The sequence below is a fragment of the Numida meleagris genome, chromosome 2 (genome assembly GCF_002078875.1).
Source record: "Numida meleagris isolate 19003 breed g44 Domestic line chromosome 2, NumMel1.0, whole genome shotgun sequence".
Taxonomy (NCBI): Eukaryota; Metazoa; Chordata; class Aves; order Galliformes; family Numididae; genus Numida; species Numida meleagris.
In genome coordinates this window covers 18,563,665-18,635,753 of record NC_034410.1, presented here as the reverse complement: position 1 = coordinate 18,635,753, position 72,089 = coordinate 18,563,665, and the positions used below count along the sequence as shown (strand labels likewise).

At 37.1% G+C, this 72,089-nt stretch overlaps 3 long non-coding RNA genes across 6 annotated transcripts in view; all 3 read left to right on the top strand.

Annotated features, from left to right (window-relative positions):
* The window catches only part of LOC110394944, a 20,864-nt gene extending 10,496 nt beyond the window's left edge, over positions 1-10,368 (top strand). For 2 of the 3 annotated variants that reach the window (XR_002436051.1, XR_002436053.1), the window contains 3 exons: positions 6,669-6,727; positions 7,705-7,807; positions 8,451-10,368. This is a non-coding gene — a long non-coding RNA (uncharacterized LOC110394944). The remainder of the gene's footprint in view (positions 1-6,668; positions 6,728-7,704; positions 7,808-8,450) is intronic. The other variant, XR_002436052.1, reaches the window with a different exon arrangement.
* On the top strand, positions 29,814-51,167 carry LOC110394222. 2 transcript variants are annotated; one of them, XR_002435461.1, is made up of 2 exons: positions 29,814-32,207; positions 50,120-51,167. It is a non-coding gene; the product is annotated as an uncharacterized LOC110394222 (long non-coding RNA). The 2 variants fall into 2 exon arrangements; XR_002435460.1 differs by lacking the exon at positions 29,814-32,207 and adding an exon at positions 44,540-48,341.
* On the top strand, positions 32,214-41,476 carry LOC110394221. The gene is made up of 2 exons (XR_002435459.1): positions 32,214-39,654; positions 40,539-41,476. It is a non-coding gene; the product is annotated as an uncharacterized LOC110394221 (long non-coding RNA).

The window sequence follows — 72,089 nt, the reverse complement described above, 5'->3', positions numbered from 1 at the left end:
TATCTCTGGAAAATAGTGTGGATTAACCACAGAATAATAGAATTGGTTGAGTTGGAAGGAGCCTCAAAGATCATTCAGGCTGAATCTCCTGCCATGGGCAGGGCTGCCAACCACCAGATCTGGCTGACCAGGGCTCCATGCAGTCTGGCCTTGGGCATCTCCAGGGACAGGGAACCCACGGCTCTGGGCAGACTGTGCCAGTGCCTCACCACCCTCACATTTTCCCCTGATATCTAATTTAAATCTCCCATCTTTTAGTTTAAAAACATTCCTCCTTGTCCTATCACTATCAGACTGTGTAAAAAGTCAGCCTCCCTCTCTTTTACAGTCTAAGTACTGGAAGGCTGAAATGAGGTCTCTCCAGAGCGTTCTCCTCTCCAGACTGAACAAGCCTAGCTCCCTCAGCCTGTCTTCATAGGAGAGGTGCTCCAGCACTCTGATTACTCTTGTGGCCCTCTTCTGGACCCATTCCAGAAGGTTCACATCTTTCCTTAACTGAGGCTTCTAAACCCACTGTGCTTTTATAAAAATAAGTATTACAGAACAGATGATGGAGCAAAAAATTATTTGTTTATAACCTATTATAAAGGAAGTTACATGTCTGAATAATGGTTTCATTGCTTATATGTAAAATTAGCTTTAAAATATACAATCGCATTCTCAAAATAATCCTAATAGTGAGCTGTGAAGTGTCTTGTGCCAAAGGCCTCTAGACATTTGTGATAGCAGTGTGCAAAGCAGCTGTTAGACCACTACATCTGAGGAGCAAGTTTTCTGCCATGACTTTCATATATTTCACACACTTAAGTATGAAGTTCAGAATTGCAAAATGTTTTTCACACAGGCAGGCTTGTCTGATTGGGAAAGGATGAGGAGTTGATTAAGCACAATTTGTATTTTCTTTTTTGTGTAGCTTCATAACTACAGAGGCACAAATATGCTCCCTTGCCTCGTGAGAAACAGTGTTTGTAGTTCTTAAGTGCATGCAGTCATTATGCACGAACTTGTCTTGATCTTTAACAAGAACCAAAAGGGAAAAGAATGTATTAAACAGAAAATATGGTCAGCTTGGCAGAGGGCAGGTGCTGAATCGCTGCTTCCTTCCTTCCAAGTGAAAGCGATTGATGTGGCGTGGTGCGTGCTCAGCACAGCTGCTGCAGCTTGGCCTACATGGGTTCCCTCTGAAAGCAGCAGGAGTTGGTTCACTTTAGCGACAGGCTGCTCAGTTCTCTGAAGTGAGTGTTCATGAAAGCATTAGGAAGTCAGAAAGGGAATAAATTAGCTGGTACAGAACTTATTTAGCATTAAAGATGCAAGAGAAAATATTGCCAAAGAAACCAGAGAGAAATGTGTAAGTTGAGTAGATGTAGAAACATCTATGCATTTTATTTTAATCTCAATCCCTTTCTCTATTTTGTACTTTCCTTGATCTCATACAATTGGCTGTATGGGGCTAGACCAAAAATACACCCAAACAAGTATTCTGTTTATCACAGGAAATAGTAAAAGATGCCTAGCAAAGAGACAGAGCTGAACAAGTACACAGTGCATTTCCCTCCTATACTTCCTCAACAGCCTTCAGGTCTCTGAATGTTATCTTGCTTTCCAGGTTGTTTCTATGTAGATCATTAAAATTTCCATGAGGTAACATATCAAAACCAGATGTTGACAAGTAACATGCTTAACTTTCTGGACTTCATTCTTACCTCTGTAGACAGTGTCTACAACCCTTCTTTTCAACAGCCCAGAATGTCCTCATTGCTCTTCAGAGGCAGAGCAGGGATGAGCATTGGGCCCCAAACTGGGCTGATAAAACAGTAGAAGAAAGGCAAAGTACAGATGGTTTTTGGAAAAATAGGTGAAAGAAGAGCTTACTGGAAAAAGAAGCTGTGGGCCTGCAGGAAGGTCACAGGGAAGAAGAGGTAAAAGTCCCGTGTTATGTGGAATATTCTGTACAATTGTCCGCGTCCCAAGAAAAAATAGATTGGGTTAGTGATTCAACTACAATTTAAGTAAAGATGAAGACTTATGAATACTTCAGCTCAGCAGTTGGTCAAATAGTAGGATTATTTTATTAAGATAAGCAGAAGTTTAAACTCAAATAAATATGATATTAATTTATCATTCTGTATTAGCATGTTAAAAGCAATAATCTCTCATATTTCCCATTCTGCTCCTACTGGATTCTCTCCTTCTCGTTTTCCTTTTTTTTTTTTTTTAATCTTAGGTCAAAGAAAAGACTGAGGGTATGTTGGCTTGCTTGTCTTCTCGGTTGACTTTTTTTGCCTTTTGACCAAATCAGATAAGCTTTCTGCTGTCAAACATCTTCTAATTATACAGCTTACTCTGGGCTGTAACCTTCTTTAAGTTGCATTAAACATCCTGGTTTTTAAGTCTCAGTCTAAAACAGACTTCCCAAAGCTATACTAGCTCTTGCAGACATTTTCTACTTGCTTTCCAATTTGTCAAGTTCCATTTTAAAGCATCAGCAGAAACGGGATGTGTTATTGCCAAGGGCGGGCTCATTAGTGCTCAGAGAGTAATCAAAATTTTTCCTTTCTCTAGTCTTCCCAATTTACAGTACAAATAGGCAATGAATAACATAATAGGACAAGCCTACAGGGTGGCTGCAGACACTACTATAGAAAAATACTAATGAAAACACAAGGAAAACTTGATGTATTCTCTAAGGCTTTTTGAAAAAATAAATGAAAAAGTCTTTAGCTTTAGAACTTGATGCAACTACTTGTAGGCCACTATTCCCTAAATGAAAGGGCTACCCTGTGCTTAAAAAAAGGCAAATCAGATTTATGATTTGGAGCCTTTAAAAGGGCTTATGTTGTTTCTCTGTGTGGCAGATAACCAAAATTCTCTCAGGATGTCAGGCATCCAAATCAGCTGTGTCTGTGCCAGGGCATCATTCAGTTTAAAAATGTATGGAATAATTATTTTTCTATTTTTTATTGTATATAATTTATGAAATGTTGAATTATGGAGAAAACATTTTTCATAGGAAGATCAGTGAGCAGTGAGTTTTGCTTTATGGAATTAAACTGCTTATTATCCTATCTTTACCTCAGGTTGCCCACCAAATTGTCAGAAAAATTCTTACCCCTTTATTTAGGCAGTTGTGGAATAGTGGAATAAAGTATATTATACAAAATCAGAACTTAAATAATTTTTTGTGGTATGGTTGTCCAAAACATTTCTATAAAATATGCGTAGTAAGTTACAGCACTACAGCTAATGTTTGGGTAGTGAACTGCTCTTGGTGAGACGCTACCCTGGAACAATATTCTCTGTAGACTTTAAAAATCTCAATATACTTTACTCAAGAATGTCAGCCATGTAATTTGCTGTTCAGAAGAAACATATTTAGTATAATCTTTACATAGGTTGTCCAAACACTTGTTTAGACAGACAAACACTTGTTAATAAATGTATCCACCAAATGTGCTGGGAATCATCGTTTCACATCTGATAGTACCCAATTTTTCTACTGAAAGGTTTTGAAAACACTGGGTTTTTGTATTTCCTCTTAACAGTTACTTCATTCTTGAATTTAAGAGGAAAATTTATTTCTTCTACTATTTCTTCTCTACATACTTGTGTTTTATTTTCCATTGTACTTTCTTACATCTGTTGTTAGCTGTACTGCCTTTGGTGGGAAAAAAATTGAATAAGGCATTATTTTTTTTTCTGTCCATCAGTTTTGATAATTCACCTTCAGCCAGATGTTAAACAGCAAGGCCTGGTGGGAGCAAAGAGGGAGGGAATGAGCTGGGATATGCTGTCCCTCAGATTTAATATAACTAGACATTTGGATGAGTTTCACAGTTGCCTGAGTACTTTCCCTAGACCTTTTGGGTCTTGGAAATGAAAGACAAATTAGTCAAGTTTTGTCCTACAATGATTATTCATCACTTTTCTTTATCTCTAAGCCAAAGTTAACCAATTGGCTGCTATTAATAGTAAAGGCAAATTCTGGTCAGGTGTTTCACCATGGATAAGGAAGAGATGGTCTGTGAGTGCAATGCTAATCTCTATGGATCTCATTTGATTAGTCCATCAGAGTGTGCTTCAGTAAAATGATGTCCTGTCAATGTAGCAGACTTCCTGGGCTTACTGCTGAATAAGGTGGGTGCCCTGAAAATAGGACATTGAAGGTGTAGTCAGTGAATGCATTCTTTGCTTCTTCAGTCTATTCTTCTAAGACTGCCCCTCAGGAATCCCAGACCCTGGAGGTAAGAGAGAGAATCTGGGGAAAAGAGGACTTCCCCTTGGCCGAGGAAGGTCTGTTCAGAGATTGTGTAGGCAAACTAAACACACACAAATTCATAGGCCTCTATGCAATACAGCCATGAATGCTTAGGGAGCTGGCAGATGTGATTGCAAAGCCGCTTTCTATGATGTTTGAAAGGTCATGGAGAAGGAGAGAGGTGCCTGAGGACTAGAGGAAAGCCAATGTCACTCCAGTCTTCAAAAAGGGCAAGAAGGAGGACCCATGAAATTACAGGCCAGACAGCCTCACCTCTGTCCATGAGACCTGGAACTATTCAGCCTAGAGAAGAGAAGACAGAAGGGATCTTACCAGTGCTTATAAATATCTGATGGGTGGAAGTCAAGTGAATGGGACCGGGCTCTTTTCAGCTGTGCCCTGTAATAGAACAAGGGGCAATGGACACAGAGTAAAACCTAGGAAGTTCCATATGAACATGAGGAAAAACTTCTTTGCTTGAGGGTGACAAAGCACTGTGACAGGCTGCCCAGAGGGGCTGTGGAGTCTCCTTCTATGGAGATATTCAAAACCTGCCTGGATGCTTTTCTGTGTAACCTACTGTAGGGAACCTGCTTTAACAAGAGGTTGGACTAGATGATCTCCAGAGATCCCTTCCAACCCCTACGATTCTGTGAAGCATAACAGACTGCCACCAGATGGAGTATTGATTCTGGATTTCACATATTCTCACATGCTCTTCAGTTATGGGAAGAAGTGTCTCTGAGATGCTAGAGTGAAAACAAGAAGGTAATTTAAAATGCTTATTTCTAGAAATGCTCAGCTAGGAGGACAACACGGGAGACTGGAAACTGAAGTTAGTGAAATGCAATATTGTCTGACATTGGAATTATTTGTTTATCTGGTCTATTCAAATTGTGGTTAATTTTGAGCAGAAACAGATGGCTAAAAATTTCTTTACCCCCTTATAGACTATAATGCAGAACAAACCACTTTCTTGATGTTGAGCTTTAACTCCAGAAGGGAGAAGACAAAGGCCATCACTCTGAACATTCTCACTCCCTCTTTCCCAGCTTCTATTGCTGAGTATGAGGCGATATGGAATGGGATAGCCACTTGGCCTGTCTGGGTCAGTTTTCTTGGCTGTGCCCCTTGCTGATAAGGCAGTATGAGAAGTTGAAATGTCCTTGGCTCTGTGCAGCAGTTCTTTGCAGCAACCAAAACACTGGTGTGATACCACTACTATTTTCATTAAAAATCTAAGACATGATCATATGAGTTTCTGCAAAGAAACTAACTATCCCAATGAAACCATGACATTTTGTAATAGCAATTACGTAGATTAGGCTGTAGGACTGCTCATATGATCAGTATGGGCAACTCCAGAGCCTCTATAGCAAATTTTAACAGGAGGAACGGCCCCTCAACTAGCTATCCTCAGCAAAACTCTACCAGATTCCTTGCTCTCCTAGGTCTGCTGTTGTTCCAGGCACTGCAGAGGATGCCATGGCTTTTAGTCCATTACACATTTGCAAAGAGAATGTGCAGGCTTTGCAAAGTATCTTTCTCATGTCTAATGTTGCCTCTCTGTATTGATGGAGATATGTGTCAGTCTGCTAAGTTGCAGCCTGGAGCATTGCTCTGCCTGCCCACCCCTGTTAATGTTAAAGAATAAATGTTACACTCAGCATCCACTACGACAGAACTGTCAGAAGATTTACTCCTACTTGGAAGCGGAGCAGACATGGAGAAGAGATCACAGCAACCTGCAAAGTTGTTGGGCTCTGCAGTTTGTAGCTCCTGATGTCTGTGGATCTGTGTTTTCCAAGTTTTCTCTTCTGCCTTGCTGCTCCCTGCTTCTGGGGGCAAATTCGCACATCAGAAGCCACACGATAGAAACCAATACAAGCTTTAGATTTTCTTTTCTCATGCATTTCTGTCTGCGAAGTAAGTGCATAGATCTAAACAGAGACATTGCTGTGTTTGACAGATTCCTTTTCAGTAGTTTAGTTAGTAACTCAACCAATTTAATGTGTGTCCTAACAAAAATTTCACAAGTTTTCCTTAATGATCTACTATGTATAGACTGCTAAAAATTCGACAGCTACCTTTCTCACCAGAAATCACATGCTATAGTTCTTCAGTGCAATGACTGGATGCATCGCTTTGTGCTTTATGTTAGTCTTGATGGAAATAGGGCTCTTTTGGAGTCCTATTGCTTGTCACTATTCCCCTCCACTACTTTTGATTTAATATTAACAGGTTTTCCTAGGAATTGCTAATTTTCACAACACTACTTCTGCCAGAAATAACAGAAATTCTTCCTAGGTGAAGTTCAGTCCTATAGGTTTGTTTTGATGAGATTTGTATAATGCTTTTCCAAGAGCAAATGCAAAGTACCGTTTTAAAACTGTCATTTTTTTTCCCTCAGAGTGCATTGAATGAAATGGATTAAATAATGGCAAAAGGAACCAAAGAGAAAAATTTCTGGTATGTCATGCCAGTGGTCCCACTTGGATCAGCTCTTAATTATGCAAACAAAATTTCAACTCTTCTGTGTTATTTTATATGAACTTGTATCCCTGATTTCCATTCCATCTACAGGGTTTTGCTTTTTGGTTGTTTGTTGCTTTTATTGCTTTTTTGTTTTGTTTTTGATATATATCTGCTTTTTCTATCACTCTTTTTGTTGTTGCTAAACAACTGTCCTCAAGACTGTAGTAGTTTGGAATCTTTGATTTATGTATTACAGAATATTTCATCATTTTTTACATAGAAGACAGAAATTTTATACATTAATCATCCAGCTTTGCTGGTGTGTTCATAACAACTCACAAATGTTCCAGGTTGATGGTTCAAATGCCTGAGACGTATCAGAAGAGGTTTTAATGTCTGCCAATTTTTAAAATTCAGTTGTGACGTCTGCGTAGCCTTTCAACAGGAAATAGACAATTCAATGTTATCATGTAAAGATGGAAGTATCTGTTGTGGTTGTATTATTTTCTTATTTGTCTTGGCAGCAGAGATTTAAATTTTTTTACAATTAGAAAAGCTGATAGTTTAACACTATATTACTCAGTTTTCTACTCCATCTAACTTCAATTTTTAGCGCTGAGAGTGCAATAATTAAAAAGACATTATTCGTAATTATGAAGTTGATAAACCTCATACAATAAGATTAGCTTCATGAAATTTATCTTTCCTTTTATACATACTTCCTTTTTCTACCTCACCACGTCTTGATGTTTTCCACACTCCAGTGTTTTCTAGAATCAAAAGAGAAAGAAGTTGGATGGTTCCACTTCTATGGCACAGACCTTTTATCACTTTCTTTTCTCTTTGGACTACAGTTTGCTGCAGAAATTATCAGCTTCCTTTATCTGGAATTGTGTTTCACATAACATCTACCTTTATTTTCCATCTAGATGATCATAATCTGAGCCATGATTTTTTTCTAATATCTACAGGAAATCACGGAATCTGACACAAAGTCATTTCCACTTTTGGCTGAGTGGTGTTAGAATTTGATTGTGTCCTCAGTTGAACGAGAAGAAGACTTTCAAGGAATTGGTAAAAATTTGGATGGCTCTCAGAGCTCCTAGGACTCCTGTTAGTTTCAGTCACAATAATCACTGAAAAAAAGAAAAGTTCTTTTGACAGCTGTATTCCAGCTGTTATATAAATCTAATAGTCTGTTTTTGTCTTATTGTTGTTCTGGGTGAAAGCTTTCCAGTGACTGGCCTTTGGTAGTTGTGAAAATATAGGAAACAAAATTTACACCTTATTATGTCCTGCAAAGTGCTAGCTTAGATGCAAAGGTTAATAGCACCAGAAAAAAAAATGCACAACAGAGCAGTCTGCTACTACAGAAGCAGCTTTGCATTCTTCATTTCCCCATTGTGGAGTACATAATTTCTTTTTCTTATTGTAAGATTGATTCTGATGTTTTAAGGAAGGATGATATTGACAAAAATACATAAAAATATATATTACAATTCCTAAAAATTACATAATATCAAAATACATATAATAACCTCATATATATGAATGCTACATTATTATACACTATATTATATGTATATATATTGATGTAAGTGGCTATCAGTCTCTAAACATTAAAGAATGTTTAGCATCCTTTGATAGGGAAAAGTAATAGTAGACACCTATCTACTCTAAAGCTCTCTCTCAAACTTTGTCTCCTTGAATATTACAGTTTTCCAGCCTGAAAGCTGTTGATTACTGCTAAATGCTGTCCGTCAGACACATCAGCTGCAAGAGATAAGTAGTCATTACATGTAAGGTCAAAATCACTTTCTGGTGACATACATTTTGCACATTAAATATCTCATTATATCATGCTTGTAAGACCACAGGGGGAAGAATGCACGTGCTGTGCTGCTCCCCATTCTGATATATGGTGCACATGATATGTCACAAATCTCCTGTAATTTTTCTTGCAATACAGAACTATAACTGCAAGTTTCTTATGCAAAACAATCAAACTGATCACGTAGGCTGTGAAGATCAGGACGCTGCTTCTGCTTGTATATACAGCTAAAAAAACAGGAGAAATAAAAGCAGTGAAATAGTTTGTTTCAGTGGGAACAATACTATTTTGCACTAGATGTTGTTGAAACCTGTAAATCTAGACAGTATCACCACTTCTGCAGTAGAAGAAGATTTTCAAGCGAAAAATTAGAAACAACGCACTAAGTGAAGTGGAAATTTTTATTATAACTCTGCATGCTTTTGAATGCTGATATCTTCTTATTCAAAGGATTAGCGTTTCCAAATCTTTTTGTGTCAGGTGGACAGAAGGCTACTTGATTGGTTGTTCAGAGGTTAATTTTGGAACTGTAAATAAAGGCTTGTTAAAAGTAGAACCCATCTATCTCACAACCTGTGAAAAAACAATCTAGGAAAATGTTCATTCTCATTTCAGTGCCTCTATCTACTTTGTACCTTGTTTTATTTTTTTCTTTATTAACCTGTCTCAAACAAAGATTTTATTTAGATAAGCATGATACAACTGTCAAAATGTGGTCACAAACATTTTGCTTTTTATTTAGTCAGTTCTTCCATGCACAGACAACCAAAACAAAAATCTGTACTCTACGATCTATTCTGGTCTGCTGATAAATTTGCTGGAAAGATTCTGTACCTTGCTTTGCTTTTTTTCTGTGTGTTCCTTTTTCATACCCTGCATCTCTGGCAATCCTGACAGTTGTTGCGAACTTCAGATTTCTCCAGCCCTCAAGTACAGCTATTGAACTTCAGTGAAAAATTCTATGTGTGTGTGTATTTGGTATTTAGTCTGATACACTGATAATGTTGTTTCCTATAAACCTGTTTAAAACGTAATTTGTAAGAAACCAACCCCAAAATAAATAATATTAACAACACAAACCATCCCTAGAACCAAACTACCACTTCTTCAGACAAACGTCTTCAAAAACAGTTGATCATACTTTGTTAAGAAGCAGATGGTTGTGGTCACAGAACTGGAAGTTATACACTAGAAAAACACTAGCTCAAAGATAAACATACTTCTGCACTTAGCAAGTAGCCATGCTACATTAAATATGAAATGTGAGTGTTGCCATCTCCTACAACAGTTTTACTTTCATTTTTATTTATTTGTCATGTGAACAGAAAGCCATCCGTGAAAGTGCTGCCATCAATAGAGGTGAGAAAGCATAGATTGGACTGAACAGACTTTACTCATTGGACTGATGTGGAAAAACAGCACAGAGAAACTTGTGCTACTGGTGATTAGAACATTTTTCTTCTCAGTTGAAAGCTCCTCGAGCATGAAAGAGAGTAATTGAAAAAAAAAAGCAAGAGATCCCCTGAAGACTCATAGCAACAACCTCCTCCTGCATTTTTTGTCATCTTACTGTCAAGACTGGAAGCAGTTTCACAGTGTTTAGAGGACAAGTGTTTTTAATTTTCTTTTTTACTTCTGCTCTGGAATTGTCCATTTTCCCAGTATGTATTGTATTTTAACTTTTTTGGACTTCTTTGTTTCTTATCTTGCTATTTATACTTTTTTAGAAACAGCCCGGGGTGAGAGCTGTTTTTTTTGTATTGTTATCTGCTCCTTGGATGCTGATTAATTATCAGTACTTTCATTATTTGGGAGGTAGTTACAATGCTTCTGATTTTTATTATTATTATTATTTTTTTTTTTTTTTACAAACCAGCTCTCTACCCTTTTTCTCCCCCCTTTTTTTTTTTAGGTAGGTGAAAATTACACAAATTGCATTTCTATGGCATGTTTTATTGTTTCAGGCATATCTGCATTAGGGAAATGTTACAGTGGAAGTGTACTCATTTTAAGTTTATTGGCTTTCAAGACTCGTGAAGATACTTCTCTTAAATTCTCAATTCATTAGATCTTGAACCTCTGTTACTCTAAGAGAAATTCACTCAAATTTTCAACTTTATCTGCTTGTTGTCATGAAGGATGTAAACAAGCTGAGATTGACTCTAAGCTGGACTCAGTATAACTTACTGGAAATTAGTGAAGTTCTACCTGACAGCTGCAGAGTGGGAAATCAGTGTGCTGTCTAGGAAAAATAGCTGTTCAGTTGTTTCAAAAATTGTATATTTCAGTAACTGCTGCAAAATGAAAGTTTGATTGAATAACAAGATAACTCAGCAAAAGGCATTGAAATTGTTTAGGTGTAAAGCTTGATATGGTAGAAGGATAATTGGACTCACTAGCACTTGAACAAAGAGCCACAACAGATTTCTTTCAGAAGGATCATAATTAAGTACTGCACATATCTCAATGTACTTATTTTTTTATAAGCTAAATTGATCAAAGTCTAGAAGCCTACCACTGAAATCATCTCTGTTAATAAGCCTATGCTTACAGGGGAACTAGAGAAATCTGTCAAAGCATTAATGAAGTAAGTTTTGATGTGATCTTAATATGATGTGACAATCATGTACTTAGCAGAAGTACTCCTGGGAGACTGAGCTCTTCCTGCAGAATAAACTTTACTTAGTGCTTGTCATAATATTAATATAAGGAGTTCTGAGACCTTTAGAGTAAGTAAGGTAGAGAAGGCATCAAATGTATCCTGAACATCTTCCTTCATTTCTTCCTACTACCTTCTCAGTTTGTTTGGTATTTCAGTTTGAGATGACTACCTCATTTCTGAGAAAATATGAACTAATCCCATTGCCAAATTATTCCTGACAAATGTTTTTACATTTGGGAAAAATCTCATCTCTACCAATATGACATCGCAAACTCAATGACATGACTTAACGTTCCCTTGCCATTTTTTCTTATCCACGTTTTTTTTCACCTTACTTGCATTTTCTATGCCTTTGATTTTATTTCAGTCTAATTTATGGTGTTGTTGATTTAAATTATTATTTTGCCATTTTCTTTTTGTTCTATTGTCTTTTTCCTGGCTGTTCTTTGCCTCGTGCATTTATAACATTCTGTCTTTTATGGACTTACTTAGGTCTCCTGACTGTTCTTGGTTAAGTGGAACTAGACTCATAGCTAAGCCCAACTCTAATTTCCATCTGGAACTGCCACTTTGTCATTTCACAATGCAGAGCACATACTTCCATCTGTCAAGTGAGGGTGATGACTCTCATCATGAATTTTGTGGTTCAATCATTACCATTTTAAAGACATGCAAACTTTTATTCTGGAGTGTTAATTAATATTACTGAGTTTGCTGTTTCAGTTTTACTCTATAATTTTGTTCAGAGTTGCTAACTTATTTTCCTGCTTTGGTCTGAGTACTTATTTTGGCAGATAGTCTCCTCTGTCTAATTCTGAGCACTTTTTTGACATGGGAATTACTAGAGTTACTGACTGCATTCAGCTGCTCTTTGGCACATCTTTAGCTATGTTTTCTCTTGTCTTGTTTGTAAGATTAGTGCAATAGAAGGGGAAAAAAATATCTTGTGCACCTCCTGGCCCAAAAATAGTAGCTGGTCAAAACAACACTTCCACTGTAGCATTGTTTGGTGTCATCCAGAGAAACAGGACCAGTGGGATTGCAAAATGTCTGTTGAGCTGAGGGGAGTCAGTGCAAAATAGAAATCTCCTCAGTGCAAAATAGAAAACAGTAAATTTTATTTTCTATAGGTTGCTACAGATCTGGGTGGGCAGAAGCATGAAGGAGCTGAGTGATTACCCTTTACTAGGAACAATATTCTGGTATTTCTCATTAATAAGTAACCACGCTGTTGCATCCGAAAGTATTTGGCTTGATGTTACTTTGTGCGTATTTACCTGTAAGTAGATAAAATCAGTGTGAGTATGTGTTAGTGTCTACGTGGCTATAAATCTGTTTCTATCAGATTCTACTATCTGAGTCACAGCTTCAAGGGACAAGAAGCCAGTGATTCAATTTCTGACTTGTTTGGCATTTCTTTTTTGATCAGGTTTCTCATCAGTACAAAAGGAATGATTTTCACAGTTAAAAAACAAACAAACAAAAACACAGCAATACACTATAGTAATATATAGAATTTCTGTTATTTGTAACTTTGCACTCACTGGTAGACTTTGTCATACAGAGTTGTTTGCAGCACTGTGTCTTACACTTTTTACTACCCTACACTTTCTTCTTTCTAATTCAGATCATACTTTGCTTTAACTCTCATTAACTTCTCCCATTATCATTTAATCATATATCTGCATATAACATATGTATGGACACATAAGGAAGTTCTACTTTACCAGAATCTTCCTGACTGTCAAAGATTTGAGTAAACGATTTACCCATTCAAATATCTCTTTGATGCTAGTTCAGACAAATTCCTAACATAAAATTGTTTTTCTAAAAATATACTTTTTCACTTGGTCTAGCTTTTTTATTCCTGTCTAAAAATCATGGTAAGATAGATACACTGCCACACTCTCCTGCATGTGTTATAAAGGTACACGTATACAAAAGCCCTTTAATGTATTCCTTGGGAGAAAAGTGAATTCATCTTACGAATGAGATTGATACAAAGCTGTAATTTCATTCAGTTGTACTTTCAAAGGTACTAAGAATCTCAAACTCCTCCTAAGACCAGAAAGTTCTCAGCCCAGTGCGGTCTACTTTCCTAGAGAAAAATCACCCAGCAAGATGCATTCTATCTGACATGGGTTTTGATGATCTTAACACAGAAGTAGCTTGAAGTCTTCCTAAAAATCCTACTGTATATGTATATTTAAGGGACTGCACTGCTATAAACTATTTTGTTTTCTGAATTCATTCAGAAACTGTGTAGCGGAGCTGTTTGAGACCATTTTTTAACAACCGCTGAACTGCAAAGAAGAAAATATATAGAACATCATCTTAGGGAATTTAAATTGATCAATATTTTTCCATTGCATTTTTTCTGAAGTTTTATATCTATCTTCCTAATTGTATTGGCTGTCCCTCTTCATCTGACTACGACCAGGTTCTGTTTTCAGTATTACATTGTTTGATATTTATCGAATGTACTGGATCTTCTTATCTCTGAAAGGAGCTATTTTTCAGTGAGAAAAAGGAAACTGTAAGACAGAAAGTGGCAAGAAAATAATAAAAAAAATAAATGAAGTGTTGAACAGAAAATGTTAAGCTCTTTATCAGCTGTGAATTGTTACTTTTCTAACACTCTACAGAGTTATGCCAATTATGCAACCACAAATTTAGCAGATCAGCCAGCCAAAATTAAATAGCTTTTTAATGAAAACATAAATTGTTTTGTAGCATCGTGTTCCAAAGACTGATTTTATTTGAAAAGAAAGAGGATTTTTTTTGTTGTTTGAAAAACTTGTGTTTCAAAGAAAAGCAATATTTTTGTGGTACACGTGAAAGGCTACTTTCTTTTTTACTCAATTTTTTTCATTCACTTTTCTTTCTCTCCTTCTGACTCTTTTTAAAATAATTGTACAGGTTATGGTCTGCTTTCTCTAAAACCCTGCAAGTCATCTAATTTTCATGGATACAAAAAAAAGGTGGGTTTGTCTTAACTAATGGAATACTTTTAATATCACTTTAATTAGAGAAAATTAAAAAAAGGATGATTTTACATTAAGATACAGACACACAAGTTAACTTGGCATGCATCAGCTTGACTATGATAACTGCTAATTTCTGCACTCTTCAGATGTGATAAATCATGAGTTAAAGCTACTTCAGTCACAGTTAAGCAAGACTAAGGTAAGAGGCTTCTTAATACTATGGGTTTGGAGGGGACAGATTGCCTTAGCCTTGTTAAACTGTGTTAACTTGATCATATGTCTGAGTCTTTAGTAGTTTGAGATGCATTTTAAACTAAACTTAATTACTCTCTAAGCATTTTACAGGTTAAAATAGAATATAGATTCCTTAACATCATTAGCATTAATTCAACCTAACAGAAATTTAAATCAAATTAAAGTATTTTAAGAAAATCTAATTTGGCCATCCAGAACAAGAATAAGATCAGCGTGTTGAATACTCCCAGTTCTAGGGGCAAATAATTTGAAGGAGAAATGCTGCACATGCTTTAAGCTTCAGAAGAGGAGCATAGACCCCCTTGAGCTTAATGGAGCCTAAAATTGATTTAGCAAACCAATTCTTTAACTGGAGCCTCAATAATGCAATTGAAAACCACAATTTGATTATCAACACAGGAAAAAAAATGTCACTAAGACATTAGGTTTTGGTCTTAATTACTTTCTTTGTTTACAGGTAAATGTATTCTATATGTGTTCTGAGTGTCCCCGTAAAGTGGCTTAGTATGGTATTTGAACGCTTCTTTAATACATAACGATATATTGGAAAAACAAATTAATTGCATACTTTCTATTTTTAGCAGCTACTTCTTAGTCTTGCAGAAAATTAGCATCAGCTTACTGCACAGAATGAAAAGAATTTTTTTCTTCCAAAAGGTCTGGAGTGGTATGTATTTTTTTTGCCAGCTGATGTAATGGTAAACTTTGAGTCAACACACATTCAACAATGAGGCAAGTATTTCCTACATATGATGCAAATTTTTAAAAATATTACAATTACTGACTTTTATGAATAAATACCCAGAGCTTATCATACTTTTGAAGCATAGTTGTAAACTTGTTATCTACAAAAGAATTCAAATCTAGTTGTAATAGGATGAACATTTACATTGAACATTTATATTGCTGCCTTTAAGTGGATTTGTTTTCCTGTTTCAGAATCTTCTATGTTCTTAACACTGCGTTAAAACTAGAAGTTGGTAAATGTAGGAAAGAATGAGTTTAGAATGGTTGTGTCCAGGCTGGCTGTTCAGATGAGCCCATTTGCCTCTTTGCATCTTCTAAAGCCACAGACATGCCTAAGAAAGTATGTCTGCACCCTGTTAATTGACCTCATTCTCATTTTCATTGATTTTGAATCATTTGTTCATTACTTTTAATCAAATGAACACGAACAAGATAATTTATTTGGTAATTAATATAGAGTGCTCTCTAATATTGATGAGCTTCTTATTTGGACAATTCTACCACTGATACCTCAAAAAAATCCTACAGTGATAGCAGAAAATAACAATTTTTCCCCCACAGATATACTTTTATATAAGTGGAACTTAGATGTATTCACAGATTTCTTTGACAGGATATAGGATTATATCTGTAACAGTGGTCTAATTGATGTGGTAAGATGTGAATAAACATAATGTTTATAAATTCCGTTATGCAAAAATTTAGTCTCAACTATCTTAAAAGTCCATTTTGTGCATAAAATCTATAAAAAAATAAATATTCTCACCTGCACCTGGCCAAGAAACCTTGTGATACAATCTCATATGTTCTTTTTGGTGGCCTTGATTTTTTTTTTAATTATATTTTTGTATCTATCATCCAATTGCTGCTACATACATAGTGACTGTAATCTTCATTTATGTGCATTCATGCATGTATAGAAGAGTGTGTGTGTGTTAATATTGGTTGAAAAAGTAATATATTGCAAGCAGGAGAAAGGCCAGGCGTACAAAGGAAGCCAGTGCATCAGGAAACACCTGAATACAAGGGAGGTTCAACTCCAAACCAAAACCAGTGGCATTATAATCATAGAATCATAGAATGGCTTGGGTTGAAAAGGACCTCAAAGATCATCGAGTCTCAACCCCCCTGCCAAGTGCAGGGTCGCCAACCACTAGACCAGGCTGCCCAGAGCCGCGTCCAGTCTGGCCTTGAATGCCTCCAGGGACGGGGCATCCACAACCTCCCTGGGCAACCTGTTCCAGTGCGTCACCACCCTCTGTGTGAAAAACTTCCTCCTAATATCTAACCTAAATCTCCCCTGTCTCAGCTTAAAACCATTCCCCCTTGTCCTATCACTATCCACCCTCACAAACAATCGTTCCCCCTCCTGTTTATACGCTCCCTTCAAGTATTGGAAGACCACAATGAGGTCTCTCCGGAGCCTTCTCTTCTCCAAACTGAACAAGCCCAGTTCCCTCAACCTTTCCTCATAGGAGAGGTGCTCCAGCCCTCTGATCATCTTGGTCGCCCTCCTCTGCACTACACTATTATAAATGAGTGGGCTTCTTGCATCTCTACGAGTTCCCATTTCTTTGTCCCTCGAGCTCCACTCATCCCCTTCCGAGCAGAGAAGTATTTTGAGGTCTGTCCAAGTCTTTGGCCTCAGATGTTGCTTTGTGAACTTTCAGGCATCTGTCTCCAGTCACCTGGAAACAGCAAGAACTGTGCACCTGGGCCTGGAGGTCTAGACTCTGAAATGTCTGTGCAGTTGGTGCTGTCATAAAAAGCCAGGCTGTTTGCTCTATGTTATATAGGATGAAGATTAATTCTGGAAGTCTTAAGGTCCTGACTAAACATAGATAGAATTTTTTAACCGGAGTTTTTCTTCTCACAAAACACATTCAACAAAATAAAACCAAATTATTCTTGTGAATGCTGATTTTGATTAAACTTCTTTCAGAACATCTCAACCTTCTATGAACAGAAATAACTAATCTCTCGTCGTCCATAGTGTGGAAAATTAGGTCCTAGGTTGTTCTCTACATAGCAGGCTTAACAATTTCACACAGGTGAAGGCCATAGCCACTACCCTGTTTATCCTAGCTCCTTCTCCAACAATATTTCCATAAAGCTCAGGACCAATTTTCTGTTTTCCCTTCCTGCAAACATAAAATGGTTTTACCTTTATAGGAATAATGATGTATTCTTTTAAGATACAACTTTATGGAAAATGTACAATGAATTCCATTCAATTCTGTTCCCAGCATCTTTTCCCTGTAAGAACTGGGAAGTGTTTAATCAGGCTTAAGAAATACTGAACAGAAGAGATGTTCCTCCTTTGCCTGCTGTTGCATCCAAATGAAATGAGGCTGGGGAGGTAATGAGCAAGCGCGCTGGTTGCATCCTTGTGACCCGTGAGCCCCGTCTTGCCTCAGTATTCTTCCTCAGCGTGCAGGAAGTGGAAATTTCCAAACAGGAATCTGGTTCTCAAAGCTATAGCTCAGAGAAAAGTAAGACAATTTACTTTAAGCAATTTAATTAGCATGCCAGTAATATAACTGTAGTTAGATATTAAAAATTTCCAGAGCACAAGTCCATATACATACACATAAATAGATAGCAATAGGCTATTAGTGATTTTTTTTTTTGCTTGTACTCATGGAACTGCTGATAGCATCCCACATCTATATGTCCTTGGTCTCCACTCTCATCCTGTGTTACTTTTTTTATGCTGCAATAATCCTGTTTTTCTCCAGCTAACTTCAGGATGTGTCTTCCTGATAACTAACGTTGTGTCAATGTGGCCTAGTCATGCACACATCTTTGTTCCAGGGCCATTTAGTGGTTCACTCCACAAAAATAATGATCCGTTAGCAGATATGTAAACTCACGCATGACTGCAGAAGAACCCAGCTGTTTCAGAGGCACCTTTAAGTCAGAGTCAGACAAGCAGAAAAGGCCACATTTCTCCTGTATCACTGTGTATCCATGCGTTGTTTTACTGCTGTCAAAAGGAAGCATACATCTGGTGCTTGCATTTGATCTGGTATTCTGTGGTAGTGTTTGTTTATACTGTTCTTGAGGCTTACTTGTAATGTGCTTATTTGTAACGTGGACACTATGGAATTATGGGAAACAGAAGTATTGGCACTTAGATACTGCACTTTAGCTCCCAGTTTAAAACTGAGTTCTTTACCTAGTTTGTGTGCATGCTGACTTTAGTTAGGAATTCCGCAATGTGCTGTGGTTGCTGTTATTTGAGAGTTTTGCATCTTTTGTACAATGGCATTATTTTGCCTCTGGTGCTCTTCAATTATTGTAATACTAAAGTTAACAGTTGATACCAGGTGTAAGGTTCTCCCCCCAACTGCTTCTCTCAAAAAGAGGATCTTGCAATTGTAACAAGAGATTCTAAGATTATTCTTTGCCTACAACTGGTCAAAACAAAAGATTACCTCTCTTTTCCTGTGCTGTGTCTCCTCTTCTGTCATGCCCAGCTTCTGCATGGAAACTGACGCATCTATGTAGTTGTGCACAGTATAGGAAGAAACTCCTCAACTTTCCTCCTGGGGTAGGAGACAGACTCCACAACCACAGATGCAGTGCTATACTTAGTGTTCTATGCTAAAAATTTCTCTGTATTGTAGCTTGTTCTGTCCTCATTGTGACTGAAGATGGGAGAAGTTCCTGTTCAGACTCAGCCTCCGGTTCTGTATAGCACATTTTAATTATGCCATTAGCAATTTGAAACCTTTCGTTGTCTCACTCTTCTTTCCAGCCATGGCTCATTATTGTCCACTATACAGATGCAGTCCCTGAGTACTGACCATATTTAGTTTCCTAGCGCTCATACAAAATGGGGAAGAGACATTAATCAAATCTCCAGAGTATTCAGCAGGTAAGTTTCCATTCAAAGAAAAAAATCTATCCTTTTACATCTATGTAAGTGGCTTATAATTTATGTCAAGCTAGAAGTAATAGGAGTGGCAGGCAGCAATTTTCTTCCAGTGGTCCATGCAAAGGGAAGGCACATTATTTGTTTAGAGTTCTAGTGACAGGTGCTGTTGCCTCTCTTACCATCCCTACAAAATGCGACAAAAAAGAAAGGAACTGCAGGGAGCTGTTAAGCCTGAGGTTATTTTGAAATATTTCACTTGGTAGCAGTGGTTACAAATTGTAAAATCAACTATATTAGATTAATCATTTATTTTTTCCTTCCTTTCTTCTTCTGTCCTGCCCTCCTAACCCTTTATAATATAACATGCTCTGGATAATGAAATTTATCCTTTAATTGCAACAGGAAACGAAGGAGGTTCACTTTGCTAAGAAAACAATTTTTCAATCCTCCTTTTTTTTTTGTTCTTACTTCACTCTAATGTTACTGATGAAGATTTCTGGTGAGGCAGCATTTTAAATTATTTTATGTAATTAAAAAAGACATTTTTGCAAGGATCAAGATATTGTATTTTTCCACATCAGCTCTCCTAATTGTTCTTTCAGGTAAGTTTATTGTTTTTCAAAAACAGTGCTCTAGCCATTTTGATTTAATCTATAGCCCTTCAACTTGTTGGTAGTTTTCAGTAATAGTAGTATCTTCACACTGTTGTTAATTAGAGCAGGAATCCAGGGAGAGCTTTGCAAACTGTTGCTTTATTTTAAAACATCTCTTGTCAAAGTAATGTAATTATAGAAATGCAATTGATTTCTTTATAGTTGGAGATCTGTGTTAGGAAAACAAAACAGATTATTATAAAACAATATCAGTCTGCTTCCAATGCCAGGAATAGATTTTGAAAAATCTAATGAAAGTTAAAAAGCATTTTGCTAGGAAAAGAAAACCAACACAACCAAACACAACCAGAACTCCAGAAATCTTTAGTTCTTAATCTGCAACAAATCCTCCTTTGTCCTATTAAAAATAACAGCTTGAAATTCCTGCTCAGACAGACAAGTGATCTGAAGGAACAGATTCTTTTTCCTTGCTAATTTTGACCAAATATTTATTTGCATTGACTGATGTGTCATTTCCAATGAACAGTTTTGGTCACAAGCAATGAATGTTTTCTTATGGAAAAAAAATGCCTGAAATGTTCTCATCGTACATTTATCTTTAAACATTGTTCTTGATTTTCATTTAGATTAAGGGACAGATCCTCTTCCCTTTTCTACTCTCAGCCTTGGCGACAAGAGAAATCTCTGACTATAATATGGTTGCTTGTACCACCTCTGAAAGCAGCAAGGTTTCTGTGTTGGCTGGCATTTACATGGCTTTGATGAAAGACTTGAGCTGGCTGAAAGGAGTGACACAGTACAGCTGAAGAGCAAACCATAGACTTCCATGTGTATCTGCTCCCATGATTGAGCAGGTGATTAGGAAGGTAGTCATTTCCCTGATTGCATTTTCATCGTGCTTCACCATACTACAGGTATAGCAAAATAGAAGGTTCAGATTTGGGGCTACAGTAGTGCTGGTTCACTAAATATTCATCTTTCTGGACTGGGGTGAGAGGATCAGCTCCCTACCTTACGCACAGCAAAGCTTTCTGAAGAAGATGTGGTTATAGGTTTGCTCTAGCATGATATCAATAATACAGGAGTACTTCACATATTCCTGCAGTTCTGCATTCCTTTTGCATTCCTTAGGCTCTGTCAAGAGATCAGCATTTTGTTGGCTGACCTTTCTGCTTTTCTCTTGTTGAGCCTCATTAACCTTTGAGGAATGAAGTGGATGGGACAACAGGTAATCAAAACACAGAAAACCTGAGAAGGTCACTGCAATGCAATGTGCAGCTGGATTTCACATAATGATAGGGTTTGCATTTCCCATCCTGGCTGTCACACTCGTCTCTTCAATATTTCTGAACGGAGGAAGCACAAGACGTTGGTGATGTCTGTGCTAGTCCCATAGGAGCATTACTCATCTCCTGAGCCCAGAAGGGTCTTTGCCTTGATCTAACTTTATCTCTTGACATCCAAGTGTTTCCCAAATCCTCGTACCAGTACAGAGTTATTTTGAGCACATAAGCCAGAAAGGAGCTATAGTTTGCTCTGTTGACCCTCCATTCTGGATAACGCTGGGAATCAGAGCTATGCAGCACTGTGTAGCATGCACTGCATGCCTGCCCCTCCATGTAGACTTCATTGCTGTTAATCTCTCCTGTGCAATGAGCTAGTCCCATCTTTATTCTTGGGCACTAGAAATTACAATTTTATACTTTGCAGCACATGCTAAAAGATGGTCCTTACTGGGATTAGGACCCTTTGTACAGCTGTACAAATCTCCTTCTCTCAGGTGGTATGAGTACTGCCATTGGTAGGATGTTCTCATTTGTACCATTCTAGGGGTTCAGTTTAATTTTAATTGGACAGATTACCTCCTTAACTCTGTGATTTTGATGTAGGGAATCTGTCAAAGCATGGAAAAATCAGGAATTACTTTGATGAAATGTAAAAAAAAAAAAAAAAAATTATGGAGGGAAGGACAAGAGTGAGTGGAGAATAACAGAGATTTGAGCTTTGTTTTTCATTTGTGAACTGCTCCTTTATGTGCATTGCCCATCTCCTGAGGCCATAACAATGTGCTCTGGATAACACCAGGCCATATAGCTGAATTGTCATGCCAAAGTCAGACAGATTGGATGAATCAGAAATAACTGGACATGAGATATGGAAGTTGCTGTGATATGACTTTCTGTATGTGATTGATGTTAACACTTGTGGCTAGAGTTTTAAGGTTGAACGCTCTAAATCAAGACAAAACAAAAGAAAACAAGAAAAATCCACAAGTGTATTTGTCACTGATTTTGTTCCAACAGGCTTACTTTCCTAGAGAAGACAAGAATTTAAAAAATGTAGTGTTTATGAAATATGAGCCGAACAGTTAGAAATGGAACTTGTCTAATGAAAACTTATACCAGTTTTTTACAAATTGTTTAATTAAACTGGAGCAATCCGTTCACTCTTGTGGATACTCTAGTTTCTCCTACAAAGATCTTGCTTTGTAATCTTACAAGTAAAAAACATGTCCAAAAAAGTTTCTGTGATAGTTTAACTACTTCAGTATCAAATAAGACCAGTAATTATACCAGCATAACTTTCTTAGGACAGAGGGCAGATGCTTAGCAAACAGTTGTGCTGGTGGAGGAGCCTCCTGTCCTCTTTATTCCCTGCCATGTGCTGGGTGCCATCCCACAGCTCACCTGATAAAAGGGGCTGTGTGGGCAAAGGCAGGTTTAATAGACTGAAGTTGCATGTGGAAGGCTGCCCTTTCAATCATGGAGAGATAAAGGCAGCAGCACCCAGTCAGTGACAAGCAGCTGGGAGAGACCATCTTTATTGCACATCTAAATCTGGAGAGAATACCTTTCCTTGCCAACAAACAAATGACCACAAAAAGCCCTGGAATCTTGGCCTTACCCAGAGTATATGGCTATGTCAGAAATTTGCAGCAGCTGAACTAATGGATAGTCAATAAGTTATTGTGTTTAACTCCCACAAATGAACCTTCTTACATGGATTATCTATTAATGGTGGTTCCTAGGCATGTATTGTGAACATCTACATGACACCTAATTTTAAGTACGTGTACGCTGGATGTAGACCAGTATTGCTTAAGAAGCGTAACAGCTAATTTATCATACCCTAACAGGAGTGAAGAAGTAAACACTAATTAAGACTGTATTTTGCAGAACTGCTTTAATATGAAAAGAGGAAAACTTCCACTTCGTTACTGTTAATCTTTTTACTTCGGGGAAAAAAAAGAAAAAAAGTTGTATTTGTTTAAAACACAACTAGAAACCTGAATGATTTCTTATTTCTATGTGTAGGTCCTTAACTATGACAGGGTAATCACAATCTTGAATGAGACCCACGATCTTACTGAAGTTTTAAAATACAGTAAAAGTTAAGCAAAGCATACTTCCATGGCTTTCAAATGTCTACTTTTTTTAAATAAAGAGATAGAAAAGCAAAGAAAGAAAAAGAAGTATTTTTTTTAATATATTAAAAGGGAAATTATATTGTTGATATTAGTTCTTCTGTAAGACTTGTATAAAGTTTGTAGTTTTAAAAGCGTAACACTTTGTGGATGCAGGAAGTTGTGCTATGAGTGCTGCTCCAAAAGTAATGTCTTCTACCTTATAATATTGGCCCACAATGGATGTCAGAGGTATGGCAGTAGAGACTGAACCTTCCCAACAATATTCCATTACATGTTGCTGTGCGAGAGGGCAGCAGAGGAGCAGTCTGACAGAATGGCTTCTGACATGGAAATGCATATGGAGCAAAGGTATGGAATTGAATTCCTTCATGCAGAAAAAAAATGGCACCCATTGACATTCATTGATGCTTGCTGAACATTTTATGGAGACCAAATAGTGGATGTGAGCACAGTGAGGCGAAGGGTGCTGCATTTCAGTAGTAGTAGCAGTGACAGTGGGTCATCTTCACTGGTGAATATTTTTACGAGCATGACGTGCAGGCTCTTGTTTATGGCTGACGTAAATGAATAGCTATGCATTTATGGTGGTGGCTATGCTGCAAATTAGTGTTTAGTAGGCTGAGAATTTCCACTATCAAATAGCATTATTGTGTCCCTTTTATCTGTTGTAGTTTCCTTGGAAATAAAATGGAGGCATTACTTTCTGAGCCACCTATGTGTTTATCCAGTGAAAATATGTATGCTATTTTGGAGAGATAAACAATGATAAGAATATTCACCTATCTCACTTGAGCATTTTCTCCGATACCAGTGGCACTGCTGCCAAGGATAAGATAAGCAGGATTTGGTGCTCAGAAGATATGCTCTGCCAGCATTATATTAGATATTGTTGTATCTTACATTTCCTGCTCATGAAGAATTGTGTAGCAAGGCAAAAGTGGACTATAGTGATGTCAGTCCAGAGTCTGAGAACTCTCTGGCATTACTCATGTGCTTTGAGTTAAGCACATGCTTTCCTAAGTCCAGGCTGGTACCTGGATCTAGTGAGGGTCTTGGGATGAGACAACATTTTCCTGATAGAAAATCTGAATTTCTTTTTAGAAAAATTCCTACAACTTGAATCCAGAAATGAAAAAAAAACTAAGATATAGGAAGAGCTGTTTGTTTCAAAACAGATGTATCTGAGCATTATAGAGCCAGAACATGTTTTTCATAGCATGTGTGATTTAGTACTGCTGAGACTGAAGCAAGCTGTCACGCAGGAGACAAAGCAAGCATGAACTGCCGAGTCCTATTTTTGCAACAGCTCTCATAGCTGATGGCAGCATCTGTACCAGCAGCACTGAAGCACTGGGTGAATAATGAGGTGACCCAAAGCAAAATCAACCATTTCTGATGCAGTAAATACAGTGACAAAATTGTCTGTTAACTAAGCAAGGAAAATGTTTTTTTCATTGCTTTATTTTCTGGTTTCACTTTATGTGTCTGTAACATGTCTGAGAGCCTTAAAACCTAGAAAGCAGCAAAACAGCTTCCTCCAGATTGCAGGAGGAAAAGGGATGTGAGGGAGGAATGAGAAAACTTTGTTTTAAATACATTTGTACTTAGCTAAATGAAGAAGATATAAAGGGTAAGAAAAATATTTGTGTCACTAGCTATATAGTTTCTCTCTGCAATTTAGTGATGGTATTCTGTGACTTCAGCTGAAACAGTTTTGTGATACCTTAAATAAAACCATTAGATAATTTGGAGCATTGAATCTCTCAAGATCCAAATCGTGCTGCTCTGGCACTGTGGGCATGTGGCTGACCCAGCTGGTAGGGCCCAGGCTGCTGCCCTTCCTGTGTCTGCCATGCTGCAAAGGAAGTGGGATACAGCCTCTTTAGCTCTCCTGGTAAGGCTATTATTCTGAAACCTAGGCATTTCTGGAAATAATGAAACAATGTCAGGAAAAAAAATAAAAGTAAAGGCCACGTTTCTTTGGCTCAGCCAGATCATGTTCATGGGAGTCCATTGCACACTGTGAATTACAGTACTTTTTCCCATGTGTCACAAAGGAACATGCACTTCATGTGCCAGGCATGTTTTAAATAGCTTTCTTAAGTTCATCTTTTTTGTCATCTTCCTATTGCGGGAAAGAAAGTGTTCTCCAGGACTGTGGAACAGTCCACGCTGGCAAAGGAGTGCAAAAGGCAAAGATTATGCTGTCTTCTGTAAGACAAAGAGAAATGTGAGTTTCCTTTACTTACTGATGGAGATGAACAGGTAGTCTGATCTTCAAAGCTGAAGAAGATAAGATAAAAATGAGAAAAGTATATAGTGCTGCTGTTTGGTGCTATTTGAGGACACTCCAGACTTTATAAAAAGACTTGTTCAGACTCAGTGGTACAAGGGCGATCACAGGCGAGGTGAACATGTGGAACATTAGGAGTAGATCAGACAACTGAAAAGAAGCAAAAACGCAGGTGGTGTTCTTCTGAAAGAAAAAAAGAAATCTGCAAACTATCTATAGTAATATCTACCAGCAACTTTACTTCAGTATTTCCATCTTCAACAGTACTTGTTTTTCAAAGTATATTTTTACTGCAGGAAGTGCCTTTTCTCCTTTTCTCTGATTGTCCTTTCTAGGCCATACAGTTCAATGCCGTCTTTCCAGGATGAACTAACAGGATGTGCACCAGTTGCTGGCATAATACTGGACATTTTGCCAGCCCTTCATCTGCCTCTTGAATTCTCTTGTATCTCCTCTGCTCCCATAGACATGTGGGATATCTGGATAGCATTCGAATGTTGGGTGTTTTTTTTATACTACTCTTTTCCCTGAAGTATGCAACTTCAGTGCAATGTGATGAAATCATCTAATTTCAGGACATATTACCCAAATCTGTCTTGGGGAAAAAAATACTCTGTGGTGGCTATTTATTTATTTATTTGTGTATGCAGATCCTGTGGGTTTTCTTTTTCCCGCTGAAAAATAATTGAAACAACAACATAAAAAAAATTATTTCAAACTTAGAAAATCAGATTAACATGCTCTTGTTGTCCTCATTTGAATTATTTTATGTAAGGAGAGCATTACAATGATGGCACCTTCAGATCTGAAAGCCATCGCTGGGGTAATGGATAGATGTTGTGTAATCCATGTTTCCCCTGCTCAGGTAGGAATTCTTCTTCTTTAATTTCACAGTAAAATACACAGAGATAATAAAGGTATCATACTAAATTTGTTTTTGTTTTATAAGCTTAGAGCAAGATGCATATTCAACCAGGTGAACTGTTGCCAGTCATTGCAAGGGTCTCTTCATCCCACTTAGCTTTAGGCACCTAACTAAAGGAAGCCATTTTTCTTTGATTCCTATAAAATTGCTGGGGAGAATATAAGTGGATTTCAACTGCCTTCTGAAGGAGTCCACCTATCCTGTGATTTCACACTGACTAGCTTCATACTAAAGCACCTAAATTAGATTGCTTAGTTTAGACAAAGTGGATGTCCCTGAAGTGATTTCAATCAAATCTGGGGGGTGTAAGGGAGTAAATGTTGCTGAATGAGATTATAAGAGATGATGAAAGGATGCCATATTATGTACTATGGAGATATCCAAAGTTACAGAACACTGCCTACTTAGCATGGCAACTGGCTTATACTGAGCTATTTTATTCAGAATATAAGCTCCTCACCTTAAAAGAGCTTATAGGAAACTGTTTCAGATGTACTGATATTACATCCCTCAACCAGAGAGGATTCAAACACATTAAACATATGTACAGTCTTCTGCTTCTTGGAGACATTAAGACTTTTGAGATCTGGTTAAGGACAATTATTCCTGAATGATCAAGAGAAATGTAGATCTTGTGTAAACTTATGAAAATTTATGGTATGGCAAAAGAAAGTGGTAGGGTTTCAGAAAGCATTTGCTGTGCTTTTTACTTTTTTTGATATCCTTAATGCTTAAACTCTCAGGGCACATGAATTTGAGATTTTTCTTTTATTTACAACTATCATTTTCCAGTTCATGTGTTTCGGTTGTTTTCTCTTTCAGTGGAGTACTATTTTCTTCTTGGATAATGACTTATAGTACATAACTAAGGAGCAAAGTAAGAGCATGGTTAGGAAAAAGGCAGGGATGAGGAGGTACTTTCCCAGTACACTCTCCCATCTCTATGCAACCTACAGCTGAAGGATTATTCCAGTTGGCATTATTTTGTGTTTTGTAGTCTTCAGTGGATTTTTTTTTTTTTAATGCATGGATTTAGTCACTTCTGAAGTCAAGTAAACTTTTCACATTCTCCTCATCCTGGTACAATAAGTTGTAGAGTTTCCCTCTTTTGGCAACAGAAGAGGAATACCCAATTATGATGTGCTGTGTGATCTTTGCCATGATATCAGGCTATTTTTTGCTATATTCTATAGTTCTTTCCTAAAAAATCCTAATGTTCTAGTTGCCTTACTGAAAATGTCATATTTAACCTACTAAAACACTCTAATGTATTTTCCATGAGGGATAATAGTTCAGAATACATTAGTGGGTGTGCATACAGTCAGCGTAGATTCTCCTATATATATTACCTTGCATTCACTGGCATTTTACCTGCCAGTTATTTACTGGCATGTTTTTTCTCAGTCCTTTACTTCTAGCCTTTGTATTTATTGTCCTGAACTTATAATAATGATGTTATCATTTTATTATTTTTTACTTCATGAAAATTTGCCATAATTTGCCATTTATAAGTATGTGGAGGAGTATCAAATTCTGGAATTCACATGGGTATTTTTTCACTTTTTTGAGCACTCACAGTTTATACTTATTCTGCTTCCTATTTTGCATCTGCCAACAGGGGGACTTTCTTATCCCATGGCTCTTGTATTCTAGCAGTGTGATATGGACTTTGTGAAAAACGTCATAAGTAAATGATAAGTTTACTGAATGACTTTAATCTAAAGGATCATTTTGTTTTCTTCTAGGAAATCCAATGGACCATGAGACTATGACCTCCCTCTACAAAATCTGTATTGGTTCTTCCTCAAGATATCTCATTTGTTTTCGTGCTTACTAGTCCAATTTCCTGCTGGTTCAGGATGAGCAGACAGAAAAGCAGGGAGTGCTATGGTAGGCGTGTGCTACAGACTGCTGGAACAGAGCATTGAAGCATTGAAGGCCTTCTACAGACAACTAGAAGAAACCTCACATTTGCAGACTCTGGTCCTCATGGAAGACTTAACTATCCTTCAGTCAGTTTCAGTAAAGATGGGAAGGTCAGGGACAGCCTTAAGCTGCAGAGATGGTGGAGTTCAGGATCCTGAGAATTGAGTACAAGTCAAAAAGCAGGATCACAACTCTGAACCTCCATCCCAGTGTGCAGAAAGTTGAATAAGGATGACAGGAAGCCTGCATGGTTGAACAAAATGCATCTGGCCAAAATCATAAAAGGAAGCAATTAACATGTAGGAGAAGGGACGGGTCTTCTGGCAGGTTGCCTGACCGTACAGGAATGGGGTTAGAGAAACCAAGGCATATCTGGAGTTGAGTATGAAGAAGTATGTGAAGGAAAACAAGAGGGCCGTCCGCAAATATATCAGCTGCAAAAGGAAGACTAATGAAAAACAGGTCCCACTGCTAAATGGGGCAGAGGTCCTTGTCGCAAACAGTGCAGAAACAGCTGAAATATTTGGAGCATCTGGCATACAACAGGAAACAGAAAGAAATGGGACTTAGAGAGTAGAAGGCTTGAAGGAATCCTGTCAATGTGTAAAAGTACCTGATAAGGGGTACAAGAAAAGATGGAGCTGGGTTCTTATATGTGATATCCAGTGAAAAAATCAGAGGAAATGGGAGCAGAATGAAACACAGGAATTTCCATTCAAACAAGAAAAATATTTTTAATTACTGTGAACAAGGAGCAGGTTGGCCAGAGATATGTGAAGTCTCCTTCCTGGAGATATTCAAAACACAACTAAGCATTGAACTGAGGAATCTGCTTCTGTTGAGGGTTGGGATTCCTCTAGAGGATCACTGTATTGTCTTCCAACCTTTGTGATTCTGTGTTTCAGTGTTTAGGTAAATGTTTCCATTTCTCCTACTTTTCCTGATACTAACACTGTTCTAAGGCATGCTGTTCAGCAGCAAATTTAATAATATTGTGATTTTACATTTCAAATTTTCAGAACTTTTTTCTGATTTAAGAAATTTACCTTTCGATTTTCTGTATTTTCTAAAGCTTATTTTACTGATATTTTTATCTGAGACAGATTGTTCAGACTATTCTTTGTAAACAAAGTTTCAGATACTAGAAAGTAATTTCTAATATCTAGAAAGTAGTTTCTAATATCTGTAGAGTGACTACAGCTACAAGTGATGTGAAGACCTTTCTTTTTTAAGATCTTCTTTCATACTTTCACTTTCTATACTCCCATATACTCTTCAACTCTGATTTTGAGATGCTTAAAGAAAAAACAAATTATTAGCTCTTATGTCATTAGCTGTTCTGTATTCAGGGGAGTCAATTATTTACAAGGGGAGATTATGTCAGGACAAGGAGACATGGTTTTTAATTGAATGAGGGAAGATTTAGGTTGGATATCAGGGGGAGTTCTTTACTATGAGAGTGGTGAGGTGCTGGAGCAGGCTGCCCAGAGAGGCTGTGGATGCCCCGTCCCTGGAGGTGTTCAAGGCCAGATTGGATGGGTCCCTGGGCAGCCTGGTCTAGTTTTAGATGTGGAGGTTGGCAGCTCTGCCTGTGGCAGGATGGTTGGTGTTTGATGATCCTTGAGGTCTCTTCCAACCCAAGCCATTCTGATTCAATTAGGTACTGCAGTCCACAGACTATTTTATGTTTAAAAGTATTTATCAGCCATTGGCCATGTATCGTAATAATTCACATTTGGAAAAATATCCCCTTTATCCAAAACCATGATTTGGAGATATGAAAAACTCATTCCCTTTTTTTTTCCATCTTACTTAAAATTGTTCAGAATTCATAGATAATATCTTTGACCCCATCAGGACATCTTCAGGTAGCAGATATCCAGAATGATGTGTATGCCTTAGGAAGATTGTGTGGGGTCAAGAAGTTCAATTTCCAAAAGTTCTGTAGAGGATAAAGCTAAGATTTTTAAGGAGATCGCTAGACAGCAGTGCAGAGATATTGAATTTTAATGAATACAGAGCTACCTGTTGGATGGTCCCTGCCCTAGTATATGGCTATGAATTATGGTTTAAGTAATGTTTGTTGTACCTTCTTTAGGTCATTAGAACTCCTTTGTGCACACTTATTTGTAGTGGATGCTTAATGTCACTTCATCAGAGTTCCATTCTTTGAAAAATACATTTGCATCTTAATTTTTTTTTTTTTTTTGTGGATACGTTTGTTTGCATTACTGGATACATATATATATAGGAATTACTTATTGGAACCATTATGATCTGCATATATCAAAAGTAAGGATCCTCACTCAATATTTCCTTAAAAAATGAATTTTGAGATTATATTTTAAATATATTTTCCCCTCAACACAGTGATCAGGGAAGGAGTAAGAAAAGATGAAATAATAAAAGAGACATTTTTAGTCATTGTTGCTGGAATAAGCAACTCCACAGATGGAGTGTAAAATGAACTGAGTGGAGATCTGTTTGGCACTCATAAATTAATTTATGTGGGTGCTAAATAAATATACAATCTACCAGAACCATGTATTCAGAGGAAATGTATTAATTTCATTGTTTCTCTGAAAAACACAGTTCATAAAGTGAATAATTTTTACCAGAAGTTCATTTGTTCACAAACTCTGCTGCACCTTTTTCAACAGTTCCAAGATGAGGATGTAAAATTCTGTGAGACATTTAACTTATTTTAAAGAAACATATTTCACACAAATATAAACAAAATATCTTTATTCCATTATCTTTATCAGAGATAAAGAAACAACATTAAAACGGAGAAACTTCTCATATTCTTGGGGCTGCGTGGTATTTGCAACTATCATGGATGTTCAGCGTTGTGGTGAGATACAGGGCAGAGTCCTGGAAACTGTTCTTAATGTTATCTGTTACAAGGTCCTAACAACATAAGAGAATACTGTACAACCCACAGTATATATCTCCCAGAATGTTCTCAAGACTCTCCTGGATTTTGGTTGTAATTTCCAGTGAAATTAGGAAAGAGGCTTTCAGGCTTGCAGTTTCAGCTTTTTTTTCCATGTCTAAATTTTATTTATGCCCCTCTTAGCATGTCAGTCCTTTTTAAGATCTGGCTCTCAGATACTACAGTGATGAGCACTGAGTGGGAAAAAAAAAAGGTCTGAAAAGAAACAGGCTGTATTCCAGTGTGCAAATCAGGGGATACACAAAAATGGAAATCTGTGTCCCAGGCCTTGGATTCTTTGACTGGATTCCTTATACTTAAATGCTGCTTTTCTACTTCAAAGGAGGCTCTGAAGTGGTCATTAGTATTCCCTTGATATAACCTTAGTATTCCAGGGAAATTCCATCTCAGGTAATTACATTCTCCTTTACAAATACCCTGTGTCATTTCAGCTGGATATGAGATTCTTTCCTCAATACCTGTTCTTAGCTTTTGAGAGTGATACCTGTCTAGAGACAATGCTGCTGTGGATGAGAGTGCTACTTACACATTCCCTCCTTCACTTATTTCCCAAGGCAGCAGTAATTTTGATTTCTTTGTTACTGCAAAGGTTTTGGTAATTTATTAAAAGGTATTTAAATAGTATCATGTTGGAGGGCAGGTTGCTCGGCAGCACGTAGCTACTGATTTACTAATGATTTATGAGGTAATGATGTAATCCCTAGATACGTGGAATGTGGTGTTTCCAGTGTGTTCTAGTATATTTCAGCATATCCATAGTATTCTGTATCCATAGTGTTGTAGTTAACAACATATCCCATATATGGAGATTACTCGGGTAACGATATTGTTAGCGTGCGTGTTGCATAGAGCTTGTATCCCTGGACCCTGTATCCCTGGAAGCATATATACTATATAAGATGGTGTGTTGCTACAATAAAATCGGACGCATCTCATATTGAGTTGATCGTGCGTTCCCCACGCGAGTACCGGTAGGGCAACCCTTTGGGGATACCGGGGCGTTCCCCAACAGTATCACATTTTAAATATTGTGTATGTACTAAGATTGGCAATTTGATGAGAATTTTAACTGTGAAACAGTGGTTACTGTCAAATTTTAATCATGTTCCTTTTGTTTCCTGTTAGAAGAACAGCTGCATTTCTCTATAAGACAGAAATAGGAGATGATAAAGTGAATGTAGGTGGTAGAAGGAAGAAAAAGGAAATATGGGTTGTACATAAAGCAAGATAACTACGTTTAATTTTCTTTTTTTTTTCTTTTCATTTCTGAGAGTTGGTGTGCAATACATAGATTTACTTGACAGAATCACAATTTTGCTGTTATTATGCCCCCTTGATCAAATTGATTAACTTACTTGATCAAAATAAAAGATGTATTCTTTGAATGTGCTATAGAATTTCTGGCCTTCAGGGAAGGCTTTAAACAGATCATAGCAACTCCAGCTGCAGAACAAGAAGTCACCTGACAATGAAGTATTTGCTAAAATTTTTCTCTGGAAAATTCAGTGCTTCTAATTAGAAGACATTAAACAATGAACTGTATTGGGGAAATACCCTCCAATGATTAATTGCCCTGATTACAAGAAATCATTATTCTTCGTTTCACTCTTGCTTAACATCAATCATCAGCATCTTTCACTAATATTAAGTGGCTTTTTCATATCTAGTGCTTTCTCTCACAGTAGGGTGTTAAGTACTTGAATGTTTTTGAAGAGCTTTGTTTTGATTATTTAAAAATATCTGCAGTTTTAAAACATTTATTACAAAGCAACAGATATAAATAAAAATGTATAATGAAAAACTATTTCATCATCACTCAGCAGATGATGGAATCCATCTCAAAAAGGACTTCTCTTCTTCAGTGTTGATCAACAGTGAATCTCAGGAAGTCTGCTCAAAGGGCTCTTCTCTTATGACCCTTATTTCTAATTCCTCTGCAGCTACAGGACTTTGCACTAATCCTTGTTGTACTTCATGAGATTCCTGTCAGCCCATTTCTCCAGCCTGTTGCGGTCCCTCTGGCTGACAGCACTACTCTCTTGTGTACTACCACTCCAGGTTTTGTACTGTCTACATGACTACTTGTCAAGTGTTGACTGACAGATTCCCCAGTTATTGTTAGTTGTGAAAAGTCATCTACATTTTTGGATTTCTATATTATTCTGCTTCTTCCCAAATATAATATATATATATATATATATATGTATATATTTACTGAATACTTCATTCTGGTCTTTAATTGTTTCTGGTGTTATCATTGCTACCTCCATCTGATAAAGATATAACTGTTGCTAGACTTTTTTCCAATATGATTTAAAGGTAGTTTTTTTTGTCTTTTGCTCTGACAACAGTTGGCTTTACCCAACATATTTCTTGTCCCTCATCACTTCTGTATGTCTCATGACTTCTAATCTAATTTAATATCCATTTTATCTTTTCCTCAGTCTTTTGTTTCTAATTAGTTCTTCTTACTGTTGCCTTAACTTTTCCATTGAAAAGAGAATGGACTTTTGGCCGAAGATGGATAATATATACATGGCAGTGAAAAAAATTAGGGCAAATAGATACTAGTAAAAAGATACAACTACTGCTGTATTAGGCGAATAACAGAGCACTCAGGTTGTAACGCGGAAGGCCCTTCCCCATTTTGCTTGCTATTGGTTGGCCTACTTACTTGAACCTGTGTCGTAAGACGGAGAGGCTGTACTTCTTTGTTTTAATAACAATGCAAATGACCACTCTATATATGGCTTTTCGGAAGTGCGTGGACAGAGCGGGATATTCAATATGATTGGCCAGAAGCCCGCGTGAGCTTCTGGAACAGTCTAGTAAAAGATAAGAAATACTATGTAGTTCTGTAGCTTTTACCAAGAAACGTCATTTTGCTGCTCATCATATTGATGTGTAAAGTGCAGTTATTGGCCAGGACCGGGTTTTGGTTCTCTGCGTGCAAGGGTAATACGAAAGGGGTCGCCAGAGTTCGGTAACAGAGGAAAACTGGCATGAATATATTAAATTCAAGAGTGTAATCTGTACAAAACCAATTTGAATAGCCTGAAATTTTTGTCAAGGTTGGAAAAACAGAAAGGACTGAAAGGGGATGTGTGTGTATGAAAGATGAGGAAAGCCTATGCCTTAAAGATACTTTTGCAGGAAATATTGGAAAGGACACATTATCTGGATTTGAGGACGGATACTAGAGTTTAGGATAATACCCAGGTTTTTGGATTTGACTATACAGTTGATATTAAAAGGAAATTTGCCAGAAGAGTATAGGCTGAAGAAGTTATTTCAGAGGAAAACAACAAGCACTGCTAAGTCATGCTTAACTTAAACAGACCAGAACTATCAGAAGATCTGGCAGACATTTCAATTTGAATAAAAGAGACAAATCTAGTGGCAAAGATGGATCTTCACTTCCTAGCAAAGAGGTGACTGCTGAATATTTGCTTGCAGTAGACATAATAAATAATATTAATTAAAAAGAAGGCAGAGAGAAGATGGGATAAAAATATGGATTTCTGGATTCAAATGTACAACTGCCATTGACTTTCTTACTGAGAGGAAGATGGCCAGGGCTGTTATGCACCTGGTTTAGAAACTAGAACTAGGTGAGTGAGTGGACATGTAATATTGTCATTTCATATCTGGTTAGACATCTAGGATAATTTTTCTGAGACATTTACTATTTCATAAGGAACACTTCCAAAACAGCTGGTGAACAGTTACAGGCAGAGAATTTGAGAAGCATTACAAGTAGAATTTTATTATTAATTTCCTAGTATTTGTTTGTGATATTATTTCTGCCTTGATCATGGTTTATGATAAAATTTATCAAATTATAATCTCATTATCAAAATTATGTATTCTTTAGAATGTGTAGAGCTGGGGGGGATGCGGTTGGATTCTGTTCTGCCATCTTATGTCATAGTTCCATGGGAGAGTCTGGTAAACACTGCTTTTCCTACTCCAAAAAATATTCTGCGTCCTTGAAAGAAAGAAGCAAGATCTGATGATAGTGGACAGCATGATGGATGATTTCTGTAGCCAATGGTGCAAAATGATGTATATGACTAATTTTGTCTAAGCTACCCTTACCTGCTTCTGACATTCATTTGCAGCAAGGTACAGGTAAGTTTAATTCCTGCATTTGTACTGACATGCTTTTGACTTACTACATCCCACTCCACACAGGAGATAACATATATGTCTGAATATGAAAGGGAATGATTTTAAACTTGTTTTCCACAAGGTGCCTCTGAATGCCTCTAGCAAGAAGTTTTGATTTATTTTCTAACATAACTATTGTACAGTAGGCAGAAATGCCTTCCTATTGTACAATGGTTTTTGCATGAGTATACCTTCAGTGAACCAACTCAAACCTTTCTAGACTGCTGCTGAGGGATATGCCACATCTTGATGAAGCTGTTTCTTGATAACTGAGGACGAATGCTTACTGATGTCATTTATTTCTCCATGTCTTCATACTGTGTGGTCTCAGCATGCTGAGTTATGCATGGATGTTTTTTTCCTTTGGTGGACAACAGAGTCCACCTCTGGAAATCTTGTACATATGTAGCAATGAAGATATGAGTCCACATCTTCCCATTTATGGTTTTTGTATTAGTTGTTGTTTTTTTTTCTCAAATGTACATCATTCACATTACCACTGGGATGGTGTTCTCTTCCCTCCAACCTGACCTTTTTCCCATGACCATTCTCAAGTGATAACTATCATTGGTGACTGCGATGGATGTGTCCAGTCATGATAGCTGCATCTGCCTACAGATAACAACACTTTTGCCAAGGCCTAATTGAGGACTCACCAACAAAAATATGTCTAGTATGCAAGTATGACTCCCAGTTAATCATCTTACCCCGTAAATAGAGGACAGCCCAGAGCACTTTGAGCTCTCCTGCATGGCAGTAGGCTGCATGCCAGTAGGCTGCATGCCAGGATCTTCCCTTGAGTGGGGATACCTCTCAAGGTTTTGCCCTAAGGTTGAGAGATTCCTTACCTATGAGAGCTCCTTGGTGAGTTAATAATAGCTTGCTAAAACTTTACAAAACTTGCTAAATTGTAACTAAGATTGATTGTGCAAATAAACCTTTAGACATAAACCACTGACCATGTCAGGGACTAAGAAGGAGCCTGGAAAGCAAGGGGGTCCACTCTGAACCTCATGACTTAATGAGAGGGTCTCCCTGAGAGTTTCATCCGACCATGTCCTCTCTGCAGTAAATAACTGAGTGAATCTTGCCATCAAATCTAATTAAACAGCTGATTTATTTGCTACAAAATTTTGTTAAATCACTGTCTTCTATCACTAAAATATATTGCTGCTTCTCTACTGTGTGAAATGCATCACTCACTTGTGACCCCATTAGAGATCCGAGTTTAGTGATTATGATATTACAGCTTTCCACAACTTCATAAAAATGCTGAGATTAGAGATTACAATTAAGAATGAAATTCTGAAATGCTATTGCTGGGGCTAAAGTACATTGCAGAAAGAAAACGAGTAGTAAGTTTTCTACAGCTGTTTCTTCTGTATTATAGTTGTGTAGAAAAGGCTTTAAGGAGATGGAAGCTGTCAGAGAAAGATGAAGAGAATGGACTTATGTTCAAGTTTTTCAGCTATTCATCTCTCAAGATGACTGGCTGCCAAGCAGTTCTGAGTACACTTTACCTAATAAAACTGACCTAAATGAAGTGCATAAGCTCAAATAGATCCACTTCCTTTTATTTCATTTATCCATAGTGGATAGCAACAGACACTACCATAAAACAGCAACAGCTTAGGTGAAAAGTATTCTAAATTTAGTTTCTTGAAGAAAGATGAACATCGCAGATTTTTGTTTGTTTAGTTGGTTGTTTGGCTGCTTTTTTTGATCCCAGACCTTCTATCAGATCCAAAAGAGTAAACTTCTGATGGCATGGTGCTATCAGTTGAACTTTATACAGATATGAAGACCCAACACATTTTTCAATGGCAGAATTGTGTCTATGGTTTATATTAAAAAAATCACCTTTCACCTGAAATAGAATTCTTTGTAAGAAATAAGCTGTAAAAATTTTCAATTTTCTGTTTAGGATTTGATAAAGACCCATACGACTTCTCTAGTTAGTATTTTTTTTTTTTTAAAGCTGAAATATCCAAGCACTTGCTAAATATTTTACATCAAAACATGTCAATGGAATAGCTCAGTAATTCAGTTTATTTCTTATTCTGTATGTTAGCAACATTTTGTTGAACGTTGGATCAATTTCTAGTTACATAGTACAACATGTTTCAAATTGGATCTTTCCTGAATTGTATTGAAAAGTGTTGTTTAGAAAAGTGACAACAAAAATAATGCCATCACATTATCACACCTTGGTACTAAAAATAGAAGTCATGGAATGTTAATTCAGTCAGCATGTGTATTATTACTCTCTGCATCATGTTATTTGATCCACTGAAAGTGTAGATACACTGCTCTTTAAGTATAATCATGGAATACAGGTTCATTCCATCCATACTGTAGTACTAAGTGAAAAGAATATTTCTGAGGTGGTACTAATTGCTGTACGCCCTTTTGGACACCCTTGGATGTTATATGGGAGAATGTCAGGGTAAAGCAATTTAGTCTTCCTTTGTCATGATGATGAAATGGTAAAACATTGCTTTAATTTTCCTCTTTTTAGGTACATATTCTAGAACAATAATGTATCCTGGTAGGCAGTATATACTTCATGCAGTCAAGTTGCTATTAAGGTGACTATTTGATCTGAAAATATAAAGATAAAACTTCATAGTGATATTATGTCATGAAAGCAAACGGCCTTTGTTTTAGGTGAAGCATGTGAAGGAATGAAAATAAGCAGATAATTACATTTTTTAGTATTGGATATTTTTTGCTCATGAGAAATATTCAACAGAAAAATTATTTGTCTTGATAAGTACGAGTTTGCAAGTCACCTGAGAATATCTTGTTTAGGTTTTAGAATAACTTCGTCTGCAGAAAGTAACTATTTTATCTGTATTTCTTTGTATCTTTGTAATGGGTTTAAAAATCTGAGTCAATGCTGCAGCTGGTTGTGGGAACAGTTAATAGTAGGTAGAAATTTACTAATTTTAGTCTTCTATTTCAACATGCAGACAAATCTTTTATTATTGTCTGATGATTACTTACGTGAATCAATTAATGACTGCTAGTATTTTTTAAACTTTGTTTAAAATTTGAATTCTTGTATTCATAAGGAACAATGTTAATGATTTTTTTACAGTTAATGACAAGCCTTTGTTTATTTTTAAACACCTTTTAGCTTTGTAAATTATATCTATCTCTGATCACCAGAAATGCTCAGATGTTAGGATCTAATTTCTCTGTCCCGTTTAACTGATACAAGGGATAGAGGTATGAATCTCAGCCATTTTATTTCCCAAACATTCTATAGTTTTGTTCTTAATATGTGATAAATTCAAAGTTAAAGTCATGACTAGATAGATTCTTTTTGCATGATTCCTGTATATGTTGCTGCATATATGATATACATAAAATGAAAACATAGAATCATTTTATATGTTTGCACCAAGAATAATATGCATGTGGATATATGTATATATGCAAATATATATTTATGCATATAAATATATGAAGGACACATATATGTGTATTTATACACATATTTATGTTTTAGGACATGGCTATAATCAAATTGATTTTCATTATGAGCTCAGACAAATTTTTTATAATCTTCACTGTGTAAGACAAAGTGAATACTAACAACATGAAAGCACACAATTCAAAAACAATTAATGCTGTTGCTCACCCTATATTCAATTATGCTCTTTCATTTAATGCTCCCTAGAGTGACTATCATCCCTATATAAATAAGTTGTTATGCCACAGAATTCAATAGGAAGCCACATACAAGGACATGTACCATCTTTAATTAATTAATTCTTTCTGATTAAAAACTCGTTCCATTGATCTTTGGTGCGCCATGTACAGTTTGGAACACAGCTTTGAAAGAACATATTGCTAGAAGGAAGAAAATCCATTAAATAATTAAAATATATATTAATAAAACATATCTTTGTTTTATGGGAATGTGAAAAATAGGGTGTCAGAGCAAAGAGCATTTAGATTTTGAAAAGGGAATGGAAATGCTGACACCTGGAAGCTCCTGTTTTTTCAATGATACAGTAATAAATCACTTCACTTTCCTATTAAAAAGAAGCTGCCACACCTGTAAATCCACTGTGGGTACTAAAATCAAATCATTTATCTTCCTACATAGATAACAAATCCAATTAAGACACATCAGACGGTGATGCCTTATTAAAAAGGCTCCAATTTTACCTTGAATAATCACAAATGGGTATTTATTTAAAATACCAGGAAGTGAGGAGACATTAAAAGACAACAACTGTAAGTATACTTTAAGTAAAATTCCAAGGTATATTTTGAATTCACATTTACTTCTCATGTAATCATCATAGCCTGTTTTAATTTAAAATAATTGCTTTTCCTGTTTCAATTTTCTTGTGCAGATAAATAAGTCTATTGTAAGGCAAGCACTGAGGAATCTTAGGATACTCTGAGCTTATCCTATGAGACACCTCTGAATATTTTCTTCCCACAAGAATAATATCTTCAAAAGAATTATGCACTATCCTTTGTCTAGATGCTATAAAGAGTGGTAACTTGATAGTACTCTGTCAGATTACTCTGGCATTTTATTAACTACGTGAATGGACCTGAATCAGTTTTTAATTAGTGGTGATGGTGAGAATAAAAACGGTAGCCCTGGCTTGTTGATAAAGCCATTGAGTATTTGGCTGCATGTCTGGGAGCGTGTATATATATTTATGCGATGAAGGTGGTTTTGTATGAATCTGACTACACAAGTAGTGACTGAGAATTTCAACATCTTTTTCCCTTGGAAAACTGGATTCACTTTTAACATTTTGAACTCAATAATTCAAACGTACATTCATTTTTGAAGTTGGAAACGCTTTAAGAAGTGTACAGCATATAAGTACTATTAGTAGAGAATCAACGTATGCTTAATAGTTTTTGTGTATTTGTAGCTTAGCTAATTTATTTGGAAAACATTCTGCACAGTCAGTATTTTGATTTAAGGTTCTTATAATATTAATAATAAATCTTATAATACACAATATTCTTCAGTCATCTTTTTCCCTAACTTTATGATTTTTAATGAGTCAACTTTCCTTTATTTTTCACTTAGAAATCTTTGAAAACTTCATTTAGAAAAATTTCCACTAAACTGACATTTATTCTTTACACAGATAGAAGGAAGTCAGAGAAGAGAACATGGACAGTTTAGGCCTCACTCTACATACTTGTATGAGAAAAAGGCAGTTGTAATGCCCGAAAACATCCCATCACACTGATGCCCAACAACTGTTTGCCTTTCTTATGAGATGTTAAGAAAAAAACCCTGTAAATCTTTCTACCAGAGCATATAAGTAGGTATTCAGCCTTAAGCTTCAGCATGGTTTCCTCTTCAGTGGGAATATATGAAAGCAGTATTTTAATGCTTTGTAGAGCTGATGCACAACACTATGCATTATTTCCACATTACTGTGATCTGCTGCTTTACATGATCCTTTACAAAGTTCAGAACAACAGCCAATCACAAAATAAACTTGTTGGTGTTACTGTATATATCTCTAGGGATATCAATTAATCTGTGTATCATTTAGCATTTGGTATTAGTTTTATTAAATATGCAGATTTATTAATATTTTACTGTGTCATTTAGTTGGATGTTTAAAAAAAGATTTTATGAATCTATTATTTAAATGAGATAAAGGATTATATGGTTCTTTATGCAGAAAATATCTCTCATCTCTCTTACTTTATTATCTCATTTGGTTTTAGATGAAGGATGTCGGATTGCATAATGAGGGAACGAGATCTCATTTTCACCAAGGCTGCTCAAATTTAATGCATGGGCTTCAAGCTCCACTGTTCTTCTAAGTAATAAGTCTCTATATGTAATACTTTTTTGCTTGCAAAATGTGGAATAGCACATTGTGAAGTTTCTAATTCCATGGTGATCAAATGCCTGGGCCTATTATTTGAAAAGTCTACACTATATTATTTCTTTCTGTGTTATAGCTTTTTCTTCCTAAAAAGAAGTGTGTTATTCCTGAAGGAAATATGTGTGATTGTCTTCCTCTAGAGCTTTTGGAAGACAGAAAATACATGTGGTCAAAGACTATCTAGCAATGATGCGTTTCACATATACATGATATACATTTCAAATCTCTTCTGAAAATCTAACCACAAGTGGAAATGGATTTCAGAGGTAAGCCAGAATCAGCAAACAAACAATTTTTTTAATATTACTTGATTTAAAGTTGGCTGCACATCAACTGTCTCTGGTGACCATCTTCCTTTTTTTAATTATCATCCTTGTGTTCTCCAAGCTTCTTTTTAGAGTACCCAGCAATTTTTTTTTAGTGAGTGGTTTGCTCTGAAATGGAATATCAGATGTGGAATGGACACAGATTCACTTGAGTATCTAAGTTTAATAGAATATTATGAAATAATCTAAGACGTGGAGCTCTCGGAAAGAGTTCAGAGGAGGGCAACTAAGATGATCAGAGGGCTGGAGCACCTCTCCTGTGAGGAAAGGATGAGAGAACTGGGCTTGTTTAGATTGGAGAAGAGAAGGCTCCGGGGAGATCTCATTGTGGCCTTCCAATACTTGAAGAGAGCGTATAAACAGGAGGGGGAACGATTGTTCACGAGGGTGGATAGTGATAGGACAAGGGGGAATGGTTTTAAACTGAGACAGGGGAGATGTAGGTTAGATATTAGGAAGAAGTTTTTCACACAGAGGGTGGTGACGCACTGGAACAGGTTGCCCAAGGGGGTTGTGGATGCCCCATCCCTGGAGGTGTTCAAGGCCAGGCTGGACGTGGCTCTGGGCAGCCTGGTCTAGTGGCTGGCGACCCTGCACTTGGCAGGGGCATTGAAACTCGATGATCTTTGAGGTCCTTTTCAACCCAGGCCATTCTATGATTCTATGATATTTTAGCTATCTCCATTTGTTGCCATCTACAAGCAACTGGAACAGAAGAAGGTTATCAGGAGTAGTCAACATGGATTCACCAAGGGGAAATCATGCTTGACCAACCTGATAGCCTTCTATGATATCATCACTGGCTGGGTAAATGGGGGTAGAGCAGTGGATGTTGTGCACCTTGAATTCAGCAAGCCTTTGACACCATCTTCCACAGAATCCTTGTTATGAAACATTGAAAATGTGGGGTAGATGAGTGGATGGTGAGGTGGATTGAGAACTGGCTGACTGGCAGAGCTCAGAGGGTTGTCATCAGCAGTGCAGAGTCTGGTTGGAGGCCTATAACTAGCGGTGTTCCCCCAGGAGTCAGTGCTGTGTCTGGTCTTGTTCAACATCTTCATCAACAACCTGGGTGAAGGGACTGAGATCACCCTCAGCAAGTTTGCTGATGATACAAAGCTGGGAGGAATGGCTGACACACTGGAAGGCTGTGCTACCATTCAACAAGACCTGGACAGGCTGGAGAGTTGGGCAGAGAGGAATCTGATGAGGTTTGACAAAAGTAAGTGTAGAGTCTTGCACCTGGGAAGGAAGAAACACATGCATCAGTACAGGTTAGGGGATGACCTGCTGGAGAGGAGCTCTGTGGAGAATCAGCTGGGCGTCCTGGTGGACAACAGGTTGGCCATGAGCCAGCAGTGTGCCCTTGTGGCCAAGAAGTGGCCAATAGTATCCTGGGGTGCATTAAAAAGAGCATAGCCAGAAGAGTGAGAGAGGTTATCCTCCCCCTCTACTCTGCCCTGGTGAGGCCACACTTAGAATACTGTGTCCAGTTCTGGGCTCACTTGTTCAAAGAAGACAGGGATCTCCTAGAAGGTGCCCAACGGAGGGCTTGAAAGATGATTAAGGGCCTGGAGCATCTCCCATATGAGGAAAAGCTGAGTCTGTTCAGCCTAGGGAAAACTAAGAGGGCATCTGATAAATGTTTATAAATATCTAAGGGGAGGTAGGAGGCAAACAGGTGAGACCAGGCTCTTCTCTGTGGTGTATAGCAATAGGACAAGGAGTAATGGCCTAAAACTTGAACAGAGGAAGTTCTGGACTAACATGCAGAAGAAATTCTTTTTGATGATGGTGATGGAGCGCTGGAACAGGAGAGAGGTTGTGGAGTCTCCTCTGGAGATATTCAAGACCCATCTGGATGCGTACATATGTGACCTTTTGTAGGGTACCTGCTTTAGCAGGGGGGTGGGACTCGACAGTCTCTTCAAGTCCCTTCCAACCCCTGCAATTCTGCAATTCTGTGATCAGCTGAAATCTAGAAGAGAGCTAAGACAAAAGCTCTTACTTTCTTGTTTGCTGGGTCAGGGCCATCAATCTCAAATCTCACATGCATAGCAAAGTGAATATGAAAATAACACTTTTTGCAATAACTTTTTGTGACATTGCTAAGAACTGTTCGTTGCCCTGGGAGCACGAAGCCAAAATATGCGACTACCAGCCGCAATTCATGGAATCATAACTGAAATCGAAACAGAGCCAAATTGCAAGGGGTCATAGACCTAGAAAAACAATTTCTGAAAGGTAAGATCAGTGTAACATGATCAGTGTAATATGTTTAATACCTACTGGAAAGTCAGTCTTTCTGATTATTTAATGTTTCATCTTTTTTTTTTTTNTTTTTTTTTTTTTTTTTTTTTTTTGTAGAAATTGCAAACAGGCTTTTCTGTAGACATTATCAAAGATGTGGGGACCTGCAGGAAGGAGATGGTATGCAGAACTGTGTAACTGTTGCAGAAATGTTATCAGGAGCTACACTGAAACCATAATTGCAGGGAAGCTGAATTTGCAGGTGTCATGGTTTTATGATTTTCGGTTATTGGTACTCCACATCATAACATCATGTAGTGAATGTACCTGGTTCTCAGAAGAGAAGGACTACTACAGTCCCCACAGTACTTTTCTCCTCTGTTACCATTTTCCACCAGGAGGGAAAAGATAAAAGCTCGCAGTATAAAAACTTGCAGATCACGAGGCCTCGTCCCTTTTTCTGCCGTCTCTCGTCTTGGCAGCACCTCGCTCTCCAGCTGTCTTATCATCAGTAGTAGAGTAAGGCCTACCTTGATTTTGGGACATTCTCTCTCTCTGTATTGGATTTATCAGCTTAAATTTTAATTATATTGTATTATAGTGTGTTGTTTTGCATTCTGATATTTTATTTAGTAAATTTGTTTCTCCTCAGATTGTTGCCGCTGTTCTTTGCTCTCAGGGCCATCTCCCTATGCTTTTCCCCTTTCCCCTTTTCCCGGGGTGTGGGCCCGTGGGTCCCCCATCCCCTTTGTCACGGAATCGGACCTAACGCCCGTAAACCGTTGACAGCAGGATTAATATGGGGATATATGGAAAATATAACAGAATGTACTGCTTAACAGAGAAATTGGCAGATGTGGAAAGATAATGGAACTTTTCCCCTTCTCTCAAATTGTTTCACAAAATTAATTCAGTGCATTTATAAAATTATTGTTTCATTTTGTTCAAAAAATCAGTGGGAATTATCCATTAATTTTTCTCTGTGTTGTTATTAGTGTATAGCTGGATACCATGAATATTGAGGTGGGTGATCACATACAATTAAGCACGGAATTCCTCGGTTAATTTTTGTTGATTCCAGAGAGTTTGCTTCATTTTATACCTATAAGAATGCGTGCAAGTTCTTCCCGTGCTCTCAAGTCAGCATTTTGGCTTTTGCAACGCCATCTTCACTCCTTTTTAAGGTGTAGATACCAGGTAACAATAAGTTGTCCTCACTGGGGCACTGCTGACTTTGTAAAAAAATAAATGTAAATTGCTGGTCTTTTATCAAGCTAAGAAGCAAGTCTGAGTTCATTCTAGCATAAGATTGACAGAGATGATTGTAGTCAAATACAATCATCCATAAGAAATAGAGCTAGGCTTTAACACCAAGTTTTCTAAAATTAGTAAAAAAATTCCTAGCACAGTCTGCAGTCAAAGAGAAGATAAATAATCTGAAGGCATTCCATCATAGCAGATCACATTTATTAGGCTATTCTGTATACGATAGCTCTCCAGATGGTTCCTACCATTACATTTAATAGCTAACTTAAATGTCAGATAGAAACTTCAAAATACGCTGATGAAATCACTAAAGGCAATATGTGGCTTGCTCATGCACAGAATAATTGTTATTCAGTTGTTGTCAAATAATGAATTTTAATGGCAAGAAAAGAAATTTCAATAAGCATTACTCAAACAATAATTGAAGATTTATTATATCATAAATAGTTATTTTGTGGGATGGATTATTGCGTTAGTGAGTCTAGCATTGAATTATGAATTATGTAATCGTCAAAAAACTCATTTGATTCATTCTTCAGAACTATCTGATCCAAACTTCCTGCAGGCCTCTGTAGAAGACAGAAGTTAAATTCCTTTCTGTAAGCTATCGAAACAGAACAAAACAAAGTTCTGAGCTATTAAACCAACCTTTTGGTACACATGCATAGATAAAATAATACATTTATTAAAGGGAAATGTCAATCGGTGACATGGAATCACAAAATATGTGATTCTTTGATTCAAATGGAGATAAGGCTGCCAGAATACAAAACTACTTTATGAGCTTATCCAGATTTTTCTCCTTGATCTTCTGTGAAGTGTACTCACTGTACATTCACTGAAGGAGTACATAGGAAAAGAAAGGGAGGTATGAAGATGGTTTAAGAGAAATGGCTTTGACCTTGACAAAAACGTACAAAATAAGAAAATGGAATAAAACATATACAGTGTAAGTAACTATACATTTATACCATTCCAATTTAACTAAATCAGTGTAAAAGTATTTTTAAAAGCCCCCCAGATAACTTTACTCCCAGAAATAAATGTAAAAATTTTTACGAAAAAAGAATTAACTCCATCTATATTTTCTTTTCTCAGTACTTGTTTGAAGTTGGCCTAACTGTTTGCCTAACAGATATTATCAGCAATGCTTAAAATTAGATGTAGTATTTTGACGTCTATTTCCACAGGCTAGAGGCCTATACAGAATCTTTTGAGTGCACAGATGTCATTTTAGTTCTTATCATTTCAGGCTTCTGTCAAAATGTGTTATTTTATAACAATAATTCATTAGAGCAGCAATACTGAAATTTGACTTGATTACTAATCCAATACCAAAATTTACACTGATACAAAAAAATAATTATTCTATTTCAGTGGTAATGCCTGCATACAAAATGTCAAAGCCAAAGCATAATTTTATTGGTTCTCTAAAGTATTTTCTTAACTCTCTCTTGTAGAATAAATCATATCTTACATGACATTAGAAATTCAAGATTTGTTTTTTGTTGTTTTTTTTTTTTTTAATATTGGTAAGTCCATGAAGTGTTCATGTCTATAAATGACTACATGAGCATGTTACTTTGACTCAAAATTAATTTCTAAGAATTATGAGAGAAAAAAAATCCATATTAGAACTTTAAAATCTCATTTGATTCTCTTCATTTTCACAAGCAGTTTTCTTAATTAAAAGGATGAAACCCTTCAGTGCAGTGAAATCTTTTGGAAAATTGTCTTGAACTTCAGTGAAGTCAGCATTATCCAAAGCAAACAATCATAACAGAGCATAATTTTAAAAATATGTCTGAAAGGACATAATAATGGAAATATAATTCATCTATATATATCGACCATTCAAATAGAATCCAAACATCCGGATTCTCTAAACATTGTCCATATATGTCATGAAGTAACTAATGAGAATGAGCATTTTAAGATGGACCTTCATACCAGTACACCCAACATGAACTTTTCTAGTTCATCTTTTCAACTTTATTCTGCATTACATGAAATCTGTTTGCATTCTTATTTTGGATATAAGACATGTGTTTTGCACTTAGCTAGATGGATATTAATAATATGATCTCTTAAGTCCTAAATACCTCTAATTCTGGCTAAATGTAAAGAATATGAAGATGATGAACATTTATGAAAATTAGTCTGATTTACATATCTGTCCATGAATTCAGATACAAAGGATTGTTCAGACTGAAAATTCTTCCTGAATCTCTATGGGCCGAAGATATAAGAAGTGTACAACAATTTTACTTGCTCATGTAACAGTCTTCTTAGGTGAAGTAGGAGTGTTTGAAAATTTGCTAGTATTAAAAAGCACATTAAATAAGAATGCAAGCAGAAGATGACATCTCTGTACATCATTTCTGAGACAAAATCTGTTTTTTCCCACTTTTTCCAGTGAACCTGTATGATCCCTTTTTTGTTTCCAACATTCACGTTCACATTTAAATTACAAAATAAAAATTAAAAGATGTATAATCTTCCTACTTGCTTTTCCAGTATCAAACTGATTATGTTGCTTTTCCACCTACTTAAGCTCCTGCATGAAACACAAGTTCTTTCAATAAATGTAAGACCATTTATTTACTCTACATCTCTTCTACACTTCCTTAGTAAATGAATAATTCAATATCGTCATATTAGTATTCATGCACATCCTCATCATTTAGTGATGACAGTAAATCAAAGCTGAAAACATGTCTGTTTACAGAGAAATTAACATATTTCATATACTGTATGCAAATACTATGCAACTTTTGTTATTTCTTCTGAAGGCAGTATGCTCATTCTTCTGATACATTTAATTACTTCTGTATCCAAGTTTGACTTGCTGATGAGATGTATTTGTTGTTTTCACTACTGTGCTTCGAGTCTTATTCCTGTTCATGAACTTGGCATACTGATTCCAAGGTGCATCATCTTTAAAAACTCTGTCATTTTAAGTGTAGTAAGTTAATACAAAGGGAAAATAATATTACTGGAAGTTGAACAGGTGACAAAAGTTAACATTTAAACAGAAATATTTGCTCTATTTTTCATTGAATCCTAGTTAAATTATTGTAAGTTCTTTGTTTTGTGCTTTTTAATTAATTTGTCTTCTCCTCATGCAAGAAGAAAATGTTCTTTCATCAGGCATTTAATTGAAAACCGACTGTGTAGGACTGAACACTGAAATATACTGCTGGTAATGTTTTCTTTGTTAATAACTCAAATTTTTGCTTTTTTCATTATTTCATTCAGTAGTCTTTCACAGCATAAAAATTATTCATATATATAACAGGATGATCAGAAATTAGTTCTGTGTCATAAATATATACCTTAGCTAAGAAATCTGTTATTAATTGCATATGTACACTCCAAGTTATAGCCTAAAAGATAAGCTGTTTTACCCAGACACATTCATGACAAGTTATCATGTCACATAAAGTGATTATAAAAAAGCACTTAAGAAACATACAATGATCTGGAGTATTGTGTCCAGATCTGGGCTTCTCAGTTCAAGAAAGACAGGGAACTACTGTAGAGAGTCTAGAGAAAAGACGATGAGGGGCCTGGAGCATCTCTCTTATGTGGGAAGGCTGAGAAACCTGGGACTGTTCAGCCTGGTGTAGAGAAAACAGAAGAGGATCTTATCAGTGCTTATAAATATCTAAAGGTCAAGTGGATTGAGCCAGGCCCTTTTCAGCTGTGTCCTGTGACAGGACAAGGGGCAATGGGCACAAACTAAAGCATAGGAAGTTCCATACGAACATGAAGAAAAACTTCTTTGCTTGAGGGTGACAGAGCACTGGAACAGGCTGCCCAGAGAGGTTGCAGAGTCTCCTTCTGTGGAGATATTGAAAACCTGTCTGGATGCTTTTCTGTGTAATCTACTGTAGGGAACCTGCTTTAACAGGTTGGTCTAGACGATCTCCAGAGATCCCTTCCAACCCCTACGATTCTGTAATTCTGTGGCTAACAGATATGTACTTATAATATTGTTTATCTACTCAAAGTATAGCAGTAAGTGCAGCAATCAGTTTCCTAGAAGAACTGTAGTGGTTTTAATATCATATAATGTTTCTGTTTGCTGTGGATTAATGGCAAATGTTCCCATAATTGTGATTATTAGAGATAAAAAGGCATGAAATTCAGTTTTTACTTGCAAAGTACAGCAGCTCTAAAAAGAGTTTGAACAAAACTCGTCATAATTTGTAGATGTTTGTTGAATTAAGCAATATTAGCAAGACTATCTACAGTATTGATCTGATCATTATCATTATGTTGATAGTTCAAATAGTACATAAACAGATATTATGGTTTCATTTCTTCAGTGCTGCAAATTCTGCTAGTCTATTTACTATTTATTAGAGTGGAAATAGAACAAAACAGTTTTCTATAGAGAAATAGAAAAATGTATTCTCTACTGTATTTCCTAAATAAATATTTGTTTTTACTTCACTGACAGTGGCAAGTTTGTCAAATTGCACAACAAAAGAGTAAATCTAACTTACTGATTAATGACGTTTCAAGAAAATGAAAAGAACAGCAAAATGGTGATTGTCATTTTTTTGCAATGGTGATGACATCAAATTTGTCTTGCTTTGTACCTCTTAGCAATGAGAAAAAAAATACAGCATATATTTGCCATAGCAAGTTTGATGCTGGTAATGCATTAGGGTCAAATATGCCTTAATGCAGTGTATTCTCTCTGATTTTTTTTTTAATACTTGATCAGGTAAAAATGCTGCAGGGAGAAAGAAATATTCATAGCTTTCTTTGAGAAAACTTCAGACTTCAAAAATTAATTTTGGGGAACCACAGGAAGCAGGAAATGAATACATTTTGTTTCAGTGTGGCACCTGGCTTTCCAGCATGTTTTCATGCAAAATGCCCCAAATTATAACCTATTCCTAGGTGATTCCTTCGAGAAAGGCAGTATGGAGTGTAAATGTAAATTTAACTTCATCCCATCTTCCTCAGCAAACTCCAGAACATCAGCCAGCTCGGTAACATGCCTCCTCTCCAGGAAATCCTCTGCAGCCCCTTAGATACACCTGTGAAAAGGCTTTATGGCACATGAGGAAGGTACAGAAAAAAATAAAATTAAATTAACATATATTTAATATCTAGTCCTCAGTCTTGTAATATGTTACTAAATAATAAGTAAATAGATTTGCAATAGACATAAAATTCACGATTCCGTTAGGAGTGTTTGTTTGTAGTTGTAGCACATGCTATAGATCTCAGAAACTGGAGAATGTCTTGATTAGATCTGAAACACTATATTGCCTGCCTTTGGATAAATTTTTCATGACTTATTCAGGAGGGGGTTCATTTTATTGTCAGTCAGGCTGGGATTTGTTCTTTTATGTTGAACTTCCTGAAGGAGGATTCATAGTTGGCAAATGCACAGCAACTAGTAAAGGTGCTCTTCAGAAACTCATATTTGAGCACTATGTGGTAATGTTTATGCACATGTGAAGAATAAATTATCCCTTATTAGAATAATCTGATGTCCATCAGTTTTAAAAATTGCCTCAACCAGGGCTGATGCTGCTGTTTTTTCAAAAGCTATCTTCTTTGTTCTAAACTTATTCATTGATTTATAAAGCATAAGACTGCAACATGACATCAGAATAAAACTCTGCAAGTGGCAGTGTGCTCTTGCACTCCAACAATGAAAGAACCAAGTGAATCTGAACTGATTTTTCATATACTTGATAGTAATAAAATCAGTAACAGAAAGATGTTAGCTGTGTGACTTTCTCAGTCTTCATGTCTTTAAAAAAATATATAAGAAGTTGACAAAGGAGTTAAAAATTTTCAGGATCAAAACTCAGATTCATTCCTTGCTTTATCTTTTTCTCAGTGATCTGCTTGCACGAGATACTTTCATTCATTGGAACAAACCAGCAAGAAAATAACAGCCTTTTTTTTTTCCTGTTGTGTTCATCTTGATTTAAGCACATGGAGATTCTAGGTCAAGAAATAATATGATTGCAATATAAAAATACCTGTACAAATGATATCTATTTTTCATTTGTTTCCTCGCATTTATGTTTCATAAAAGAATCATAGAATCATAGGATGGTTTGAGTTGGAAAGGACCATTAAGACCATCCAATTCCAACCCCCTTGCTATAGGCAGGGAAACCTCCCTCTAGACCAGGTTGCTCAAAGCCCCATCCAGCCTGGCCTTGAGTGCTTCCACTCAAGGGATGGGGCATCCACAACCCCACTGGGCAACCTGTTCCAGTGTCTCACCTCCCTCACAGTAAGGAATTTTTTCCTAATATCTAGTCTAAATCTACTTTCTTCCAGTTTATAACAATTTCCCCTCAGCCTGTCATTACATGCCCTTATAAAAAGTCCGTCCCCAGCTTTCCTGTAAGCCCCTTTCAGGTACTGGAAGGATGCTATAAGGTCCACTGGAGCCTTCACTTCTCCAGGCTGAAGAGCCCCAGCTCCCTCAGCCTGTCCTCCTAGGGGAGGTGCTCCAGCCCTTTGATCATCTTCATGGCTCTCCTCTGGACTTGCTCCAACTGCTCCATGTCCTTCTTGTGCTGGGGGCTCCAGAACTGAACACAGTACTCCAGGTGGGGTCTCATAAGAGTAGAGTAGAGGGGCAGAATCACCTCCCTCATCCTGCTGGTCACACTTCTCTTGATGCAACCCAGGGTATGGTTGGCCTTCTAGGCTGCAAGTGCACATTGCTGGCTCATGTTGAGTCTTTCATCAACCAACACCCCCAAATCCTCAGGGCTGCTCTGTCTGAACCCTTCTGTTTTTTTTTGCTCAATGCTTGCTTTCTGAGGTATCTCTTGTGATAAGACTCTAACCGAGTTACCAAGGAAGTGAATGGTGGGTGTTGCCGTGTAACATTCAACATCACCTTGTGAACATTTGAAAGCATTTCCTTCAGAGCTGTTTGCCTTAGGAAGAGAGTGCTCAGGAGTGTTTACTGGCAGAAGATCTGGCCTCTGACCAAATAACTCCAGCTTGGTATGGGAGACAGGGGAATGATACCATCATACCCTGTGAAAAACAGGATGCAGGTGGGCACCTCCCTGCTCCCTCTTATCTGCTGGCAAGGCCCGGAAGATGGGAACAAAGGCATTTCTGCTGAGATCCCAAAACCAGAAGCTACCACTCCAAAGAGAGCTGACTCAACCACTTTGGACTTATTTATAAGTTCGTACTGCTGTTGGAAGTGGTTATCAACCGAAGTGGTCGTCAACCGAAGCTGTCATCAACTGAAGCTGTCGTCAACCAAAGCAGCTGGCAACTGAACAACAAGCCCTGATGACCCATCACCACTGAAGATCAACGCCTGCTCTACAAAAAACGCTGAACCCCTGGTGGTGACTATCTCTTGCTTTCTATAAAGACTCCTTGCTTTTATCTCTTTTCTATTGCACACCTTCCCTTCCCCATCTCTCTAAGCAATTAGGATTTGTAATAAACTGGTCAGGCTAACATTTGACCCGTTGTGTCTTAATCTTGCCATTGTGTATACATATATTAAAAGAACCCCCTCTCGCTCCTATAAATTGGAATGAGACATGCTTTCAAGCCATTTTCCTCCCAACCTGTACCTGTGCAAAGAAAACAATATATAAAGGAAAAATATTTAAAACCTCAATAAAATAGTATTATACACAAAACAGATTTGATATGATTGATTTATTAAAAATTGAGATATGGTAAAGAATTTTTCTTTGACAGGAGCAGACAACTTGATAAGGCGTTAATTTGAACAATTAAAAGAGAAAGGAAATTTCAGTAATTAAGAGCTTAGCACTGCACTAGTAAATGTTTAAGGAGATCAATAAAGACTTTATCTAATTTTACAAATCATTATATACCTGCCAAAATCCTCATGATAAATGCATTCAGGAATACCTCATAAATCTGAAAACACCTGTATTAAGCCTACAATCATCTAATTTTCTATATTATGCCTGGAATGGATACAATGACATAAGCCATACTTAAGGCGTTTAAGCTCTGCCACCACCGCTAGTCAGAGTAGGCGAGCAAAGCAACTTTAAGCCAGCTATCCCTGGCTATACAATTTTATGAATTGTAGAGTTTGTGTTAAAACTTGTTCAAACTGTAAATTAAACTGTAGCTGAAGGGAAACTTCAGCTATTTCCTCTATAACTAAAACAATAGCCAGAACATAAAGTGCTAGTACTCAGCAATATCCAAAACTCAGACAAACCAAATCACATATGTGCCAATATAGCACCTAGCTGTCCCTCTCTGGATGGCTGAATGTGACTGTCTCTGGGAGGAAGAGGAGAAAAAGGGAAGATATGATACAGATAATCAAAGCCACAGTTAAAAATTGGTAATGCAGGCCTGAGAAAAACTAGTAGAGAAGTCTTAGATAAAATACTGAATGAAGGTATAACATGAAGCATTTAATCATTCTTTTGTACTTGACTCATGGTGTTCTGTGAGCAAAAATATTTCTCAGTTTTTTTGAAGAATTATGAAGAACTGGATCAGAAACGGTGGTTTTCAGTGTCATTTCATTGGTATCAGATGGGGCCCTTAGGGTGACCCAGAAGATTCTATTTGATTTAGCTTTAGGAATTGGCCTGATATATAGCGGCAGAACCAAATTTAATTTAAAAAATGAATAAATAAGCCCTTGAAGTAAGATTATATAATCTGCAATTATTTTGTAATGCTTCAGGAAACACTGTTCTTTGGCACCTTCTTCATTTTTACCTTCTATCTATGTCCTAGGTTCATTCAGTGTTCACTTTGATAGAAAATCTGATGATGATGCTAAAGGGATAGTAATTATGAGCAAGATAAATATGAGCTTTGTACAGTCGTAATGTACTCACTGAGGGACTGGAAGAAAGAAAAGCCTTAACTGACTTCATTGATCATAGAAAAAAGATCTCATTTATCTTAAGCATGACAATTTGAAAACATTATCAGCTTCAAATAATGAAAAGCATTAGAGAGACTGGCAGGAGCGTGTTCAGACACACACATTCCTGCATTAGTTGCAGTTATATTTGCATAAGTATATATATTTGCAGAAGTACAGGAGGGACACAGTTGAAAAAGAAACAATGTAATTTATATAAATTTAGAACAAAATAATGGAACTGGATTTCTGCAGAAGTAGAAGCAGAAAATATAGGAAAGATTTTGTTACCGCATTTAAAGTCTGTACAAAGGAGTTGTGAGCTGAACACCAACTTTTTTCATACCATTGCCAAAGCAGGCTCAGGATTAACAATCAGTAGCAGAACAGTACACTGGTTTTGTAAGGCAGTTATACTTATGATTGTGCTTTAATAATATTCTCATAAATAGATTTTCTGACTTCTGAAAGGCTTGATCCAAAGCTTTTTGAACTCATTGACAGGATTTCCTTTGACTGCATGGGATTTACAGCCTGTTCCAGGAATTAGCTGAGGAGGCAGAGGACGCTAACCGCATTCTTCTGTGTTTATTCATTTTGGGTTTCTCATTACTCTTAAAGATGCTTTAATTCTATGGAGAGGCAAAATGTGATGTTTTTGAAGTCAGACAAACAAGATTTAATGGCATATTTATAGTTACACTTCTGTTTTCAGTAAAATAATTCAAGCTGTTTAATTTTTAAACCAAATAAACTTTCATACCTAGAGATTAATAAGCTTGGGAAAAATTATGATTATAATGCCGTTTATGTGATTTTAACAATGTAATATGTAATTTTTTAGTGCTTCTGACAAGAGGAAGAATTTAATATTCTTCTATGCTTAGAAAGGTTAAGAAATGAAATGCAAATATATTTCTCTCTTAAGACAGTGCATTTCCATCTAAACTGAAGTGAAAAAGCCAGTACATTGAGATCTCATCAGATTTACACAATGAATAATATGGAAAACAGCACTCCCAGTGCATTTGTTCTTTCTTTTCCAGCTCATTTACTTTTCATCTATAATCCTATTTGGAGCTTCCATTACACGGTGAATGGTTTTCCAATTTATGCTACATTAATTTATATTTTACTTACTGTCAGTAATAATAAAAAAAATACTTCTTTTACCTTTAAAGCTTAATTTTCATTGTCGCAATTAAGTCCATATCTTAATTCCACTTGGTTTTATTAGAATTTTAATTCTGTGTGTAGTAGAGTAGTTCGTTTAACCAGAATTACTCTGGGACAGAATTGAAAGACCTCAGATTTCTACAGAATAGTGAGAAACAGTCTTTAGCTCAATTTGTTTCATCCACATCTGCTTGGAACTGGAAGCCTTTCCATGAAGTAGGACTAGTGGCTTTGACTTCAAATAATGTTTGTACTCAGGAGAAAATCTGGGAACCTGCAGTCCCAGTGCCTCACTGTGTGAACATATACATGAATGCATATACACAGACACATTACTATTAGCTAACACCCACACTATCCACCACACACCAGACATTTGCCAAATCTTCCCTCCTGTGGATAACTTTTATGTCTTGCATGCACTGTTTATTCTTGTTGATAGCCCATTTTGCGCTCAAGGTGGCACAGGAGCTGTAACTATGAGTTATACAGTTCTCTTTGTGTTTTCCCTTGTGTTATTTTTGGCTTTTTTTTTTTTTTTTTTTTTTTTTTTACCAGCCTTGGACAAAACCTTGAAGAAAGTACAGTCTTTAGAACCAATGACAGGCTATGAAGAGAAGATTAAAATTCTGGAGACTCACTTTGTTTGCATGTATGAAAAAGGAACATCACACTTTCTTGGCCATCCACTTTCATACAGATATACAAAAACTAAGAGAAAAGATTGCTTTCTCTGGCAGAGGCAGCTGTGCAACAGCCTATTGCCCTGCTTTTCACCCCTGAAAACTCAATAGGATTTAAATTTTGGATAGTCCATGTCAATACTGATCCTAAAGCCAATCTCTAAGAGAACTTTTGACTCAATTTTTACCGAAAGTGTTATCATAGAATCATAGAGTCATAGGCTTAGGTAGGAGGGGACCTTAAAGCCCAGCCAGTCCCAGCACCTTACAGTGGGCAGTGGTGCCAACCACCAGCTCAGGTTGCCCATGGCCCCAGCCAACCCAGCCTTGAGTGCATCCAGGGATGGGGCACCCACTGCTCTCTGGGCAGCCTTGTGCCACAGCCTCACCGCCCTCTGAGTAAAGAGTTTCTTCCTAACATCTAACTTAAATCTCCCCTCCCTTACTTAAAAAACATTCCCCCTCATCCTATCACTATCAGACCATGTCAAAGTTGGTCCTCTTCCTGCTTGCAAGGTCTCTTCAGGTACTGGAAGGCTGCAATGAGTCTCCCTGGAGCATTCTCTTCTCCAAGCCCTGTCTGCATTCAGTCCGCAATAGTGAGCACTGATGCTTATAAGAGCTAGCTCAGAAGGAGATGAAAAATAATTACAGAATGATGTGAATTTGATTTTTGACCCGATGTGATTATTTTTAAAATTTCTTTAAACACAGGTTTAAACTTGGCTGGAAATCCAAGGGAGAGAAAGGAAAATTAACAAGGAAAAAGAAGTGGCATATTTGCAATGAAAGAAATTTGAAATATTTTTAATTCAAAATACCATTCAAAATATTTTGCTATATCTATCTAAAGTGATATCTTTTGTTTTTAATTTACTTTTTGTTATATATGAAATTAAAATTTTCCAAAAATGAGCCAAACTGAAGTTTAGCTTAGTGCTGTTGCTCTTGCAAGCTGTTTGCACAGATGCACATTTCTTTTGTTTTGGAGATGTGTATAATGTGTGGGTGACAGATTTGTTTTCATTTTGCTGCATAGAGCTTTCATTCTGTTTTCAGTTGTGAGTGACTGTGGGAGGAATGCAACAGCATTATTTAAAGTTACAGAAAGTAATTCTGCTAAAAAACTAAATTTACCAAACATAGCAGCATTGAGAATTCTGACATTTTACTGCTTAGTGGTGGATCTCCTAGCAGAGATATGTTTTCTTCTGTCAGTTAAATAACTTGCTTTAATTTGCTAGTTTGGACATATGAATGGAACTCAGATGTAGCAGTTTTTACCCAATATATCGAGTATATCCTTTCACATTTCTGTCCTTTTCATTGTTTATTTAATGAGGTTTATTTCAAAGTTGTCTTTCCAGGTTTTCTTATCTTTATTTTCTGTCATTCTTTCTGATTTTTAAAATCTCTTCCCTCTTTCTTTTTCAGACACTTTCAAGACTTTTATAATGAGGTCTTGTCAGTATTTTGGCCACCTGTCACCAGAAATACTCCGTCATTTATACTTGATTAAAAAAAAAAAAAACCATGACACAAATAAGTATACGTAATGCCTTTATGAGAGTTTAAAGATCAAAATGTAAGGTAATCTACTTTTGTAATTTAACAGCAGCTTAAGGGAGGAGAAAATTTGAGGCAAAAGCAAATTATCCTGATAATTGATACTGAGGATCACAGTGTCCAAAAAATCACAAAGTAATCATTAGAAACAGATGAGGCAGATTCAAGACTCATTCTCACATCCACTGAAGAATGTTTTTTCAAAATAATAATAATAATAATAGTAATAATAATAATAATATATCTCATGTTTATATCTGATGTTCCTGGCAGATTTTGACTGATTTTTTATTAAAGATTCCAGAGAAAATATATTTCTACCGCTGATGATTACAGTGTTAGAACAGAATTTATTGTAAGAGTGTAAGAGATCAGTGAAATGTTTTCACTTAAACTTAGATCTTCTACACTTCCTCAGAGTACATACACAGGAATTGGAGATACCATATTGTATTTCATGCAAGCCATCACAGCTTTTAGCTTTTTTTAGAATGATTGGTTTTTTGTCACTGTTGTTTATCTTGTTAGGACTTAAAATTTAAAATAACCTCTGTTACAGCTATAAATTGAAAATGTGATGCTGTGCCAGTTAGGCTCACTTTCCATGATGGTGCATCATTTCTATTACTTCTCAGTGGATTTCCCCTTTGGACACCCGTGGCTTTTCTCCATGTTCTGTTCTGTAAACTCTTTTTAACACTTGTTTCTGGTTCTCCTGCTGCTGTAGCAGAGAATTTGTAAATCAAGATAAACATGTACAAACTCAGATACTTAGGTGTAGAAGCTGCCCAAAATGGAGAACTGAACCAATAAGAAGAGAAAGAAAGCTGGCTGTTTATTTTGGTACAAGATATTCAGAAATGAGCAGACAAATACAAAACCACACTTTTTCTTAAGTAACTAATTTCTGTGAACTTTTAGTAGCCTCAAAATAATTTGAATTTTTATATGTAATTCAAAAGTAATCTCATTATGTTAGCAGCATAAGAATCTGAAAAGTGAAAAAAATGTTTTGGGTTCTATTTCTAATATAAAAAAAATATGTTTCCTGAAAAGGTGAATGCAAGACCAAATGAAACTTGCTGACCTGACTCTTCTGCTTTTCTCTGTGGAAGTTACAGAGATTATTAAGAGAAACTCTGGTTTAAAACTCATGTATAAAAGTGGCTGAGCTTCAGCTCTGGACTGGCTGGTGAGGAACTGGGCTCCACCAGGGAGTTTCATCCCTTCCACAGTGCCAGCAAGGCAAGAAGGATTAATAAGCAGTCTGATATATCATTTTTCTTTCTGTCCTTTCTCATTGCTCAAAGGCTGAGCTGATCAGAAAAGAGCCAGGATTTTCCAGTGCTGATGAGAGCCAGCCAGGTCCCAGTGCACCAGTGGCTCTGCAGGCCTCTTAACCAGTACTGGTCTTGCACCTAAACGATCAGATGTATGCAAGCTGCAGCCAGAGCCCCAGGGCTGCACGTCTTGCCAATGGGTTTCTCAGTTCAGAAGTCATTGTCCACCCTGCAGATATATATGATGATGAGCTACTGTGGAAATCCAACTGTGCTGGTTTGTCCAGATGTGCCTGCCCCTTAACGGGCCTGGACATCTTCAAGGAAACAGAAATCACTGCCAGCAGTCTCTCTGAGTTTTCATTGGAATGATTTTTCCACTATGATCTCATAAAGGCAATAAGAAATCTAAGAAAAATAAGGCATTTCTTTAGTACTTTCAAGATTTGTGCTTTTTCAGCATAAAGCTGTGGGCATGCATTTCACGCAGTGGATTGTAGAGAAGGATGTGCAAGACCACAAAACCTTCTCATAAAGTGTTGTGGCAGTTGGCTAACTGTGGTTTGTTCTCTGCCTCCACACTGTCTTTCTAGATCTTGGTAAATCTGTTCCCTCAGCTAGGCCTGGTTTTCCTATTGTAAAGAGTTAGCTGACTAGTTAAAGTGTCAGTGATTCATTTGCTAGAAGGCTGCCTGCAAGAGACAGCCTTAAGGAGATGTCTATTATCTGTAATTGATACATTCTGATATTCTTTCTCATTTCCTGTTGCTCATTCTGTATCAGGTTCTGAGTTAACCTTTTAGATCTCAAGTAATTTTTTCAGAAACAAAGTCCTTAATTTTATTTGAGTCATTGGTTGATATAATTACATACCTCTCAGCCAGCTATGCTACAGATCTATGCTGGTAGGCTTGTGCTACATTTATACCACCTGCTCTTTCTGAACATATCTTCATCCAATTCTGACTGTTTCATTAGTGTTACCAGGAGCTGAAATTAATTAGTATCTGCCAGCTGCTGTTTACTTTTCTTACATGAGATGGGTCAGCTATGTCAATCCCGTCCATGGTCAGAAATGGCCACAGCCAAATTTGGCACATTTGCTGGCAACAAATTGAACAGAAGAACAAAAGAGTTGAAGAGTGATAAAGTCTGAAGTAAATTGACAAAAATCTAAAGGTGATTTGATGTTTTAAGTGTCTTGAAAATCTCTTCCAGATACTTTGCTAACTTCTCATTCCCACATATGAAGTGGCAATCAGTAGGGCAAAGGTTCACCATAGAACTTGAGTTTATTCTGTTTCTTTGGAAAGGTGATTATACTCTTTGCAACTCTTTCTGTTATTTGAAAATGTTCATTATTAAGGCTTAACTTTAAATAAAATTTGCATAAGTACATATTTACAAGCCTGCCTCAATGTAAAGAGTGTTTCACACAGACTCAAATTTGGTTTTGTCTCTGTCATTAGATTTTTAAAATTGAAATGCCATCAGTAGTCATTTTTTCTGTTCTTAGTAGAATATTGAAGACAGGCTATAAAGTGTGGACTGTATTTACTACATATATTGAGAATAATTAACTGCTTGCTACAATTTCTGTTTGTTTGTGTAACTTTGCACCAGCCTTATTCCTCCTCCATACCAGTAATTTTACCTGACATTAGGTTACTGATGCATTTTTTGTTGTTTTACTTCATTTCTACATAAGTCATGCTAAACATGTAATTTTCTTTCAGTGTTGGATGACCAGTCATTTATTTATTGTGTCACAAGCATTTAATTTCCAAAACAGAATTTAATAGGCATTAAATCAATTAATATCTATTTACTGATCAGTGAAGACTAACTGCTTAGGGTTGAGCTATGGCTATTGTCAAGTAACCATCTCTTGATGTTGATTGCTATCTGATTTCTAATCTTGCCTCCAACAAAGGTTATGACGAAAATACTTCCACATTATCTGGAGTCCTCAAATTTCCTTGATTGCAGCAAGTGAGGTTTTTTGCTTTACAATCAGAAGCCTTGTTAATCAGTTATTTTCTACTGAGAATGGGGATGTGCTGAGATTCAGCATTATGTAGCACATCTTGAAGATTTCAGATCTGAAGATTTTGAAATTATGTGACACTGATAGAAAGTACCATTCACTTTTTCTTAAAGGGCTCACTAAATAGCTCTGGATGACATATACAGAAGAATCTGAGGACTAAAATGTCCAACTATTATATTGTTACTATATTGTTCTTCATCCTTTTGTAGCCCAGTACATGACATTTGTGCTATTACTGGTAACACATCATCAGTTTTGTGTCTATATGACAGTGTAGAGTCTCAGGACTCATCAGGGCTTGCATTGTCCTGAGTTATTTGAGTTCTCTTTCACAGTTTTCAAGTGTTCAAGTCACTGTAGCTTAATCCATTTTAGCTTAATCTCTATGATAACTATTTAGACAAATAGTTTTAGAAAGTTAAGTAGTCCCTGAAAAAGTAGAAGCCCTTTAATGTCAGGATGACAATTACTGAGGATGGGGGAAGGTATCAGACAACTCTCAAATTTCACCTGGAAACCAAGACAAAGAAAGTAAACTCGAGGAAGAAAACATGTTAAATTAAGCCCCAAACTATCCCAGACCAAAGATGGAGTCTATTCACCTTAAAAGAGCATAATTGCCTTCCTGGTAAAGACTTCTGGATGCTGAAAGCTTATCTCCATACTTCATCACTTTTCATGAGGGACATTGAAACTGTCGATGCTAGGATTCAGAGGAACATAGGAGAGATGTGCACAGCATGAAAAAAAAGGGGTAGGTACTTGGAAGGTTATATATATAAACTACAACTGCATTTATGAAGTTTGCTCAGAAAATTTGGACTATTACAACAGTTACTAGACTGTTTAGAATTCTTAGATCTATATTTACGGTGTTCCTTCTGGAACTTTGTGCTTTGAGACTTAAATTCTCACAAAAAACAATCTATCAGTTTCCCAAAAGAACAACTGAATGCTGCTTGTTTTAATGCATGTGACATGGATTACTGTGTGATAACTCAACATGGGGGAGGGGAAACAAGTAACAGGCTGAGTAAAGGTAGAAGAATCATAGAATCATAGAATTGATCAGGTTGGAAAGGACCTTCAAGATCATCAAGTCCAACCGCAACCTAACCATACTACCCTAACAACCCACCGCTAAATCATGTCCCCGAGCACCACATCCAAACAGTTTTTAAACACATTCAGGGAAGGTGACTCAACCACCTCCCTGGGGAGCCTGTTCCAGTGCTTAACAACCCTTTCTGTAAGGAAGTTTTTCCTTACATCCAACCTAAACCTCCCCCGGCGCAACTTGAGGCCATTTCCCCTTGTCCTGTCACCTGTCACCAGTGAGAAGAGACCAGCCCCCCTCTCTCTGCAATCACCTTTCAGGTATTTTAAGAGAGCAGTGAGGTCTCCCCTCAGCCTCCTCTTTCCCAGACTAAACAGCCCCAGTTCCTTTAGTCTCTCCTCGTAGGGCATATTCTCCAAGCCCTTCACAAGCCTTGTTGCCCTTCTTTGGACCTGCTCCAGCACCTCCACATCCTTTCTGTATCGAGGTGCCTAAAACTGAACACAGTACTCAAGGTGAGGCCTCACCTATGCCGAGTACAGGGGCAGGATGACTTCCCTTGTCCTGCTCCCCACACCATTCCTGATACAAGCCAGGATGCCATTGGCCTTCTTGGCCACCTGAGCACACTGCTGGCTCATATTCAACCGACTGTCCATCAGCACACCAAGGTCCCTTTCCGTCAGGCAGCTTTCCAGCCACTCCTCCCCAAGCCTGTAGGGTTGCCTGGGGTGGTTGTGGCCGAAGTGCAGGACCCAACCTTGGCCCTGTTGAAACTCATATGGTTTGCCTCGGCCCATCAATCCAGTCTATCCAGGTCCCTCTGTAGTGAGACCTTAAACTGGAACTCAGGAACAAAAGGAAAGTTTATGGTCTTTGGAAGAGGGGTCAAGCAACTTATGACAATTACAAGTGCCTAGTGAAGCTGTGCAGGGAAAAAATTAGAAAAGCCAAAGCCCGGCTAGAACTGAACTTGGCCACTAAGGTGAAGAACAGCAGTAAATGTTTCTATAAATACATCAACAGTAAAAGGAGGGCTAGGAAGAATCTCCATCCCTTGTTGGATGCTGAAGATAGCACAGTGACCAGGGATCAGGATAAGGCTGAGCTACTTAATGCCTTCATCGCCTCAGTCTTTAATAGTAAGATTTATTGTGCCCTAGGCACACAGCCCCTTGAGCTGGCAGATGGGGATGGGGAACAGAATAGGCCATGCACAATCCACGATGAGATGGTTTTGGACCTGCTCCGCAAGTTGGACACTCACAAGTCCATGGGTCCAGGTGGATTGCACCCTAGAGTGCTGAGGGAATTGGCAGATGTGGTTGCCAGGCCTCTCTCCATCATCTTTTGACAGTCCTGGCTAACAGGGAATGTCCTTGTTAACTGGAGACTAGCAAATGTGACTCCATCTTCAAGAAGGGCTGGAAAGATGATCCTGATAGCTACAGACCTATCAGTCTCACCTCAGTGCCAGGGAAGGTTATGGAATAGGTAATCTCAGAATACATTGTGGATCAGTTAAAAGTCAACCAGGGATCAGGCCCAGTCAGTATGGGTTTATGAATGGTAGATGTCAACGGTTTACGGGCGTTTGGCCTGGTTCTGTGACGAAGGGGACAGGGGATCCACGGGCCCACACCCCGGGAAAAAGGGAAAAAGGGTAAGGAGATGGCCCTGAGAGCAAAGAACAGCGGCAACAATCTGAGGAGAAACAAACTAATTTACTAAATAAGATATCGGAATGCAAAACAACACACTATAATACAATATAATTACAATTTAAGCTGATAAATCCAATACAGAGAGAGAGAATGTCCCAAAATCAAGGTAGGCCTTACTCTACTACCGATGATAAGACAGCTGGAGAGCGAGGTGCAGCCAAGACGAGAGACGGCAGAAAAAGGGACGAGGCCTCGTGATCTGCAAGTTTTTATACTGCGAGCTTTTATCTTCTCCCTCCTGGTGGAAAATGGTAACAGAGGAGCAAAGTACCGTGGGGACTGTAGTAGTCCTTCTCTTCTGAGAACCAGGTACATCCACTACATGATGTTATGATGTGGAATACCAATAACCAAAAATCACAAAACCATGACAGTAGATCCTGTTTGGCAAACCTGATTTTGTTCTATGACAAGGTGACCCGCTTAGTGGATGAAGGCAAGGCTGTCAATGTGGTCTACCTGGACTTCAGTAAGGTCTTTGACACTGTCCCCCACAGCATCCTTGTGGAGAAACTGGCTGCCCATGGTTTGGATGGGCATACCCTCTGCTGTGTGAAACACTGGCTGGATGGCTGGGCCCAGAGAGTTGTGGGGCATGGTTCCCCTTGTTGGCTCCTTCACCAGCTGTGTCAGGAAGTTGTCTCCGACACACTCTAGGAACCTCCAGGACTGTTCCCTTTCCGCCGTATTATAATTCCAGCAGATGTCTGGTAAGTTGAAGTCCCCCATGAAAACAAGGGGTAGAGACCTCGAGACCTCACCAAAAGAGACCTTGAGACCTCACCCAAGACCTTGTAAGTCAGGAAGATCTGAAGGCTGCAGGTGAAAACAGATATATTGTGTGCTTTTTTGGATATGAATTGGCTGTAGTTGTTTTCTGTATTAACTGGGAGGATGTTTTTCATTCAGGTCTTTGGGGCTGGTTCAGTATGTTAAGTATATATGATTTCCAAGAACTAATGAGGAGCTCCTAGAGAACTTTGTGCACCTGGAACTTGGAAATAGTGGCTTGAGGGTGTTTTTGGTTCATTTTCTGTCTAGGGTGGCTCTACAAATATCACTTGGAGCAGATTCCAGGTCCTTCTAAGATATATTTATAGTTCTTGTTCTATCAGAGTTCTTAGAGTGGTAGGAAAAAACCAAAAACCTTTTATCACTTGGCACCAGTACTCTTACTTAAGAAAAATATAGGAAGGTTCTCATTCTAAGTAGAAAGTGATAGAAATAAGATTTGAGAATCAGGAGGAAATGCATGTGATGTTTGCTAATATTTTCTATTGATGTATGATGATATACTACATTTCACATTAACTCATTAAAATATCTAGATAAAAACTTATATTTATTTAACATAGATTCTATCAGCCCAAGAAAAAAAATCATGAAAATTAAATTGTTTCCAAACATACAGAGACTTTGTTTCAAACAATTTAATCATGCAAGCATTAAACTTTAGCATTAATCTTCTAAGTACTTTAATTTCTCAGACATTTCCCAAACCATGCACACGCCTTTATTGTAAGAAGTTCAATTTCATATTAATTGTACTGAAAGTATGTTTGAAGGAGCTGTTTTCTGATGAGAATATTATCTTTTTATTTAATCTCCCCAAAATCCAGAACTGGAAAGTATCTCTCTATTTTGTTTGGGAAATATTATTTTTTTGGAGATTAAGATATTCCCCTTATATTGAAGTTTAACAGTAAGTTGGTGGAGAAAAACTATTTTTTTTTCATAGAATGTTAGAATATCCTGAGTTGGCTGGGACCCACAAGGATCAATGGGACCAGCTCCTGGCTCTGCACAGGACAACACAAAAATTCAAACCCTATTCCCAACCACCCTTTGGTGAAGAACCTGTTCCTGACTCCCACCTGGCCCTTCCCTGTCATAGCTCCATGCTGTTCCCTCAGGTCCTGTCGCTGTCCCCAGAGAGCAGAGCTCAGCGTTGCCCCTCTGCTCCCCGTGAGGAGCTGCAGCTGCCATGAGGCCGCTCCTCTGCTCCAGGCTGAGCAAGCCCAGGACCTCAGCCGCTCCTCATACATCTTAGCCTTCAGACCCTTTACCATCTTTGTAGCCCTCCTTTGGACTCTCTCTAATAGTTTTATGTCCTATGTTGTGGTGCCCAAACTGCACTCAGTGCTTGAAGTGATGCCATGTGGAGCACAGAGGGGCAACCTCTCCCCTTGTGTGGTGGCAGTGCTGGGCCCGGTGCACCCCAGGCATAGTTGGTACTTCTGGCCACCAGGGCACGCTGCTGGTGCAGATTCAATTTGCTGTTGACCTGAACACCCCAGACCCCCTCCTGTGGGGCCATTCTCCATCCTCTCATTCACCCGGTCTATACATATATCCAGGGTTTCCCTGTTCCAGGTGCAGAATTTGACACTTACTCTTGTTAAACTTCATGTGGTTGGTGACTGCTCAGTCCTCCAGTTTGTCAGGGTCTCTCTGCAAGGTCCCTCTATTCCCAAGGGAGTCAACAGCTCCTCCCAGTTTGGCATCATCTATAAACTGACTTAGTATACCTTCAACTCCTGCATCCAAGTAATTTATGAAAATATTAAAGAGAACTGGCCCTAACATGGAGCCTGAAGAACCCACTAGTGACTTAGTTTCCGCTTTGTGGAAACAAATATCAGCATACGATATACACTGGGATCAGATTTGTCTGTTCTGTCTTTTCTTGACTTTTTTCCTTTGCCCTCCAAGTCAACATCGATTATCCCTTCTTGAATGTGATGTGGTCTTTCATTAAAAAGACAGAACTTATGATACCAAGAATTTTCTTGAAGCATTACTTTATTTCAATCTGTGGTGATGTAGGATTTTAATTCAGCTGACTTGATCTAGTTTACCACCTTTTGCATTAACATTATGGGATTTTTTTCCTTCATCAGTTCTAACTGCAGTGCTCATGCAATATTGCTGATTAATAAGTTAGGTTTGGCTTTAATCTCTCAATTGATTCTACTAATTTATTTTAGCAAATGAGGGTGAGTAGTAAAGAAACTTACCCATAATCCTTTTTAACCTAATGTATTTATATCTCAGTCCTCTTTCAAGTTAACTATTGAATTAGTTCCACTTAATTGGAAGCAGATGGTATGTAATTACCTTCCACATCAAAGCCAAGAATCCTGTCAATACTTTTTAAAAACTGATCAATTTGCAGTTATTCTGATAGTTCGACATTGTTCTGTTTAGTAGAAGCAGTTCCATTCCAATTTGATAATTAAAATCCAGACAGGTCATAAGTTAATATGAATGACAAATTTTTGTGAAGATGCACTCAAAATGGATTCTTGATTAACTAGTTGTGAATTCCCTCAGAAATATGATTTTGGTAGTTTTCATGATGATAACTCCTTTTTTCCCTGTATTTAAAAGAATAAAAGAGAATAAGTTTTATTGAAATTTAATGTTTCGAAAAAGCTGTACGTTAGGAGAAAAATGAGATGTTAAATGTATGTATATACTGCTGTTTTGATGACTCCTACTCTGTTAGCATATAAAATGTTATACTATTGCCATTAAAATTAATTTTAATATTCAATTTAATGATTTTTGGTGAAATGAGTACTTTTTTCAACTCTTTTGATCGTTTTATGTGTTGACAATAGCTGCCTCTACAAAAACTGAATGAAGAACTACTTTTTCCATTTTCTTCTGCTTAAGCAGATAATTTCTGTTCATATAAAAAATAGGCATAAATGCAAAACTTTTTGTCCTTGTTTGAGAATCTGCTTGGATTTCTAGTTTTTGTTTAAATATTTAGAAAATTTTCAATAAAATTACTTGAGTGGAAAGGCTGATTGAGAAATCTTAATTTCATTTAGATTAAGTATATTTTGGCTTGACTTAAATAAATTAGACTTAAGGAGATAAGTTCATCTTTGATGCAAGTTGATGCAAAGTTTTCTTTTATTATTTTATAAGAACTGCTTGTTTACTTTACTAACTTTGAAAACAGACCTTGTGCCTGTTTCTTTTAGTTTTTTCTTCTTCTACTTTTAAGTTTCTCTGCAGAATTTAAGAATTCTCTGCAGAAATGGAGTTTATATATAAATAGAAACAGAACTTAGATATTTATAAATTTATATATAAACTCCATATAAAATGCCATATTAATACATTTGTAAAGGCTTAAATGTTTTATACCATTAAACTGCTTATATAAATAACTCTTCATTTACAATTATTAGAGTTACTAAAGTCTGCTTTTCTTCAGCAAATTTTATGGTTATCTTAGTGGCCCGAGGACAAAATGTTAAAATATGGCATAAAAAATATGATATCCAGAGGAGTAGGAAATAGATGGAGTTGGTCCACAACAGCTGGGATATGCTTTCCCAGCAGAACTGGAAACTTTATTTGAATAAAAATGTCTGCCTCTGTTGGAGTTAATAGGAAGCCACATCAGATCTTGGACTCAGTCTCTGATGAGAGATTTCTCACGTTATGAAAATTTGATTCTGTAACGATTGGTACATCTCGGACACAAGTTATTTCTTTCTCTTTTTAGATACTGCAGTGCTTGTGCATCCTATACTGCCAGTTGCAGAGATATGTTGTCTTAATTCTGCTCTCTGGGCTTAACATGAAAATCGGAGGGGAGGTATGTGGAGAGATACCACATACCAGCTATTTGCTCTTAGGAATTTACAGGTAAAGAAATCTCCAGAATTGCTGGCATCAGTTACTTGTTACAAGCTGGACAAATGTTTTATCTGTTTAGTTAAGTAATATAATTCTGTCATAAAGCTAGTTACTTTTTCTTTCATCCTATTAAAATAGTCCCAGAAGGCTTATATGATTGTCATCCTACATTTATCTAGTTTTCAGTCTTTTGCCTTGAGCTAACACTGTCCTTTAACTTTTGCAATAATCTTCTCCTTTTCCTCCTGTTTCTACTTCCCTTGGTTTTGGGCATCTAGGGCATTTGATTAATACCATTTTCCTGCTCTGAACGTACTGACTTGATTCAGTCTTCTCTCCCAGGGTTATTTTTTTTACTATCTGAGTCTCTCAATTTTTATTCTTAATTTATTTTTAAACCTCAGTTTGAATCTCTTTGATTCATCCATGCAAAAGCTTTTTCAGAACAAGTATGTTTCATTGATAAAATATGGATTCAACAAATTAGTGCTTTCCAACTATTTTCAAAATGAAAACATCCACAGATAGATACTTGAAGTCATTAAGCTCCTATCAAATCAAGCTTAATGAAATCTCATCTGAAGCAAGCTTCCAACAGCATGAGATAATTATTATGGTAAGAAAATCTTAATCATTTCAAAGGCTCAATTTCAGAAAATATTGATACCTATCAGTTAAAGTATTAGATACATTTCTTTGTTACGTAGAAATAAAAATAGCTACTACTTATAATCTGATAATTATCAACTTATTTTGAACTGTGATTCCTGGAGATTGAAGTTGAGACTGCTAAATTCACCACTGTTTGACCTATTAAGTGGATAGCAGCATTTGTGTTCTTGTTGAAATAAAATTTTGCATTAGTATACTATACTACTTGTGTAGTTTTCTAGGTACAGTTCTAGTTTTTTACAGGTTTTTTTCTTAACCTTTAGTTAACCAGTAATTTGCTTTTTAATTTAGTTAATTGCTTGGGACTTTGGTCTATCCCCCAGCTGATGAAGAAGTGCTTTTCCTACCCAGTAGGCTGCAAACATTTTGATTTTTCTTCATGGTATACAATATTGGATATCAGGAGGAAAAGAATTTGTGTAACTGATTTTTCTTCTGTTTTTGAGATTCAGTAACTTCCAGTGGATTTTTTTACAGAAAGTGAAATTAACAAATGAGACGTTAACATAGGTACATAATTCTGCATATTAGAGCATCATCTAGTTTCAATCACTACAGTATGGTATAGAAAAATTAGATATCTGTTAGCATATATGCTATGGTGTTCATTAGTTACGGTTATCTCTACTCTGGCTCAGAAGAGATTGGACTAAGTTAAACTGGTCTTCCTATTAACTTTCATTGAGCATCAGGAAGCCATTGCTCCCCGCATCTCTTGGCCTCACAGAAAAGCTCAAAAATATAAATCTAAAATATTAAATACATGCATGTTTTCTTAATTAATCTAAACCACTTTTTTAAACTTATTTGTAGTTTGTTATTAAGTAATTAGTCGTTTGTTGAACAGCAGGGCAGCACAACTCACAGCTTGGCAACAGTGATTAGTTGAAAGGGCAAATAAGCTGACTGTGCTTCTATAAAATAGTATAAATTTGTTAGATGCCAAGATCTGAACACCATTCTTGTCTCTAAATAATGATTAAGAACACCACTAATAAATTGAACCATACTTTTCAAGCCATGTCTAATAGCAGAAAGGTTACCAAGCTGTGGCATGTTGAACACTGCAGGTGATCCCTAAGGCCATATGTTTGCAATTTTCCTCATTGTTAGATCAAGTTCAAAACAGCTGAGCAAGCAAATCCAGAAAGTATATGAACTTTTCCTACAGCTTTATTTTCTGGTTTAAACAGTTGTTAATGTTGTTTAGCTGTAGGAAGAAAAAGATGCATGTAACATGTCTAAGGTTTATAAGCAGTATATGAGTGGAGGATCATGCTTTTTATTGGTTGTTATTCAAATTGCAGTTTAGAATTGTAATTCTGTCTTTGGCTCTGCCTGACTACTCAATTTCAATTCATGATTTCCTCTGGCAACAAACAGAAGTATGTGATGGGAGAGGAAAATCCAGAAAACTCAGAATTCTCATTAGTGACAATATCAGTCAGAAGTTAATGATGAAAATCACTACTTAAATAGGGTTGAGCTGATATGGATGAAGGGCTTGTTTGACATAGAATCTCAGCATCAGAAAAAAAATGCCAGGAAGCTCTTGTTTCAAAGTGTACCACTTGTGCACAAAGTGGTATGGTTTCTGTTTATTTGAGCAATCAGCTCTGTGTGGCTCTTGAAATGAAGAATAGCTGATGTAGTCTCGGAGAGAGCTCAGTTCCATCCCTCTGCTTTTGGTGTCTGAGCACCAAGAAAGTTTTGATTACGACGATGAATAGAAGAATCCTTTCTCATACCAGTATCTTGAATTATTTACCAGCTTATTTTAACTGAGCAACACTTGAAGAAGGAGTTACTTGCTATATGTGACAATAGTGCATGTGAATGCATTCCCACAATTTAAGGTCACAATGAAATGGAATATTTGGATGTTTCCCAAAACCACTCTTGGCATTTATATGACTTTAAAGGCTGTTAAACCAGTTTATTAGTAAGCAAGTATTCCAAAATTGCTTACCTCATTCGGGGACAAATTCAGAAGCAAAATTGAGCAATAATCCTTATAATAAGTACCCAGTTTGAATAGAGGAGGTAGCAGTTTTTTCTTTTTTTTTCCTTCAGTTATACAGTCAGTACTGAAGATAATCTATGCAGTTCTCCACAGCTTGGATGGCAGTCCTTAGAGAAGTCTAATATATCGGTTTATCTTCCTCCAAAAGAAAACTAGTGATTTCTTCTCTGCTATCTTCTCAATGCTGTGTCCAGTGAAGGTAAACTGATGTGTAGGCTCTTCCTGTAACCTTCAACTGGTATATTCAGTCAGGGCACTGACTTCTGTTCCTCATGCTGATGGAGTCCTTCTGTACAAGGATACTTTTGTAATGCCCTTTACTGCTGGGTAAGCCCTGATGGGCTTACTATATAATGAACTGCAAATCTGCTTAAAGAAAGCAAATCCATTTCTTGTCCAAGTAAAAAGGAGCTCCTGTGTCAGTCTAACTGTACAATTTTTCTTCTATTTGTACAATTACAGAATTAGTCATTAAGCAAATTATGGGGCGAGGAGAGATTATATCTATTACTAAATAACCCTGAACAGAGTGTTGGCAGGGTAATTTGGGATTTGTACTGTAGTTTTCTCTAGCTGTGGATTCCTGCAATGGATGGCACCTCTCACAAGTTCCGTCTGTTCTTGTTTGCATGATTATATCACTCACTGTTCATAAGAATTAATTTACATTATTCTATTTGTAATGCAGCAGCCTCAGCACTTCTGCATAAGGTTTACTAATCCCAAAGAATGTACACAGAGGCAAGTTAATATTCGTCAGTTTAATGGGAGGGGTGCTCACAGTGCCAGGCACAGCCAGCCAGTAGAATCTCTGCCCTGGGGTTTCCCCCAGCAGATACCAGTGGCACCTGGCCAGCAAGATATCCATGCAACCCATTAATACCATGGCCATATATATGACAGCAGGAGACAGTAAAACATCGTGTATCAGGATAAGCAAAGTCATTCACAGGAAGCAGGGAGACTTGTTTACAGCTACAGAGCAGTTTCTCACAAACAAGTTTGTTCTAGCTACATGCAGAAGCTAGAGGCAGTTTATTTGTGCTCCCAATCTAACACAAGCCATCTCTCATAGGCTAGTCACCTTTTTGGGCCATGATCTGTATTTTTCCACACACTAGGTATCTCTCTNGAGACCTTAAACTGGAACTCAGGAACAAAAGGAAAGTT